This window comes from Salvia miltiorrhiza, chromosome 5, assembly GCF_028751815.1.
Source record: "Salvia miltiorrhiza cultivar Shanhuang (shh) chromosome 5, IMPLAD_Smil_shh, whole genome shotgun sequence".
Classification (NCBI taxonomy): Eukaryota; Viridiplantae; Streptophyta; class Magnoliopsida; order Lamiales; family Lamiaceae; genus Salvia; species Salvia miltiorrhiza.
In genome coordinates, this window is record NC_080391.1 from 24856178 (window position 1) to 24916979 (window position 60802).

The window sequence follows — 60802 nt, forward strand, 5'->3', positions numbered from 1 at the left end:
AAGCTCTGAAGTCTACTCAGTGGGTCATCGCAATGCTAGAAGAACTCAATGAATTCAACCGGAATTCAGTTTGGGAGCTTGTGGATCGACCAGACGATGCAAATGTGATTGGCTTGAAATGGATTTTCAAGAACAAGGAAGACGAAGAAGGAAATGTTGTGAGAAACAAAGCAAGGCTAGTGGCTAAATGATATAGTCAAGAAGAAGGAATCAACTACGACGAGACGTTCGCCCCAGTTGCCAGATTGGAAGCAGTTAGACTCTTCTTAGCCTTCGCAGCTCACAAAAGTTTCAAGGTACACCAAATGGATGTCAAGTGTGCATTTCTCAATGGAGTGCTCACAGATGAAGTCTATGTAGAACAACCTCCAGGGTTTGAGGTTGCTGGACCAGAAAAGGTGTACAAGCTGAAGAAAGCGCTCTATGGGTTGAAGCAAGCACCAAGAGCGTGGTATGATACTCTCTCGGAGTATCTGGTTGAACAATGCTTCAAAAAGGGATCTGTGGACAGAACTCTGCTCACTCTCAAAGAATGAGAAGATCTCTTGCTTGTTTAGATTTATGTCGATGACATAATCTTCGGATCCAAATCCGAACGCATGTGCAAGAAGTTTGCTGACATCATGACCAACAAGTTTCAAATGTCCATGATGGGAGAAATGAATTTCTTTCTCGGATTGCAAGTCAAGCAGACCAACAAAGGAATACTGATCAGCCAGTCCAAGTATGCAAAGGAGCTGATAGCTAAGTTCGGTATTCAGCACATGAAGTCAGTCAAGATCCCAATGAACGCAAACTGGAAAGTTGATCCAGGTTCAGAAGGAAACTCTGTTTCTTCGAAGAAGTATAGAGAAATCATTGGATCTTTGCTGTATTTGACTGCGAGCAGACCAGATATCGCATTTGCAGTCGGAGTATGTGCAAGATATCAATCAGATCCTAAGGAAGCTCATTTGGATGCAGCAAAGCGGATTCTGAGATATCTAAAAGGCACGCCCAATTTAGGATTGTGGTATCCAGCAGACGACGACATCAAGCTCACCGGATATTCAGATTCAGACTTCGGTGGATGCAAGCTTGATCGCAAATCAACCTCTGGAACATGTCAATTCCTAGGCAACAAGCTCATTTCTTGGTTTTCAAAGAAGTAGACTTCAGTCGCCACCTCTACAACTGAAGCTGAATATGTTGCTGCCGGAAGCTGCTGCTCACAAATCCTGTGGTTAGTCCATCAACTAAAGGACTATGGGATCGACGAAAAGGAAGTTTCTATCTATTGCGACAGCTCCAGTGCTATTGCAATCTCCCAGAATCCAGTTCACCACACCAGAGTAAAACATATTGAAATTCGACATCACTTCATTCGTGATCATGTCGAAAAGAAGAATGTCTCTGTGGAATGGATTCCCACTGCTATTCAGAGAGCGGACCTGCTGACCAAGGCTCTTCCAGAAGAGAGGTTCAATGATCTATGTGCAAAGATCGGCCTCATCAACCCTGAACAGTGATGCTGTGTTTGAAGATCTTCTCAAACAGTCATGCTGACTGGTGGTCAACCAACTGCTGCTTCTACGATAGACGACGTGGAAAACAATGAAGTCCGAATGCTCATCTGAAGAAGAAGTCATCCTGATGAATCAACCAAGATCACGTGGTATCAACTGACTACTATGTTCAGTTGATCAGTAAGTATTTTAAATGCTTACATTTCAAAATCAGTTATTTCAGTTAAGAGCTTTAAGTTTTTAGTTCAAAATCTTTTCTCTAACTGATCAGTTTCTTTCAAAGACTTTAACTGATTGTTGGAAATTGTTGGAAAATGGAATATCCGAGAAGGACGAGACTTTTATAAAGTGAAAATCTGTTTTGATTGAACTTGTCCTGATCTTTTTGCCAAAAATCTTTCCAACCTTTTTGCCTCTGCAATAAAATTTCTTGAAAAGTTCATTGACATGACAGAATGTAATGATGCCTTTCAACTTTTTGAAGACGCAGTCCCTCGCAGTGACGGCGGACGCGAATTTTCTCTTCAATTGCATTTTAGGCACAATTTTCGAAAAACCTTTCATCTTCTTACATGGTTCACATCTTGTCTATTTATACCATGTTGTCTTCACGATTTTTCTGCATCAACTAACAACTCTCCACAGCCTTAAAGTTTCAATTGTTTCAAAAGTTGCAGAGAAAAATTGTTCCGACTAAAGGAGAAATCTATGACTGCAAAGTCATGGAGTGGAAGAATGACGCTCACATACCTGGTCTTCACCGGACCCTTCCACTGGATCTCAACATCTCTCCGGCGTCAAAGTTTGCTCTACCCTCACTTGTATCCAGCGAAGCGAGTGTCTTCCTTTCTCATGCATGGCGCTAAGAAGCTTTACCGCTTCTGGAGGATATATTCCTTATCGCATATGTTGCGCTCCTCCCTGGCTTGCAACACACAACAGGACCTCTCTCGTTGTTGGCCAGCATCTTCAGCCGCACCGGGTCTATTCTTCACAGACCCTGGGTCGGCGAGTCGACGGTGTTAGTCTTCTCAGCTGCCACCACTTCGATTCTTCCTTCTCACGCCCATCCATCTTCTCTCTTTCTTTCCAATTCACGAACCTGATCCTTCTCCTCATAAGGCAAGCCCTCTCCTTCTTCCAAGGCAGCCTTCTTCTATCTTCCGCCTTCTACGTTTTCTTGTCCTCTTCCACTTCTCCGTCTTCCTCCTCTCCTCACCCCACCACTGGCGTCCTCCTCTTCTGTTTATCCGGACTCACTCTGTTCTCAAATATTCTCACGAGCTTTTGAGACTAGGAATTGGGTACCGTCTGATCATAGCCTCCATCGTCATCTCTCTTTTTGATGTTGCCAAAAAGGGGGAAAGTTGGGAAAGTCAGAAGTCAGAGAGAAACCTTATCTTGAGGTTGCTCCTGTCCTCTAACTCTTGACTGATGATGAAACAGCAAAGGATCACCAGAAGTTGTAAGGATAACGTTCCAGTAAAGACCTTAATTCAACGGAACACAAGTGAGAGTGGAACAAGCTTAGGAACATGAAGACACGAAGACAGAAGATGAAGATCAAGAAGTTCAAGGCGCAACCAAGCAGACTGTTGGAGTCCATGGGTTTCCCATGTTGTTTTTGTTTTTCGTTTTACTCCAATGTAAGTCTTGCCCTGTACCTCGACTGATGGCTTATCAGTCTTCTTTAATAAAATGAACTTCTTATTGATCTCAACCTGAAGACAATGACTCTTTGTCCAGGCTCTGATTATGGTTTTTCTGTCTTCTTTTTGTTCTGTTTTTAGAACTGTTTTCGTTCTTGCTCTAAGTACAAGTTTTTAGGTTCTATTGTTAAGGGGGAACTGTTTTCACCCCATGTTTAGAACTTGTACTGTGAGTTCAGTCTTTTTGCTGTCTAGAACTGCTTTGTGGTTTTGGCATCATCAAAAAGGGGGAAATTGTTGGGAACCTTGTGGAATATCCTAACCCTTGTTTTGATGATACCAAAATTCATAGGACTTCTATGTAATAGACTAGAATCGTTTTGAACTCAAGTGTTTGAGTTCGTTTCTAGTTTAGTTGCGGTGTCGAAGACTGAAGACTGAAGACTGAAGAACGAAGACTGAAGACTGAAGACTGAAGACTGAAGAACGAAGACTGAAGACTGAAGACTGCAGATACCAACTGAAGTATCAGTTGAAGAATCAGTTGAAGACTGATTATTTAATGCGCGCAAAGGACTGATACTAAAGTCAAGTATCAGTTGAACATTCCTCCTAGGACTGATCTTCCAACGTTCAGAGGAAGCCACGTACGCACAAGTACAGCCGCATTAAATGCAGAGATCTCAGAATATCTTATCTCTGCAGAGGTCATTCCTATCTGCTGGTTACTTTACAGAGATGTCACATCTCCTGTCCATCAAAGAGAGCCGTTTCCACACAGACAAGGAACCTCGAAGATTGAAGCCTCAGCCCAAATTCGAATTGCTCTCCAACGGAAGAAATCTTGAGGACGATTTATGCCAACGGATCTATTCAAGAGTTCTCCTACAAATAGCGCTCGAGGATCACTTCAACCTTCACCGATTCAACGACATAAGTTGAAGCTCTGCCGAAATTGCTACTCAGCCTAAAGCTTAACCGCCCCAAAGCTTGAATCGAAGAAGAGAATTCCAAAGCCAAAATCAGTCACTGCTGATTACATACATTCTCTTAGACCCTAGGCATATATCTGTTTACCCAGAAGCCAAAGGTCAAACTTGCTTCAAAGAACTTGTTCTTTGTAAGTATAGTTGGCACTCGTTCAAACCTCCCCCCCATAAGAGTGTTTGAGTGGTTCGGAGTTCATGAAGGTACTCTGAACTCTGAGTGAAAAGTCTGAGCACGAGGTGTGCTTAGCAGGGAAATCCTACGCGAGGTGTGTGGGTGCTGAAGAAGGGTTTTCTTCAGTTTACGGTTGTGTGCACCAGGCAAGCACACGGGTACGGTTTGCAGTGCACCAGTGAAGCACTTGCGGAGTGGATTGTTGGTCTGATCAACCAGCCGTGGATGTAGGAAAGGGTTTTTCCGAACCACGTAAAAGTCTCTGTGTTATTTACAGCTTTCAGTTTTACATTCTTACTTGTGCTATTTCTATTGATAAAACTGAACACTGAATAACAGCAAAGAGAAACCTTAATCCAACAACCTGCTCCACCGAGGCTATTACGAAACTAAGTTTAATTTTCGCTGCGTATGATATCAATCTGACTGAACTATCCTCTGATAGTATGGAACAGTGATATCATCTCTATCTTTGCAAACACGACTGAAAGCCCTTACTTGGATCAGTTAAGTTCCAGTAACTTAACTGATAACTCATTACTGAAGAGCTTTCAGTATCAGTCGTCAACCCTGTTGGTCAAAACTGATTTCAGTAAAACATGAGTCCTTGTTTGCGTGCAAAGTTTCGTTTTGATCTCTGACTGAGATCCCTCTGATTGAGGTCAGTAGATTAAGTCAAAAATAGCCCATAGGTGTATTCCCCCCCCATACACCTATTCGAGACCCTCAGGACCAAACAATTGGTATCAGAGCAGGTTGTTCGCAAGAACTATCTGCATCTGACTAGGTTCTACTTGAACTAGATCCTTTTTATTAAAGGTCTCGAAAAAGTTTTACTCTTTCTTTTTGTGCTTGCTATTTGCTCTATCTGCTGTTATCTGTTCTCTCTTTTTTGATGGAGACTAACCACAACAGATTATCTTCTCTACCTATGTTTAGTATTGAAAAATACGACATATGGACGTTTCGGCTTGAAAGCTTCCTCACCGCCCAACATTGCTGAATGTGGGAAGTCATAACCAGCGGACCGATCACCATCACCGAAACTGTCTACTGTTATAGTTTGTTTAGGGAATAGCTAGGGTTATTTCGGCTTTCAGTCCCTGAGGATACGATACTTGGCTTGCTATTTATGCTATGATTACACCGTGTTAGTTGCGGTATTTTTATTGCTAGGAAGATAGTGATCACAAAAGTAAAGATAACCTGGTTTGGGCACAATCTCGTTAAGTCTTTAAAATCATCACTCATAGGTTCAAGAAAATTCCTTGTGCCCATGTATCATTGGTTATGGCCGTTGATCAATGAGTTGTGCCCCCATTGTCACGGTGTCACGTGCACAAGCTCATTCAGCCCTCATTCACGCCCTTCGTATTGGGTGAAAGTGTACACCCTTTCTCCCTCTGCCCTGGTAGATTCCCCGCATCAAACTGTAGTTGTGTGGGTATGTCCATAACTAGTGTTGCCACCGGTTCCGGGCCCGAACCGGCGGCTCAGGGTCAAACAAATATGGAACCGTAACCGGCCCGCCTGTTTTGTTGAAGGGCCGGTTGGCTCGGTTATGGGCCGGGCCAAAAACCGACGATTTTCGAGCTTTTTCTTTTTGAAAAAAATATTTTTTTGTATTCTTTTTTATAAAATTAAATGATTTGTGTTGAAATTTCGAAATTTTTTACTTTACAAGTGTTGAAAAATTTTAAAATTACTCAACTTAATAACTTATAATTTATAAATATATGTTGTATTTTTTAAATTTTGAAATTACTCAACTTAAAAATCTTAAATAATATAATAACTTACAAGTGACAATCAAAATAATTCTTTATGTGTGGAAATTTATAATAAGTTGTAAATTTGTAGTACTTTGTATGTCATCTTTTTAAAAAATTAAATGACTTGTGTTGAAATAGTAAAAAATGAAATACAATAAAGGAAAAATAATTCTAACACAGTGACAATCAAATTAAATAATGCATAAAAATTGATATCTTTATTGAATTTATTCTACGTATAAAAAAATATTACAAGGATACAATCTTCAAAATTGAATAAGTAAACTAACTAATACTAACTAAATAACTAATTCACTATACTAATTTCAAAATAAAGTTGTTTTACAAGGGGGAAAAAAATTGAGGGTTTGAGCTCAATTTTAATATAAATATTAAAATTGAGTGGCCTACGTATCTTTAGGGCTAGTAATTTTAGACACGACACGAAACCGCACGAAATTAATGGGTTAGTAACACGCACGATAAGGTTCGGGTCCTTATCGGGTCGACTTGATAAGGACCTGATAATTTCGTGTCGGGTTCGGGTAACCTGATAGTAATATTATTATTTTTATTAAATATTTATTTTAATTTTTTAATTTTTGATTTCTTTATTCACTTTAGTTTAGGGTTTCATTCATTTCAATATTTTCAAATTTCTATCAATTCCAACCTTTCCAGCCGCCGCACACCCTTCCATTCTTCCAACTCCCACCGTCGACGACTCGACGTCGACTTTCACGGCCACATCGGCGGCCCGGCGCAGCCCCTCTTTGAGTCGTCACCCCTCTCCCAGTCGCTCCCACCGTCGACTCTCACGGCCACGTAGGCGGCGCGGCGCGGCCCCTCTTTGTCGCCACCCCTCCCGCCTCCCAGTCGCTCCTCTCACCGACGACGTCTTCGCAAGCCTGCTCAAGGAGTCCACGCCGCCGCTTCCGATTATCTGGAGTCGATTCGCTGCCCTCATTCACAGTAGCAGCAGCAGTCTACAATTCCCTCATTTCAAGGTCAAATCTTCTTCCCCCTTTTGAAATATAAAATCATAGTCACATTATTTGATGCATTAGTTGTCTATTGTTTTTCTTTTATCTACTTCCCTTTCTTTTTGTACATGGAACTTATCTAAGTTGCAAAGATATAAAGTATAAACATCTCAAAGTTTTTGATGGTTTAGTTATCTACTACTTTATTAGATAAGAAGTGGGATTTCATTTTCTGTATTCCTTTTCTAACTTGGATGGGACTACAACTTCAAACTTTTCAAAAATGCATACTCCATTATAGCATTAACTATGATCTAGTGTTTCTTTTATTTCTCCATTCAAACATTAGTTATTAGTTGTCTATTGTTTTTCTTTTATCTACTTATCCAGCAGAGTATGATAATGACCCTGAAAAATGTTCTTATGTTTCTTATAATTAATAAACACGTGGTAGATTTGTGATTTCTATTATAAGAATTGATTTAAGCTCTGAGTTACTTTATTATCTTTGTGTTATAGGTAAATATGTCTAGCAATGATGAGTACAATGATGAAAATACTTACACGACATATACAAGTGAAACATCGAGTACTGGTACGCCTGCTGCCCCTGCTGCCACAACTGCAGAAACTGGTTTGGGAACGTCCAATCCCACAGCTAAGCCCCCAACGAACAAAAGAAAACAAAGGTCAGCTGCTTGGGATCACTTTAGAGTTACTGTTAGTGCAGATGGTTCTAAAACATGTGTGTGTAAATATTGTGGCCATACTTATCACAAAGTGACAAGTAAAACTGGAACTGGAAACATGATACGTCATTTAGAGGGTTGTCAAAGGAAGAACACGCATGATGTTGGTGAATTGGTGATTACAAGTAAATCAAAATTTGATCCTGTTCACTTTAGGGAGTTATTGTCTGCTGCTATTGTTGTTCATGATTTGCCATTCCGATTTGTTGAATATAAACACATTATAGCTATTTTTGAGTATCTTAAGTGGGCTATTAAGATGGTTTCTAGAAATACAGTGAAGGCTGATGTTTTGAAATTGTATGAAAGAGAAAAGATGAGGATTAAGTCTGAATTGCAAAAAGCATATGGTAGAATGTCCTTGACTTCTGATTGTTGGAATTCGATTACCACTGATGGTTATATTTCTCTTACTTGTCACTTCATTGATGACGAATGGGTGTTACATAAGAAGGTGTTGGATTTTTCTTTGATGCCATCTCCTCATACTGGCGTAGCATTATCAAATAAGTTATTTTCCATGCTTTGTGAGTGGGGGATTGAAAACAAAGTATTTTCTTTGACTTTGGATAATGCTAGTGCAAATGATGTGTCTGTTGAGTTGTTGATATCACAGTTGAACTTGAATAATGCACTTCTTTGCAATGATGAATTATTCCATATCCGTTGTTGTGCACATATTATCAATTTGGTGGTCCAAGATGGTTTGAATGATATTGAAACTTCTATTGTTAAGATCCGTGAAAGTGTGAAATATGTGAGGGATTCACAAATGAGAAGGCAAATTTTTTTGGAATGTGTAAGCAAGTTATCTTTGCAAAATAAGAGAGGACTGAGGCAAGACGTCCCTACTAGATGGAATTCTACTTTTTTGATGCTTGATAATGCACTATATTATAGGAAAGCATTCATGAATTTTCAGCTTGTTGATCTCAACTACAAGCATTGTCCTTCTTCAGTTGAATGGGATAGAATTGAGAAGATCCGTGGTTTCTGTAGTGGGCAAAATTCGTCAACTTGGCTCAAGCCCAATTAACATTTCAAGCTGGACTAATGAGCCGAACAAACCCGGTCAGTCCAGCCCGACAAACCTCGGACCAACTTGGATCATTAACAGGTTGGCCCAATTACTTAAGAAAACTTGTCGTCTAGCCTAATAAGTGAAATTATACTTATCACAGGATCAACCTGGACCGACCCAGGTTGACTATCCACTTTCGGTCCAAATTGCCTAAACAGTCGGGCTGCATTCGGCCTAAGCCCACCAAGCTAGTTTGCCAGTTTGGCACAATCCTAAAAAGCCAAACTAGTCAAACGGACTGGTCCGTCTAGCCCGAAAAGCTATAGATCGACTTAAATCCACAACCAAACTGGATATATCGCATGCGGCCCAAGGGTTATAGCCGACCTGGATTGACGAAGTTATAAGACCTAGCCGTCAAAACCCTAGAAAACGTCTCCCAGCCGTCAAACCCTAAAAAGACGTCTTCCACCAAGCTGACGCAGTCAGAGGGAAATTTTCATGATCCCGGCCAAATCGCAACAACCGGAGGGATGAGGGTTTTGACGGGGCCAGGCTGTAAAAACCCTAGCGACTGGATGTCTCCTATATAAACATCCAGACTAGATCATAAGGGGACACGACAAAATTCTACTTGCTCTCTACTTCTTGAACTCTCTCTCTACTCTGCCGCCAGGCTGAATACTCTTCCAAATCGGATACAGCCAACTTGGCCTATCTCCGTCTCCCACATTCCATTATCATAACACACCGTCACCGTTTCCACCCTCCGACGCCGCCTACAGACTAACCACGCATTCCAGCCTGTCTTCATCTCTTATTTCAATCTATTTGTCATTCCACTTTGCTATTCCGTTACTGACTTGAGTGTCGGAGGCTCTACGGTCGACACCCCCACTCGGTGCTCAACCTAGGGCTCTTACGTGTTCTTGTGTTGACAGGTTGCTAGTGCCCAATCTATTCGGACGTGCAGACGTCAACTTCAATTGTAGATTTTTGCCTCTACAATTTGGCGCCCACCGTGGGGCCTTAGCAATCAAGCGAATCATCGCACTTTCACAACGTCCACAGTTGAGCAGGCACTTACAACCCACCATACTAGGGTCCAATCTGACGATCACGCCAATCCAAGTTAACCAACAGGCGGACGGATACGATCCGAGTGAGTTTACCCAGTACTAGTTGTTTGCCAATAAATTCACACAACCAGCCGCAAGCGGCCTAAGAACTACATTTGGCTTGATCCTCGCAAGATGTATTTAGGCGACTCTCCGAAGTGCAGCCACCAACCTCAAATAACAATGTCTCAACCTGCCCTACAATGTTAACACCTTGCGAAATACAAGTTGCCAATGATGATCCGTCTGCAACGACAATATTAACCTATGTCAATAAAATCATCTTTAATCATCAAATTGGATGGACTACCCAGTCTGGAGCAATTGACGGTTATAGTCAAGAAGTTTGTACACATTTATCTTTTATAAATTTGAATATGCCACATGTTCGTCATATTGTACTAGCCACCATTGGTCGAAGTCAATACGATCTCATCTAATGAAAACCAGCTTGCTTTAATTTCAAGCGTTTGACTTAGGTGATTCGGAGTCGACAACTCTACAATTTCATAATTTGATTCAAAAAATAGTTCCAAGCCGGCATGCTGCATGAAATTATCTTATTAGCCTGCACGCCAAAGTGGGGCACAAGCCGCCAAAGTCAAACGTAACAACAACTCGTCCCGGCTTGGCAAAATAAATACAAGTATACATATCAAAATCACATACAAGACGACACATATGAATTCGCCTGGTCCTGTCTAGATGCAATAAAATTCTCCAACATCAATTCCAGGCTGGAACACTCGAAATGAAAATAAAATGACAAGCTGTGTCTATGCATCTCTTTAACATATTGGTGTTCTTTCGATATACAAGCTGCAATATGTTGCACCAATCCATACGTTATCGAAACCATGATAATATCAAGGTATTTACTTCATCAAATGGGATATTCAAACGTGTGTACATTTATGCTCTAAACAAATTCACATGCAAAATGGTGATACAAGATATCAACAAACCACATCAATCTATAGAATAAGGCAAATCTCTCAAATATCTAGCAATGACGACTTTCCAAAAATTCACGAATGAAACATCTTAATAAGATAAATAGCTCAAACTGACTCAATGGTCTAAAGCTCAAGATAGAGGTAAAACAGGCACATGCCAATCTAGGAAAGTCACTCCCCCGTCTGAGGTCGGTCGTCTCCGGTGGTCATCCCGGCAAAGTTGCTAGCAAGCTGCTCCTGCTCCTCCTTGTCAGCCTTCCACTCATTAAATTCATCTATATATTGCTGGACATCCCAAGTCCTGGGGGGCTGATTCTCGAGATACGCCAAGGCCATCTCACCCCGAACTCGAATCTCCGTCTCACAGCTTGCATAAAGGATTTGTTGCTCCAATGCAACAACCTTATCTTTGAGATCCTTACAGTCCGCTGCAGCTCGCTCCAGGCGACGAGCGTCTTACAACTTGGCAGACTCCAATTTCTTGACAATCTTATTGGCCTCATCACGCGCCTTCTTCACGGCTACCATCTTGTCTTGCCAACTTGCTCGTTCAGCCCTCAACTCATTAAGCTCCGCCACCATCGCAAGAGTTCTTTCCTTAAGGAAGGCAGCTTTCCGCATACTCTACAACAAACACAAAAGTGCAACAAGTTGGTGTCCCTATTTCGACAATTCCACATTGGTGTACGGCGCAAATTTCGTACAGTTAAATAGACTCAGCTCGACTCACTTAACTACAGGCTGGTATTTAATTCTTGGTTCACACATCTACAAATAATACTATATATCGGTGCCACCAACTTGTGAAGACAGATACAAGTTGTATTTCTTATTTGAATAACTCCAAGCTGGTAAAACACCACTATTCATATTGGCAAATGGCTACATGCTATACTTTTTCTTTGAATAGTTCCAAGCTGGAAAATCATCAAATTCCATATTGGCAGACAGGTCCAGCCTGACTCACTTATGTATAAGCTGATACTTTGACCCCAAGCTGACAGACATGTCCAGCCTGACTTACTTATTTATAAGCTTACACTTTCCCATGTTGACAAATGGGTCCAGTGTGGCTCACATATTTACAGGCTGATGTTTAATTCTAAATTGGTCCACGCCATCTACCTTCGCAATAATCTCCAGGCTGGCAAGCCAATTCATATATATATATATATATATATATATATATATATATATATATATATATGCATATATGTGCTAAGCACAATGCCAAAAAAAAATCGGAAAAGGAATGGGAGACGATCTCAACTTGTGGAAATAAAATTCCTACAACCTGTTATTTTTTTTTTTTTTGAACAACTCCAAGCTAGTAAAATACCACGATCCATGTTGGCAAACAACTACAAGCTGTATTATTTCTTTGAAAAATCCCAAGCTGATAAAACACCAAAATCCATGTTGGCAAACAGATTCAACTTGGCTTACATATATGGGTTGTCATTTAATTCCAAATAGACTCACGTCCCACGACCCCAAATAAACGACGTCAACATTAGCAGCACCGTGTGAGATGCGGTAGCATCGTCGGGCTGGACTGAAATCACCCGAACAAGAGTCGAAATTTCGAACCACTTACAGCTTCATTAGACTATATCAATTCAATCCAACAACTATGGGGTTAACACTTATGCCGCCAATGCCTCCAAAATTTTCGACAAAAAGCCGCCAGACTTGACCCAGCTCGTCTCCCTCACTTCATTAATTAGCAACGGCCGCCGGCAATGCCATACCGCCGCCGCACGCTTCGTCTCTCCATCTACCACCAACAGATGCAACTAAAGAACTTCAACCATTTATTGCTCTCATATAAATCACATGTCAAAAATCACATCATTTATTAAAGACATGCATCCTGAATTAGCTTAAGAAAATTCAACTTAATTAGAAAATCCTACCAAATAGCGTATTCGCACAAGTTCACAACGAAATCACATTCGTCGACCAGCAAAACCGAACCAAGTATCATTTCTTATCGCCAAGAAAAAAAAAGCATACATAATTCGACACTTGAAGTCCAATCTCATGAGCAGGTTATGTACAGAAAAGCAGTATCTCATTTTGAGCTTCAATAACATCTAAGAGCCAAAGACACCATACATCCAAAGATTTCTTTATCGTTGTAGAAAGCTCAAAACCTACGGGAGGCAAAAGAAAAATCTGCTCTCCCTATTGCCGAGCTTACCTTTCACAAACTAAATGAATTGTTTGTGAGGAATGGAGAGTTAGGCTTCTACTAATTTTCTGCAGACAATGATACAATACTAATAAACTCACCAAACCACCAAAAAGCTGGAAAATAAGAGATTTGAAAAAATTGTATATTTGCTGATGAAACTAAGCAAGATGCTCCAACTGCAGAGACTGAAATCAGTCCACTTTATTCCTTTCATGATGGATCTTACTTCATTACAAACAAAGAGGAAAAAATAGCTACAACTCTACTCATTTAAAAATGAAACAATTACAGCTGCTACACAATTATCAAGTATACCATCGACAACACAATCTACATGATCCAAATTTGCGATAAACGAAAACAAAAATCAAGTTTTGACCCATACTCACATCCACAACACCACGCAACCGCCGCGAGACTCACCTCCCACGGCCCCAAATAAACGACATTCCTATTGCTTTGCTTTGAAGGGGACGGTAGATATCGGGGATGCGAGGGAACTTAGCCGCTGTTCCATCTGCCAAGTCCCTTTGAACATTGAAACACCTTCAACACCTGAAGCTGATAGATGAATCAGCGGAAAGCTTCCGTGCCAACGACACCATGCTGCCACGGCACGCTGCGCCCCTCCCAAAGACTCATTGATATTCCACAAATAGCGCAATCACCATCTGCTCGATTTCTCTTGCGCTATGAACCCAGGGCATAAGAATGAAACACATCAAGAGCGTGAATAAATTCCTCAAAAAGGTTCTCGCTAGTCGTAGTTATGAACAAAGCCAGCTGAAGCTCTTCATTATGAATCAAGCCGTCATCAATGATATAACTACTTAGCTTATTAAAATAACTCATACAACGCCTCCACTTCATCTAACAGAAAATCGAGATTCTTCAGAGAGTCGAACAATCCCCTCACATCCAAAGCGCGGTTTCTTTCTCCGACTCCAGTTTTCGCAATCGAAACATCCAATCACTCTCTCGCGTTTACAAGCAAGCAGCGCCGCCGCCATCGCTGCCTGTCGGACTTCCCGCCTCCATTCATAGTCTCTATGATCTCTACCCGCTCTCTGAACTCCGGCGATAGCGCAGCTATCACTACTAGAAAAACGCTCATAGATAACGGATTTTATCCGTTATCTATGAGCAAAAAAACCGTTGTGTATAGTGGTGTTATCTATTATAGGTGTCATACACAACGGTTTAAAAACCGTTATCTATGAAGGGAAAAGATAACAGTATAAACATACATATATCACGATTATGAAACCGTTATCTATATTGATTATACATAACGGTTTTGTACTGTTATGTATTATAATTTATCCGTTATGTATTCTATAATATTTTTTTTTTTCATATTATAGTTAACAGTTTTTATACTTTTTATAACGGTTTAAACCGTTATCTTTTTCTTACAAAGATAACGGTTTTCTACTGTTATGTATTATAATTTATCCGTTATGTATTCTATAATATTTTTTTTTCATATTATAGTTAACAGTTTTAATACTTTTTATAACGGTTTAAACCGTTATCTTTTTCTTACAAAGATAACGGTTTTCCACTGTTATGTATTAGAATTTATCCGTTATGTATTATGTAATATTTTTTTTTCCATATTATAGTTAACAAATTTTTATACTTTTTATAACGGTTTAAACCGTTATCTATGTAAGACATAGATAACGGTTTTTTGTACCTTTTATAACGATTTTAACCGTTATCTTTAATATTTAATATTTTTTTCTCAATTTTTATGTTATTTATATCAAGAAATAAATAAATAACTTTAAAACAACAAAATGATAAAATCAACAATAACAATATTATATATTATCCAAAATATTCGTACATTATCATCCGAATGAACCAAGTATCAAGTATCTAAGATCATTACATATTTCGATTCACTTTCTGGCTTATCCACTCCGACAAAGTCCTCATCGACCTCTCAAAGGCTTCCTTCGCGCTCATCTCCATCTTGATCTTCCTCCCTTTTTGAAAGTAACATCCCTTGATAACATACAAACATATACGCCACTTGTCAAATACTCAGTTATATGAAAGGAAAATAGTGTTAGAAAAAGATATTATGCATACACTAGCATTATTGATTGAGAAAATCCCCTTCTGAAGAAATGATAAAAAGGAAAAAGACATTGTTCTTCATGCATATGTACATTCAAGGAATATGATGGAGTTAAACCTCAATATTTTGTTAGTTATCAGCCAGATCTAACTAAACCTTTGGGTCTTTTTTTTTTCTAACAAATTTCCAAAGAGCAAAGGATAGGAAACTTATCCATGTAAAGTTCAAATTCCACATATCTACACAAGATATCAAGATGCCTCAGTTTACAGTATAAATCATAAATATGTTCTGATATGACTATATACAGTCCAGAGCATCGATACGATATCACCTTCTTTCAGTCCACATTAGCAAAGAAATTCTGAGGTGAGTACTTTCCAGCAGAATGCATCAACTTAATCATGAAAAAATATGAAAGTCTTCTCACATTAATATATATCTATGTGTGTGTGTAATGGACCAATTTACGACAGATATAAAGCGGTAGACAATTTTACGACAGATATGAAGAGGCTCATTGAGATGCTCAGATGGGATAATATATCAACAGCAAGAACGCCTGATATGGAAAGAGCAGAGGCTACCTCGTAGCAATTCCTGAATAAACATCTGCGGGCTTTTCTCCAGCAACCAAGTTAACAGCAGCTGCCCCTGGCTGAATCATTATAATGACAAATTCAGTCCAGGTTGAGCGAAAATAAAGCATAAAGCATCAACATCATTGGAACCATCCCCTCGAAATGTGGGTCGGTATAATATGAAGTACAAAAAAAAGATATATGGAAAAAGAAGTAAGTAATAAGAATAAGAGAGGTTTCATGAGAAAGATGCAGAAAGCATATAAATAATACAAGAGAATACATAAAACAAGTGACATATGTGGTGTGTCCTTCATCTGATTATTCTCACAGTGCACAACTGATGAGAATATTCAAATTTTTGAAGCCACGTATTAATATCTAAGCCATCAGCATGCGTACTAGAAATTCAAGATATTCACAAAGTCCACTTTCAAAATGAAACAAGACCCTGAATTCCAAACATGGAAAGCAGTAGCTACACATAAGGAGAGAAGAAAACTGAGAATAATTAAGTAAGAAACCCACCTTATCCTTACCAAGGGCAGCATAATGCTGTAAACCATTGCAAGAACCATCCTAGATAGAACACAAATTGAAAAATATGAGAAGAGCAGTTAAAAATAAAATAGCGATGCTTTAGATAAATTAACTAAGAATGCACTCCGACAAAGTTCATCAAGTACTTCAAGAGAAAACTGACATCAACTTTACATATCAAAGTTAATAACATTGCATATCATACATGAAATCGTCAAATCGACAAGCTGGAAAGCAAATAGATAATGCATAATTGGATGACTTTAGCTCTTAATACTATTAACAGACAAGAAGAAATTCAACTAAAATAGACAAGAAGAAATTTAACTACAATATTGTAAATATTAATCTTGCAGAGAAACAGGTTATATGCTTTAAAATATAGAGGAATCTATAGGCAACATCAGAATATATTATGAAAAAGCACATGCTACATAGGAGATTTATTAATTCAATTTAATAGTTGTAGATATGATCTACTGAGGATTTAGAATATTGCATGTTATGAAAACAGTACTTGGTGGACTGGAATATGAGATATTATTGTCTCGGGAGATGGACTTCTAAGGGCCTCAGCAAGGTTAATGCATGCTGCCAAACATTGAAAAGGATCTTCTGCTTTTAACCACCAACGCTCTCCTTCAAGTGGTCTATCTGCAGAATCAAATATATCGTCCAAATGGTTCTCAGTGAAAGCTAGTCGACAACCATATATAATATAACTCTCTTACAAAGCCAATAGTTTTCACCTTAAAATCTTCATTCATCAAGAAGTAGAACCACAACCATATGTAATATAACTCAAAGGCCACCACAAACAACCAAAAAGGCAAATTCACCAAGTCAACTAAGAGCATTAAGCTGCCATAACCACTCATATGTTGAGCTGAAAAATTACCTGCATCAATCTCCAAAATTCTCAGCAGAAGTATCAGTGTTCTCGTCATCATCCAGTTCTCGTATCTTAGCAATCTCAGCCTGCGCACGCTCAAAATTCATTCTATATTGTTGAATAGAGAATGTGAGAGATAATCCCCTAGCAAACAAACAATAGAGAATGTGAGAGATAATCCAAAATTCAGGAAAAGATGCATATGGTTATCATGTAAGAGCCATTACCAGTGTGTCGTCAAGATCCTTGGAAGGTCAGATAGCAAATGGTATGGAAAGTGCCAATAAATCAAGCAGGTTTCATCTTAACAAATCATGAAAATATATCCATATTACACAAAAAAGGTTTCAGCTTTCAAACTTTTCCAACTCCAATGTAAGTCTTTTACCGCCTAGATCTATTACACACTTAAAACTGTCGTACCTGTAAAACCTCTTCATTTTCAGAGGCACAATTTGGAACTTGGTCGCCCCCAATGATCCTTAGGCTAGTACCAGTCATCTTTCTCATCTCTGAAATTATTGCACCTCCTTTTCCCAATAGACAACCAACTTGGTTTGATGCCAACATAACTCGAGCTGATACATGTGATTCTTTTGCATCTGAACGGAATCCCTTCAAAAGACCAGTCTCTGTAGACCTAGTAAACACAACAATAGTTGCTTTCTGTGCAGGGGAGTATTTAGATTCTACACTCTACAAAATAACACACAAAAGAAAAATATCAACCAATGAATATGAAATCTAAGTATTACGATACTAGTGCAGTAAATCTATCTAATATTTATTTACAAAGAAATAAGGAAATTTATTGATACAAAATATCACTGTTTGTATAAGTTCTTTAGTTGAAATGCATCTTACCTGCATAACCTAAAAAATTTAGGTAATGATAATAGGAAATGGCTGCCATGAAGAGCAAATTTGACAGTAACACGGGTATAAAACCATGAGCAACCAAAAGTGGTGATATAAAATAATGAACAACTGCAAAAAATACAAAAACATCAGTAGCCATCTATCAAGGAGTTCCCATTAAGACATCCTATTTACGCTTACCATAAAGCAACAGGAACATAGGGAAGAAAGAGTTGCAGTGGACATCAAAGGCATACAACCTTCACAAGAGACAGGGGGTCACAAAATTAGCAAAAGAATAAACAACTAAACCCAACGTGCGTGCCACACCAAATCAAAGAATAAGACAGGAAAAAAAAACAAGAAAAGGGAGTAAAAAAGAAAGAAAGAAAAAGGGAGCTAGAAGTCTAGTACAAACAAAAATCAATAACAAAAGTAATTTGCAGACACCAGCAAAAATAAGCACACTAACATAATTACAGAAACAGTAACAAGCAATAACCTTGCAAATTCAAATTAAAAAATAATAATTAAAAAAGAAAAGAGAACTTGCCAAACAAATGATAATTCATCTAAAATACTTTGTCTCAATCATCACCTGAGGCGCATAAACACAACCGAGTGTGCCAACAATTAGCAAATATTTTCCTAATTCAAAGGCAATACAGTAAATTTAAAGAAAAATTCAGGAGACCGCGGTGAAAAACGGCGTCGTGGCGCCAATCGCCTGATTGAAGCTCACGGGCAAGTACTTGAGCGAGATGTTGCCGCTGACAACGGAAGCGCAGAAAATCAAGCTGAGTAATAAGCAAGACTCACTAAGATTCGAGTAAAATTCATCACACAGCTATTCACATTATACAATAACAGAGTAAAATTTGAAACAAATTCAAGCAAATTTGAAATTCTAATTCCAAAAACTTAAGAAAAAGCCTACTGTAATTCTAATTCTGAAAGAGAGGGCTTACCGTGTGTGTGCGGTGTGCGTGAGTTGCCAGTGGACAGACGAACGGCGGTCTGAAAAGGAAGCGGCGCGGCAGATCGTGGAGGCGCGCGAAGACTGGAGTCTGGAAAACCCTAGCCCATCTTTCTGACCCGTTTCTTCTCTTCATCACAGCTAGGGTTTGAAAACCACAAATCCCAAATATGAAAATCCATGAATTAATCCCAAATTTGCAAATTTATAACATATAAAAATTAGAAGAACAATATTAGAGAAGAGAAATGACATAGCGGGATTAAAAGTCAAGCAATAGAAACCATGGCCACAAATCTAGGATTTGGCGTCAATATTCCAGGAGCAGGCGGTGCAAGTCAGAGCGAGGCCGACCGAGGTGGAGCGAGGCAGAGTAAGGTCTGGATCCAGGTTCAATTTGGGGAAATTTGATGGGGGGTAGGAATTGATTTTTTATAAATGTGGAGTTGAGAAGAGAATCGGCCGTAGAACACCATAGGCTCGCCGATCCTCGGACCACCAGCAACGATGGGCGGGCTCTAGGTCGCGCAGCTCGCCGGTCTCCCTGAGATGGCGACGGCTGGGTTGTACCGAACAGAGAAGAACTAGGGCTCGACCTTTGCCCTAGCTATATGTTAGAGGAAAATGGAGAGGCGAGGTCGCGGCGACCGATGTCGCCGGAAGAGTGCGAATAGCTACCATTCGCCGGAACTTGGCTCGGCAGCGGCGACGACTATCTCTAGGGAGAGATCGCGAAGAGAGGGAGAGAGATTTGGGGAGGAGATGAGAGATACAATTATACAATATTTTTAAATTATTTAATTAATAAATTAATTATGAAAATAAAAAATTAAATGAAATAATCGCATACATAACACTTTTTCTTAACGGTTTCAATAATCGTTATGTAAGAGTTCAAAAATACGCACATAGATAACGGTCGGCTTAACGGTTTGTAATACCGTTATGTATGTAACTAATAGATAACGCAAAAACATAACGAATTAATTGAAACCGTTATCTATGCATATAGACAACACTACATAGATAACGGATTTTTGCAAAACCGTTATCTATTCCTAAAAGTGCGCTCATAGATAACGGTTTTTGAAAAAAACCGTTATCTATGCACTGTTATGTATGTAAACTTTTGTAGTAGTGTATAGGCCGCGCTACCCCTTCCTTCTTTGGCGCAACGAGTAACAGCAACAAACTCCTACCATCGCCACCTCCTCTGATCTTCGGTGACAAAGTCACGACCGCCGCCTTCGGCCCAGGGCTCCTCGCCTCCCCTCCTTTCCCGAACAAGCTTCCTCTCTCAAACGTTGTGACCGCCGCCGCCTATTGAATGGCGGCACCACCCAGATCCCCAAATCTCAGCCGCCGCTGCCCTCTCTCTCTCTCATCTCCCTTTTCAATCATAGTCGCCGCCGCCGACTATTGAACGATGGCGACACCCCAGATCTGCTCAGGGAACGCAGCCTTCAGATCTCCAGATTTCCTCCTCTTCAAAATCAACCACATGCAACCGCCTCAGCCGCGACCTTCCCTCAGATGAAGTCTGATTCCGAGCGGCACCGGCGAACGGCGGTGGCTGCGATCCTCTCTGATCGACGGAGGGAGTAAGAAGGGAGGAGATGGATATCTCCCATCTCTTTTCATTTCGAACCAAATGAGAGAGAAAGGGCTTTACTTGGCTTTGTGAGGACAAATTAAAGAAAACTTGTACACCAGCCGAAACAATTCCACTTCAATATGCCAGGCTGGACTTCGCAAATACATCAGGCTGGGCTTCACAAATTTACCAGCTTGGAAGACAAGACAAATTATATATCAGCTTCCAAACGAGTCAATTGGTGTCCATATTTCGACAATTCAAATTTAATACAATTAAATAGATTCAGCCCGTCTCACTTACCTACAAGCTGATATCCCTTCCAGGTTGATAAATAGTGCAAATTTCATACGATCAATTGAATTCAGCTTAGCTCACAAATCTACAGGCTGATATTTAATTTCAAATCAGCCCATATTTTCTATTTTCGCAACAATTATCAGGCTACATGTTACTCTCATCTGGAATAACTTCAAAGCGGTAAAATACCAAATCCAAACAGACACAAGCTATATTCTTACTCTAAAAATATGTCGTTTAATCTTCTGTCTCCGCAAATAATTCAAGGCACACAGTCGCGACAAAAAATGCGACAAACCAAGTCGTCGAAACTCCGGTTGGACCTCTGCCGCTGCCTGTGAAAATTCCAGCAGAAGGCGAAAATTTGATTGGACCTTTGCCGCTTCTCAGCTCGTCTCTATCACCTCGAAAATTGGGAAAGGCGGCCAGCGACACCACATCGTCGCCGCGTGACTCACCCTCCACCCGCGACTACACATTGCCGCATCAAACTTGTTGAGAAAATTAGATCCGATGACACTCACCACAAGTTTCTGAAAATAAATGGTCAAAAAACCGAGTTGGGGCACCGCACTTGAGCCCTAAGATCAACAGCCGCCTACCTCCTTCCCCTTCTCGGCGGAGTCGCCCCTTTTTTCTTCTTCATTTGGACCAGACGGAGGAACAAGAGAGGATATCTCATTTTCCTCTTTTTGCGAGCCAGGCTGGAGCCATAGCCTATTTGAATCTTACCATCTTCTTTTCGCGAGCTAGGCTGGAATCAGCCCATTTGAAAATTGAATTCAACGGATTGCTTACAAGCTGGAGCAACTAATTAATTTGACAAATAAGCCAAGCTGGAGAAATTAGAAAAATCCAATACTAAATATCCAAACCAAGAAGTGTCTGCTTATCTCAAATTTGGGCCAAGCTGGAGATTAGCGAAATTGAATATTGAATTCGATATACTGCATAAAGGTTGGAGTAGTTAACTACTTCAACAAATAGGCCAGGCTGGATGCCCCTCTTTTCTATTTTGCGAACCAAGCTGGATTTATTTATTTATAACATATTTTACTTTTCAAAACCAGGCTGATATGTCACATATTTTCTATATTTCCTTTCTTCAATTTTCGAGCCAGTCGGGAGAATAATCAATATGAAGAATTTTACCCAATTGGACTCAAAATGTTTCAGATAGGCTGGAGCAAATAGTTATGTCGACAATGAGCCAAGTTGGAGCATTGAAAATTTGCTCCATTTCAAAATTTCAAGCTGGGGCCGTCTTAAAAAAAAATCCAAGCTGGAAGATATTAACCTATTTCAAATTATCAAAGCTCCAAATTTCGATAGAACAAGGGGAAAAGAAACCCCCAAGCTGGTGAAGCGCTCCAAAGCTCTACAAGCTGTATTTCGAAGAAAATAAACTTCAAAATTGATTAATCGCTCCAAGCTTATAAAGTACCAAATCCCACGTTGGCAAACCGATCCAACTTAAATCACATATTTACAAGCTGACATTTAAAAATTCGAACTTGTCCACGCCGTCTACTTTCGCGGTATTATTTACAGGCTTGTAAGCCAATTTATATATATACGCTTTACGAGCCGGTCTCGAAAATTAATAGCAAGTCGACACTAACTGGAGTCATTTTCTTTCTACAAACTGATTGGTTATACTAACTGAGACAACCCGACGTTCCGAGAAATTCACCTCTACGGAATAGCTATAATGACTCTCCAATTAGAAAATTCTAATTGTAGAGTGGGGGGCTAACTGTAGTGGGCAAAATTCGTCAACTTGGCTCAAGCCCAATTAACATTTCAAGCTGGACTAATGAGCCGAACAAACCCGGTCAGTCCAGCCCGACAAACCTCGGACCAACTTGGATCATTAACAGGTTGGCCCAATTACTTAAGAAAACTTGTCGTCTAGCCTAATAAGTGAAATTATACTTATCACAGGATCAACCTGGACCGACCCAGGTTGACTATCCACTTTCGGTCCAAATTGCCTAAACAGTCGGGCTGCATTCGGCCTAAGCCCACCAAGCTAGTTTGCCAGTTTGGCACAATCCTAAAAAGCCAAACTAGTCAAACGGACTGGTCCGTCTAGCCCGAAAAGCTATAGATCGACTTAAATCCACAACCAAACTGGATATATCGCATGCGGCCCAAGGGTTATAGCCGACCTGGATTGACGAAGTTATAAGACCTAGCCGTCAAAACCCTAGAAAACGTCTCCCAGCCGTCAAACCCTAAAAAGACGTCTTCCACCAAGCTGACGCAGTCAGAGGGAAATTTTCATGATCCCGGCCAAATCGCAACAACCGGAGGGATGAGGGTTTTGACGGGGCCAGGCTGTAAAAACCCTAGCGACTGGATGTCTCCTATATAAACATCCAAACTAGATCATAAGGGGACACGACAAAATTCTACTTGCTCTCTACTTCTTGAACTCTCTCTACTCCACCGCCAGGCTGAATACTCTTCCAAATCGGATACAGCCAACTTGGCCTATCTCCGTCTCCCACATTCCATTATCATAACACACCGTCACCGTTTCCACCCTCTGACGCCGCCTACAGACTAACCACGCATTCCAGCCTGTCTTCCTCTCTTATTTCAATCTATTTGTCATTCCACTTTGCTATTCCGTTACTGACTTGAGCGTCGGAGGCTCTACGGTCGACACCCCCACTCGGTGCTCAACCTAGGGCTCTTACGTGTTCTTGTGTTGACAGGTTGCTAGTGCCCAATCTATTCGGACGTGCAGACGTCAACTTCAATTGTAGATTTTTGCCTCTACAGTTTCTTGAGCTTGTTTTATGATGTCTCGAACTTGTTTTCTGGTAGTAAGTATCCTACAACAAATTTGTATTTTCAGCCAATTATCATGTGCTATAGTTCATTGAGACAAAGTTGCAACAACTCCGATGTTTATATAAAGAAAATGGTTGATAAGATGCTACCAAAGTTTGATAAGTATTGGTCGGAGTTTAGTTTGATTTTGACTATAGTTGTGGTCTTTGATCCTATAAGTTTCAGTTTGTGGAATTTTTTTATAAGAAGCTGTATGACCCTAACTCTTGTCAGTGTCTACTAGTAAGAGAGAAGTTATTTGCTCTATTTGAAGAATATTGTAAGAGCAACAATGACAATTTTGGTCTTGCTAAAAGTGGGGAGCTGACATTAAATGATTCAAGATGTGAATTCACAAATGAAGAATCTAAAGCGGTGGTTGTGGTAAATTACTAAATTAATTGTATTGATTCTTTAATCCATTTAAATTTATGCATATAACTGCTTTTGGTATCATATCTTGTTGATGTCCTCTAAACTTCATCTACTTAGTTTTGTTTTTTGAGATCATATCTTGGAAAATGTTAAGTAGGATATAAGATAATCAATCTTTGTTCCATGTATATGACGTTTTATTAAGAGATAATCAAGTCAGGTGATCATTGCATTTAACTGGCATGTAGTAAAATTTATGACAAATGATTAATGTGGCAAAATGATTTGGATTAAAAGAATTTGTCCTTGTGAGTTGTGACCATTGCATTTAACTACAGGAATTTAGTGCCTTGGATGAGTTTGGATTAAGTGAACAAAAGTCACAATTGGAGTTGTATATGCAAGAAGCAAGGTTGGATGCCAAATCCAATCTTGATGTTCTTGGCTTTTGGAAAGAGAATCAATACAAGTATCCACAAGTAGCTAGCATGGCTCATGATATTTTGAGCATTCCCATAACTATGGTTGCTTCTGAAGCTGTTTTCAGTGTTGGTGGAAGAGTACTTGATCAATACCGTAGCTCACTTAAAGCAAGCACAGTGGAGGCAATTATTTGTACTAGAGATTGGTTGTTTGGAGAAAAATGTATGAGTTTTTTGTGTTATTAATGTTAACATTTTATATTATTGATATATATTTATTATTAATTCATATTTTTTTCCTTCAAAGCCTTCAAAAGCGAAGTACCAACATCTGAGTTAGCCGAAGACTTTCTACATGGCGATGATGAACCTCAAACCGAATCTTCTTCGGTCTCCACTATTACTGTTGAATGAAGGCTGTCACTTGGATTATTATATTTTGTTAAGCTTATTGACATTGCCATTAGTAAGGATATTGAAAATTCTTGATAAACACTTGGTCTAGTTATGTTTTGATTTGTTAAGCTCACTTGGATTATGTTGTAGTTATGTGAGGGATTGACGACTCTAGGTTGATGCATTGTTATTTTTGTTGGAGCTTATTATATTTTGTTAAGCTTATTAATGCTTATTGGTTTAATGCTTTATATTGATTGTATTTTCAGTTTGGCATATGTTGAATTGTTGATTTATTGGATATGTTGAGCATATGTGACGAATTTTGTAATTTTTATTATTATTATTATTATTATTATTATTATTATTATTATTATTATTATTATTATTATTATTATTATTATTATTATTATTATTCCTGACTTCCTGTGAATGAATCAAATCAAATTCGTGTTGTTATCAGGCCGTAATCAGATCGTATCGCTATCGTGTCGTGTCAACCCAATTCAAATCGTGTTGTTATTAGGTCATAATCAGGTCGTGTCGCTATCGTGTCATGTCAACGCGATTCAAATCGAGTTGTTATCGGATTCGTGTCGGGTTTAGGTGAATCGTGTCGGGTTCGAGCATTCCCTTATTAGGTCGGGTTCGGGTTTGGCTTTATCAGGTTAGGTTGATATCAGGTCGACCCGATAACGATCTGACCCGCACGATTTGCCAGCCCTACGCATCTTCATTAAATAATGAAGAATCAAAGCCCACGTAGTACTCTTACCTTAACTTACCTAATCGTAGGCCTCCTCAGCGTCGGATCTTTCGGACTCGGTGAATTCATCGTTTGGTCTCTTAGGCTTGATCACATTGGTTCTCTTGAGCTCGCAACTCGGCTTTGGACCAATCATCAAGCAACATGGTGGCCTCCATATTTCGAGGATCCATGGTGCTTCTTCTTTCGTCCAAGACAAGTCTACCAACGGTAAATGCTTGCTCGACGGATACCATGGAGGCCGGAACCGCGAATAACTCATTTGCCATGGTGGCGAGTATGAGATATTCTCTCTCGTGCAAGGACCACCATTTCAAGACGTCGAATTGTTCACCACCTACATTTTTAAAAACAAATGTACTAGACAAATATATATCTAATTCGTTAGTAGTATAGCTCCTTTGTGTTTGCATAAATGAATAAGCGGCTTGAGCCCATTGGTTCGAATCAAAAACACTTCTTAAGGAGGAGTCAAATTGACCTTGTGAACTACTAGTACCTACACTTGAAGAGTATGATGGGTTTGCTAGCATATATTTTTGTTCATATTAATTAAATAAGGCCATAATTGTGTTATATATTCTAAGTTTAATAGCATCTAATTGGAAGGTAATCTTTTTCATAAAAGGCATTTCCCCAAAGACTCCATAATAAATTTGTAACATGCGATAAACACCGGCAAGTTTCATTGTAGGATCTAAAATCTTAGCAACTAAAAAAACATCGGGAATTTCAATAAAATATAAGCCACTTAAGGACCATTTGATATGATACGTTGTACAAATCTTTCTTTTTACTACAAGCATTTAAAGCAATAGAAATATACATGCAATATTCAACAACTTTAATACTAGTGTAATAATAAACACCGGATAAATTCGTAGTTGCATTTTGAAAAACCTTTAAAAGTTGAAATAAACTACCACATTTTGTCCAATAAGAGGGCAAATAAAAGCAAGTTAGCATCGGGAGTTTGTCTAAAAAAATAACATAAATGCTCAGTATAATTCATGGTAGATGCAATCATGTCATATGTTGAATTCCAACGTGTAGAAACATTCTTAACAAAATTCGTATATCAAAAAAAAAATTATGACAATATTTTTGCCATTTTTTGCCAATACTCGCTTTTCTATGCAAAATATTAACGACTTGTCTAATGGGATCAACACTATCATTAATAAGAGTATAAGCATCTTGTACACATCGATTTAAACTATGACAAATACATCGAGCATTAAAATACTTACCATTAAAAGAAGGTGTTCATGCGTTAACTAATTCGGGAATGGAGGTGGTGTTGACGGATGCATTATCAAATCCAACAGAAAATATCTTATTTAACAATCGATACTCATTTAAAATGAAAATAATCAATTGAACAATGTTAGTAGTATTATGTATTTCATTAAAATCTCTAAATACAATTAAACGTTTTTGAAGTAACCAACTTTCATCAACCTAATGACAAGTAACACCCATATAAGAATTTTTTTGATAAGTGTTGGGGGTGAATCCGACAATTACGAAAGTGACGTCGGTCACGTATGAATCGACGGGCACTAGCAACCTGAAACCACAAGCAACGTTAGAGCCCTCCAAAGAGCACCGATGGGGGTGTCGATGGAAGGGCCTCCGACACTCAAGTCAGTGAATTAATATAAAAAAGAGATGTAGGTAACGTAACGAAATAAATAAATGATGGAGAGGATACAGAGAAAAGATAGTAATAAGGAAGTTCTCTGGATGATCGGGGTGTCCCGGTAGTCGGAGTCAAAGCTAATGAGCGATGTGGAATAAGGGGCGACTAACGTATGGGCTAGCGGGACTAGTCGGGCGATCGGAACCCTTGAGAGTTGTGAGCGTGGAGGCGGAACGAAAGAGCGAGGAGAGCGGGAGATGAAAAGAGTGAGAGATCGTGTGCGAGTGCAAGAGTGGATACGAATGATTGTGTCTCCCCTGGTTGCGTTAGTGATTTAGTATATATAGGATACGGGCCTGCAGGGAGGCGATTAGGGTTAGGGTTTGCTGGAATGCCCCTTGAAACCCTAGCGGTTCTGATTTCTTTGGAAACGATCTTTCGTGACTCTCGTCTGACCTAGTCACCAAGTAACTGTTGAGTTTAGGGTTATTTCCCGCATATGGGCCTACTTTGGACCTTATGCCATGAATGTGGTATGGATTGCTTTACCGGGCTGGCCCGTTGGGCTGTATAGTTTCGGCTTATACGAATTTTACCCATTACAATGACAGGGTGCAGCATGCGCTGCAGGGCTGTGCTGTTGCGCGTGCCTCAGGGCCGCGCTGCGTAGTCGAGCGCTGCCGGTCAAGGCTGCGCTGGGCAGTCGGTGCTGCCGAACAGGGCTGCGTTGGACAGTCGAGCGCTGCCGGGCAGGGCTGCGCTGGACAGTCGAGCACTTCCAGGCAGGGCTGTGCTGTTGGACGAGCCTCCGGGCTGCGCCGAGAAAATTTGGAGAGGCTTGGTTTAGCTGAGTAGCAAATTTGGCAGCGTTTCAGCTTATGTTGTTGAATCGGTGAAGATTGAAGTGATCTTCGAGCGCTATTTATTGGAGACGTCTTGAATAGATCTGTTAGTGGAGATGGTCTTCAAGATTTCTTCCGTTAGAGAGTAATTTGAACTTGGGCTGAGGCTTCAATCTTCGAACTTCCTTATTTGGTGCGAACGTCTACTTTGAAGAGCAGGAGATGCGACATCTCTGAAAAGGTAATCACCAAAAAGAATGGCCTCTGCAGAGAAAGGACGATCCTGAGATCTCTGCATTTAATGCGGCTGTACTTCTGGAGTGTGATTTATGCTTAATTGTTCTAATTTTAGGGGTTCGCATGTGCATATTTTAAGTTAAATCTTCTGGAAATTGGTGCGTTTTATGGTTTATTTTATGCTTTGCAGGAGATTTAGGTTTTCGAGTTGGAAGAGTGCAATTTTGGAGAGAAGTGGCGTTTTTGGTGTTCTGGTGTGCAGAAGCGAAGTCGCCAGAGAAGTCGCTGGTCAGAGCAGTGAAATCTGCTCAAGCCAGAGAAATCGACAAGCCAGGCCGCGGAAGCCAGAGCAGAGAAATGCACCAAGTCAGAGAAGCAAAGCTCCGTGCGCCAGAGAAATCACCCGCCAGAGCGGAGGAAGCGCCAGAGCGGAGGAAGCGCCAGAGGAATCAAGGCGCCAGAGGAGTCAATATGCCAGAGGGTAGAGATACGTCAGAGGAATCAATACCAGAGAGGAACCCATTCCGCTGACAAGATCAGAGAAGTCATCCGTTCCTCTGGCGATAGCCATTCCTCTGGCGAGAGCCGCGATTTCCGCCCGAGTGGAGATTACTTGCTGAGCGCGTCATAGCTGGAGTTACCTTATCATCTACGATTCTATTCCTTTTAGAGTCCGGCTTTGCATGGTAATTTCCATGGTGATCCAGAAGGAGTTGAAGTCTAGAAATAGGGCCATAGTTTTCATTGTATAATCAATCCCTTGCCCTAGTTTTAGACGCCATCTTTGCAATCTGTTGGCATCCGAAGCTTAGGAATTTACTTACTTTCATAGTTTCAAGTTTTTATTGTTCTAAGTTAGATTTCAATTTCGTTTTTAGTTTAGTTTCTTGGATTGTGATTGCGTGACACGATTACACGTTCAAGGATTTTACGGTATTTCGTATTTAATTTAATTTATTTCTGTTTAATCATGTTTACGTTTTTCATTCATGTTTATGCTTTCTTCTTAATTATGCAATTTAAATTATGCACTTTAGTTTATGCCTAGATTAGAAGTCTTTACTTTTACAAGTATTTACTTTCATAAGTAGGTTTAATTTAGGTTCTTTAAAATCTTGCCTAGGGTTTAATAGTTTAATTCGTCTAGTTGAATTTTATAATTCGGTTTTTAATTAAGTTTTTAATTCTAAGTCTTAGTTTAATAATCAATCTCTTTATTGCTTTCTTTACTGTTTTCTAACGATACAATTAGAAGCCCTTAAAAACTTTCCTTGTGAGATCGACTTGGGTTAGCTTATCACTGCTAGGATGTCCTCGTACTCTTGCGAGTCAACTTAGAGGTGTTTAGGTTGAGTCAAATTTTGGCGCCGTTGCCGGGGAAAGTTTTAGGCGTTTTAGTTGTGTCGTTTTTAATTGCTTTATTTAATTTCTGTTTTTCTCGTTACTACTTTCCTTTCCCTTCCACCCGGTGCATGTAATCCGTGTGTTAAGTGTTGTGTATGCAGGGACGACGTAGTCTAAAAAGAAAACTAACTCCCCCGCTGGATAACACTCGCACACTTCCCAGAGCAGACGTGCTATACTCTGACTCTGATTCTGAGGCGCACTCGGAAGCCAGCTCTGACCGTATAGAGCAGACTTTAGACACGGCAGATCACAAGGTAGAAAAGGAGGAGGAAGCCGCTGGTTCTGAATTTGACCAACCAGTGCAGAACACACACGAGGAGAAAGAAGTCATGGCACAGAACATGGAATACATGGGAGACTACACCAGGCCGGTTATCGGTGATACCAACACGTCAGCAATAGTACTCCCTGCTGCTGTGAGAAACTATAATCTCAAGCCGAATGACTCAAATTTGCTGCCAGGTATTTCACGGGATGCCAAGCGATGATGCGCTGCAATTCATCCGAGATTTTTGCACGCAAGTGCAAACGATTCCTCTGCTTACTCTCACGGAGGACCAACTCAAGCTCAAGTGCTTCCCCTATGCACTTAAAGACCGGGCAAGGACGTGGATGCTATCTCTGCCGCCCAACTCTATCACTACATGGGGAGATGCTTGTGAAAAATTCATGCTGAAATACTACCCAAGTCACAAGACACAGGAGCTGATAACAAAAATAATGGAGTTCACCCAAGGAGCGGACGAACCTTTGCACGAAGCTTGGGAAAGATATGAAGAACTCCTCCGTCAATGCCCTCAACATCAGTTCACTAATGTGATGTTGATGCAGTTCTTCTACGATGGGTTAGTACAAACTGCCCAATTTATGGTGGACAGCACGGCAGGAGGAAACATAGCTCGGAAGACTGCGGCAGATCTGAAAGAGATTTTCAAGACCTTGGCTGAAAGCTCCCAACAGAAGTCAATCCGTGGACGGAGAGTGGAGGCTAGTGCCGTGACAAATCAGTTTGAGCTGCAGAAGCAAGTTGCCGATCTTGTGAGACAAGTGGAGCATCTTAAGATGGGAAAGATGGAAACTTCAGCTCCGGTGCAAAATCCAGCGCTGCCGATGTCAGCACCGCCGAATCCAGCCATGCAGTACGTTGAGCCTTGCGGCATATGTGGAGATTTCAGCCATGGAACCAATGAGTGCCATCGAATGGGAGAATTTACTCCAGAAGGGCAAGCTAAGGTCTATGCGGCACAAGGATTTCAAGGCTACAATCAAGGGCCAAGCAGACCCTATGGGCAGAACATGAATCAAGGCCAACAAAATGCCATTGGAGGATGGAGAAATCAGCCGAATGCTGGATGGGGAAATCAAAATTTTGGGGGGAATCAATTCCGTCGACCACCCCAAATAGGCTATCAACAACAACAACAGTATTTCCCACCACAGCAAGGGTCTTCTCAACCATACAGACCACAATACCAGCAGCAGCAATCCATTCCGCAACAGAGTGCACAGCCGATTCCACCACAAAAATCCACGCTCGAAGAAACGCTGCAAACCTTTATGGAGATCAGCAAACAAAGTATGGAGGCCCAAGCATCTACAATCAAAAGGCTCGAGACAACGGTTGGACAACTTTCCGGTGCCTTGAATCAAATCCAACAACAACAGCAGCCTGGGAAATTTCATGGCCAACCTGCTCAGCCACATCAAGCTCTTGCTGTAACTGTTCTCCGCAGTGGTAAGATTTTGGATAACAAAATGGAGGTTCCAACACAAACCAGAGCAGAGGAACCGTCCCGTCAGAGTAGAACCGATTCCTCTGACCTTGTCAGAGCAGAGGAACCGTTCCGCCAGAGCAGAACAGATCCCTCTGGCTTTATCAGAACAGAGCTGCCGAACTCTGCTCCATTCAGACCAGAGCTACCGAGTTCAGATCTGCCCAACTCGACTGATGGAGAAAAGGGAGACCAGCAAAAGGAAGAAGAGAAGGAGAAGGAGATCAAGCTCCACAAAGCTTCTACACCTTATCGACCACCGATTCCCTTCCCGGGCAGATTGAGCAACGGAAAGCAAGACCAACAGTTCGCCGACTTCTACAACATGCTTGCCAAGGTGAACGTGAATCTTCCTCTCCTTGATGTGATCAGAAAAGTCCCAGCATATGTGAAGTTTTTCAAGGAATTGGTCTCCAACAAGCGGAAGTTCGGGGACAATGAAAAGATTCTAGTCTCAGAAGTAGCGACCTCAATCATGCAGCAATCCTTACCACCAAAGCAGCGCGATCCAGGTAGCTTTGTGATTAATATTGCTTTGGGAAATGGTAAGGAAGCCACGGGTATGTTAGATCTGGGAGCGGGAATTAATTTGATGCCTTACTCTATTTTTCAACAATTAGAGTTAGGTAATTTGAAATCCACTCGCATGTGTCTACAACTCGCTGATAGGTCCGTTAGGTATCCCCGTGGGATAGTTGAGGATATTCTGGTAGCGAGTCGGGGATTTGATTGTGCCTGTTGACTTCGTAGTCCTTGAGATTGGGGATGTGCATGAGAATGGCAGAGACCACACTCTGCTATTAGGACGACCCTTTATGGCGACCACTAACACTTTGATTGATGTCAAAAATGGAACTATTAAAATGACAGTGTTAGGGGAATCAGTGTCTTTCTCAGTGCATGAAAATCGGGCTATGCCTTCTGCCAACTTTGTGACTGAATGCTCATATATAGATGCTATTAATGGCTTGGTTGAGAAGGTGTTTTTACAGGAGCAGGAATGCGTGGAAATTTGCGCAGGTTCAGCCGACATGGAGGAATTAGCAAGGGAAGCTGAAGAGTTCAGCGCTGCCCAGCCGCCTTTGACGATGACAGAGCTGCCGAAGCCAGCTCTGCCCTTCAGTGATGCCCAACCAGCCCTGCCGAGCTCAGCGCTGGAACTGAAGGAACTCCCCGCCAATCTCAAGTATGTTTTTCTGGAAGAAGGCTAGGAGAAGCCAGCTATCATCTCGGCTACTCTGACTTTAGAGCAAGAAGCGGCGCTGCTCGAAGTATTGAAGAAAAACAAGGCAGCACTGGGATGGAGCATAGGTGACATCTGTGGCATTAGCCCAGCCACATGCATGAACAGGATCAACTTGGAGGAAGGAGCTACCCCCAAGAGAGATGCCCAGCGACGCTTGAACCCTATGCTGATGGAGGTTGTGCGAAAGGAAATCCTTAAGCTTCTGGCCGAAGGGATTATCTACTCGGTCGGTGATAGTGAGTGGGTGAGCCCGGTGCATGTCGTGCCAAAGAAAGGAGGAATGACGGTTGTGCGGAATGACAAGATGGAGTTGGTGCCAACGCGTCCTACCACGGGATGGCGGATGTGCGTCGACTACAGGAAACTCAATGCCGTCACCAAAAAGGATCACTTTCCTCTTCCTTTTGTTGATCAAATGTTAGATCGTTTAGCAGGACATGATTTTTATTGTTTTCTAGATGGTTTGTCAGGATACTACCAAATCGCAATCGCACCGGAAGATCAAGTCAAGACTGCCTTCACCACACCTTTTGGGACATTTGCATGGAAGAGGATGCCGTTCGGATTGTGCAATGCACCCGGGACGTTTCAACGATGCATGATGTCCATATTCTCAGATATGATTGGTAAATTCGTGGAGGTTTTCATGGACGATTTTTCGGTTTTTGGGCAGTCTTTCTCTGATTGTTTGCACAAGATTGATGTAGTTTTACAAAGGTGCATTGAAAGTGGCCTAACCTTGAGTTGGGAAAAGAGTCATTTCATGGTTACACAAGGTATTGTTTTGGGTCATGTGGTGTCTAAGCATGGACTAGAGGTCGACAGAGCTAAGGTGGAGGTAATCCAAAAGCTGCCGCCCCCTACTGATGTCAAGGGAATTAGGAGTTTCTTAGGTCACGCCGGTTTTTACAGGCGTTTCATTAAAGATTTCTCTAAAATTAGCCAACCTCTATGCAAACTGCTAGCTCAGGATGTTCCTTTTAATTTTGATGATTCTTGCATGCATGCCTTTGAAACATTAAAACTTAAGTTGAGCTCTGCCCCGGTTGTGATTACGCCTGATTGGTCATTACCTTTTGAGATCATGTGTGACGCGTCTAACTCTGCAGTAGGAGCTGTGTTAGGGCAGCGTGTGGATAGGATGTTGCGTGTAATTTACTATGCTAGTTTAACTCTGAACAGTGCACAAGTAAATTACACCACTACTGAAAAAGAGATGCTTGCTGTGGTCTTTGCCTTAGATAAATTTCGAGCATACATCATTGGGTCTAAGGTTATTGTCTATAGTGACCATGCTGCACTGCGATATTTGATGACTAAATCTCAGGCTAAAGCTCGTCTAATCCGTTGGGTCTTATTGTTACAAGAGTTTGATGTAGAGATCAGGGATAGGAAAGGGAGTGAGAATCACGTAGCTGACCACCTTTCCCGTTTGGATAATAAGCTGATAGACTCGAGTCTTAATTGCATCCCTGAATTTTTTCCTTATGAGCATGCATATGCATTCACGCTTGACAAGTGCAGTTCTGCCGAGCTCCGTTCTGCCGACTTCAGAGCAACCAGCTACCCTCTGGCCAGCTCTGCTATACCATCTCTGCCCAGCCAGAAAAGTCCTGCCAGCTTTGCTCTGATCAGTTCCACCGAGATCACATCTGCCAGCCTTCCCGAACTCAGCGCTGTCCAGTGCAGCCCTGCGAGCGCCGAGCCTTGGTATGCAGATATTGTCAATTACTTAGCGTGTGGTATTCTACGGCCGGAGCTGACGTCGCAAGAGAGAAAAAGATTTTTAGCTCAGTGCAGGCATTACTACTGGGAGATTCCTTACCTCTTCAAGCTGGGAAAGGACGATGTCATCCGACGGTGTGTACCGGCAGAGGATCAACAACAAGTGTTGAAAATGTATCATGAGGATCATTGTGGGGGACACTTTGGGGGTCAGAAAACAGCACACAAAATTCTTCAATCAGGTTTGTTTTGGCCTTCCATTTTTAAAGATGCACACACTTTCACTCTTGCATGTGATCGGTGCCAGAGAGTAGGGAATATTGGCCGCAGGAATGAGATGCCTCTACAAAGCATTTTAATTGTCGAAATTTTCGATGTGTGGGGCATTGATTTCATGGGGCCATTCCCTACTTCACATGGGTTTCAATATATTTTACTTGCTGTAGATTACGTGTCCAAATGGGTTGAGGCTATCCCCACGCGGACATGTGATGCTAATGTGGTGCTTAAGTTTGTGCAAGAGAACATTCTTTCTAGATTCGGATTTCCTAGAGCTATCATTAGCGATGGAGGCAAGCACTTCTGCAATAAGTTGTTTGCAAAGCTCATGAAGAAGAATGGGATCACGCACAAGGTTGCAACACCATACCATCCACAGACCTCTGGACAAGCTGAGACGAGCAATCGGCAGATCAAAGGAATTTTGGAGAAAACGGTGCAGCCCTCGCGCAAGGACTAGTCCGCAAAGTTGAATGACGCTCTCTGGGCATACCGAACTGCCTTCAAGGGAGTGCTTGGGATGAGTCCGTACCATCTCGTCTATGGCAAGGCCTGCCATCTGCCGGTGGAGATTGAGCACAAAGCTTATTGGGCGATTAAAGCTGCCAACTATGACTTGAACTCTGCTGTGAAGCAGCGCACGCTGTAAATAGAGGAGTTAGATGAACTACGTAATGAGGCGTATGAGAATGCAAGGATTTATAAAGACAAAGTGAAGCGACTCCATGACAGCCGTATCTGCCATAAGAAGCTTTGCCCTGGGATGAAGGTACTTTTGTTCAATTCTCGATTGAAGTTGTTCCCGGGTAAGCTGAAATCTCGATGGAGTGGTCCATTTTTACTTACGGAGGTGTTTGAGCATGGTGCTGTTGAGCTATTCAATGAAAACACGAAGGAGAGTTTCAGAGTGAATGGCCATCGAGTGAAACCGTACTATGAGCACCCGAGTTCGACGATGGTGGTGGAGTCTCACACTCTGCACGATCCTCTCTGCTGATTCAAACCCGGAGTCGGGCTGGAGACTTTAACTCTAGCGCTTGGTGGGAGGCAACCCACCGTTGGTTTGTTTTTATTTTCGCTTTTCTTGTTCTTTTCTTGTTTTTAAGTCTTCCCTAAGTTTTGGTTGCTTTGCGGATACTATGATGGTCTGTGAGCATGTCTTATTTTCAGCGCTGAAATTCATATACAGCCGCTAGCGCTGCAATTCTACCCGCTGCACTTCTCCGCGCTGCTCTGCCAGCGCCGACCTGATTCAGCGTGGCCACTCTCCACTCTGCCAAAGACAGCGCATTCCCCTTTTCACCACCTCGCACAATGCTTCAGTTTCTCCATGCCGATACTCAGGGATGTTTTCTTAACTCTTTTTAATTCTTTTGTGCCCTGAGGACATGGCATGCTTTAAGCGTGGGGGGGTGTTTTATTGAGTTTATGCGAGTTTATGCTTTCAATTGGGCAAGATTAGTCTCTCTATGCTTAGTTTTTAGTCTCGAATCTTGCTAATTTTTATGAATTTGTGGAAGAGTGATGGTTTTCGATGCGAATTTCGGGTATGTGAATGAATGGTGGTTATTCTTGTTTTACTCTTGATATATGTTTCTTGTTTGCGCAAAGAATAATGAGTTTTGTTGCAAAAATTTTGTAAGTAAGTGAAACGTGATTTGTCCGGTAGATGCTAGAAGGAGTGTTGTCATTGTGATTGCCTACGATCGTATCTAATCTGTGAAATGTGAAAAATGTTGGACGAATTGCCAACTTCAAAATTGCCAGCTCTGAAACATCTGGCCTGTTCTAAAATGTGATAGCTCTGAGTCTCTGCTCCTCTAGTCTAACTATGAGCATGGGAAACCACATGAAAAGACTTTGGAGTACGTCCAAATGATTTTTATTTCATAAATTATGGCTCAACTGTCGAAAATCTTAAGCACACAAAGTGTGAAAAATGGTGATATTGATTATAAAGGTGATCACATTAGGGAATTCACTTCTAGCGGAGAATTGGGTCTGATCGAATTGCTTACATTACTCTTTTGTTGCTTCGTAAACTTTGAGTTACTTGCATGATCGAGAGATGTGTGTTGATTGTAAAATTTTGAATTGACTTTGAGAATGTGTGGATTGGAAATTAGCATTGTTGAAATCAATCTCTTCCTATGATTCATACGGATTTTGCTTGAGGACAAGCAAAAGGCTAAGTGTGGGGGGGTTGATTTATGCTTAATTGTTCTAATTTTAGGGGTTCGCATGTGCATATTTTAAGTTAAATCTTCTGGAAATTGGTGCGTTTTATGGTTTATTTTATGCTTTGCAGGAGATTTAGGTTTTCGAGTTGGAAGAGTGCAATTTTGGAGAGAAGTGGCGTTTTTGGTGTTCTGGTGTGCAGAAGCGAAGTCGCCAGAGAAGTCGCTGGTCAGAGCAGTGAAATCTGCTCAAGCCAGAGAAATCGACAAGCCAGGCCGCGGAAGCCAGAGCAGAGAAATGCACCAAGTCAGAGAAGCAAAGCTCCGTGCGCCAGAGAAATCACCCGCCAGAGCGGAGGAAGCGCCAGAGCGGAGGAAGCGCCAGAGGAATCAAGGCGCCAGAGGGTAGAGATACGTCAGAGGAATCAATACCAGAGAGGAACCCATTCCGCTGACAAGATCAGAGAAGTCATCCGTTCCTCTGGCGATAGCCATTCCTCTGGCGAGAGCCGCGATTTCCGCCCGAGTGGAGATTACTTGCTGAGCGCGTCATAGCTGGAGTTACCTTATCATCTACGATTCTATTCCTTTTAGAGTCCGGCTTTGCATGGTAATTTCCATGGTGATCCAGAAGGAGTTGAAGTCTATAAATAGGGCCATAGTTTTCATTGTATAATCAATCCCTTGCCCTAGTTTTAGACGCCATCTTTGCAATCTGTTGGCATCCGAAGCTTAGGAATTTACTTACTTTCATAGTTTCAAGTTTTTATTGTTCTAAGTTAGATTTCAATTTCGTTTTTAGTTTAGTTTCTTGGATTGTGATTGCGTGACACGATTACACGTTCAAGGATTTTACGGTATTTCGTATTTAATTTAATTTATTTCTGTTTAATCATGTTTACGTTTTTCATTCATGTTTATGCTTTCTTCTTAATTATGCAATTTAAATTATGCACTTTAGTTTATGCCTAGATTAGAAGTCTTTACTTTTACAAGTATTTACTTTCATAAGTAGGTTTAATTTAGGTTCTTTAAAATCTTGCCTAGGGTTTAATAGTTTAATTCGTCTAGTTGAATTTTATAATTCGGTTTTTAATTAAGTTTTTAATTCTAAGTCTTAGTTTAATAATCAATCTCTTTATTGCTTTCTTTACTGTTTTCTAACGATACAATTAGAAGCCCTTAAAAACTTTCCTTGTGAGATCGACTTGGGTTAGCTTATCACTGCTAGGATGTCCTCGTACTCTTGCGAGTCAACTTAGAGGTGTTTAGGTTGAGTCAGAGTGCGTGGCTTCCTTTAAACGTTGGAGGTTCAGTCCGAGGAAGAATGTTTAACTGATACTTGACTTTAGTATCAGTCCGCTGAATCCACGTGGCACGCATTAAGTAATCAGTCGAAACTAATCATTCGACTGATACTTCAGTCGGCATCTTCAGTCTTCAGTCTTCAGTCCTTCGTTCTTCAGTCTTCAGTCTTCAGAACAACAACTAAACTAGAAAAAGAACTCTAACACTTGAGTTCGAACAGTTCTAGTCTATTACAATTTAAACCTATTGATTTTGGTATCATCAAAACTAGGATTAGGATATTTCATTAAGTTCCTAACCCTAGCAGGATGTCTACACAACAAAACCTCAATCACGCATTGTAAAGTAGAATTCATGACTTTAAAAACAATTGCATCATTTGCCTAAAAAATAAGGTCGAACACGCGGAAGGCAAGAAACCAATTTGAAAAACAAATTAGGGGGAAACCATACATACAACCGAAAAATGTTCCTAATTTGGGAAAAAAACAGAGCATACCTGGGTCGGTCGAAGATTAGGGCTTGTGGTTCTTTCCTTCCTTGGTTTCAATTGTTGGGAATTTCGTCTTCAGAGATGACCAACTTTTTCATGGAGTCAGAGTAGGAATGGGCGCTGCGAATTTCAAAGGAGAATTTTGAATGAAAAAAAATGGAGGACAATTAAGATAGATTTCAAATTTTGATGAAGGATAGAAACGGTATCGGAAGGGGTGGGTTGGTGGGTGCTGGGTATTACTTATGGAATAGTGAATTTTGACCGAGCCAAGCCTTTTTTCCCGGGTCTTCGTGGGAAGCGTATCCAGGGCACCAAACACACGTATTACACGGGATACCTATGTTATCCTGCCATTATACAGGCTATCAAACGTACCCTTAACAAATATAATCCACTAATACTTCTTCACTTCACTCACAAAAGTGGATCTCTTTCTTCCACTCACAACAAACTCACCTAATATTTATTAAAGGGAAAAGGTGCAGATGCACCCTTGTAGTGGTAACCCCTATAGCGTATAGCTCCCCTTACTCACTGTGTGTGCAAATAGGCCCCCAAAGTCCGAAAAATCGATCAATTAAACCCCTTTGACTAACAGCTGTTAGTCAAACGTTAGTCAATTTTTTTAACCCCCAATTTCTTTCTTCTTTCAATTTCTACCCCCAATTTCTATCCCCAATTCCAATTAAGCCCTCGCCGACATCTCTATCGATGCCGCTGGTAGCCTCTTCCTCAATCCGGCGCCACAATCGTCGTCGCCACCACCAAGGTGCAAGAAGCACACCGCCGACCTCAGCTGAGGTCGGCGCCTCCTTGTGTAATCGAGATTAAGAAAGGAATGTGTGTTTGTTATTTTCGCATGAATAACTTTGGCCTCTCGACAAACCTCTCAACCTTTCCAGTAGATTCCTCTATAACAACAACACCATAATTTGAAGGCTCATCCACCTAGATCAGCATTTCATTTAGGTATCAATCATGGTCATTGTTCCAACTCAACAATCAGAAATATTCAACTACATATATCCAAAATGGCCTTACCTTAGTTACCATAATAGAAGCTTCGCCTCCATGGGATTTATGGAACACAATCATCTCCTTCAGTGGGTACTCACTAATAACATCACTATTGAGAACAGAAAATGGCTTTCCGGATTTATCTATCAGCTTGTCCCTAGCCCAAGCAAGGGGACCGACTGTTCCAAGAGGTTCAGTCTCTTGCGAACATGTGATCTTAATCTCAAGCTTTGCCTCAAAATCTTTCAAAAAGTTTAGCATTACCTGGAAAAGAAGGCAGCACATACAGTGAAAGAAGAAGAGGCTACCGGCGGCGCCGATGAAGATGTCGGCGAAGGCTTAATTGGAATTGGGGATAGACTTCATGAAATATGGTTGCCTTTATATTTTTCAGGTCTTGTGCAGTTAAAATTCAAATATTGAATCTTGTTTAACAAATAGTTAATGGCCTCTTACAAACTATCTCAATTGACGTCGGCAGCGTGCTTCTTGCACCTCGGTGGTGGCGGCGACGATGGCGGCGCCGGATTGAGGAAGAGACTACCGGCGGCGCCGATGGAGATGTCGGCGAGGCTTAATTTGAATTGGGGATAGAAATTGGAGGTAGAAATTGAAAGAAAAAGAAATTGGGGCTTAAAAAAATTAATTAACGTTTGACTAACAGCTATTAGTCAAAGGGGTTTAATTGATCGATTTTTTAGACTTTGGGGGCCTATTTTAACACACAGTGAATAAGGGAAGCTATACGCTATAGGGGCTACCACTACAGGGGTGTATCTACACTTTTTCCCTTTATTAAAACATGTACCGAATAAATTAAGCGTACTCTTTCGCACTATGGGAGTAAAATCTTTCACGAATTACTCCTTCCATACATAAAAAATAGTCCATTTTTGTCATTTTGAAACGTCCACAAAATTTGGTAAATTTTCATGGGTTAAGTAATAATTTCACCCCTAACGTGTAGGCCCTTATTACGTCTAACACTCTATGGCCAGGGGTGGGTCAACTAAGCCCCTAAGTACCTAATTTTCTCCAATTAAGCCCTCCGACTTAACGGTCATTTAACACCGTTAACTTTTTGGGACCCACGCCTTCTTCTTCACCAAACTCGTCGGAAACCTAATCCACCCCTTCATCCTTCTCCCCCATAGCCGCTCATTCTCTTTCTCTCTCTGATACAACCCGACGAGCCAGCCACTCTTCGTGAATCAAGCAGCGCCGCCGCGCGTAAACGACCCTAGCCCCAATTCCAGACAACCCAACCGACGTCACCTCCGTCCCTCGACACTCCGGTGACCACAACTCCTGCTACGGCTACCGCCCTCAACAGCTCTCCCTGCCTCTCCTCCCTCGCCTGACCCTTACGCCTACAGATTGGCGGAGCCCCTCTCATCCCCTCTGCTTCAACTGACGGCGATAGGGGCCCCCCACCGGAGCCCTAGGCCCCAATCACTACCCCTCTCCCTTCTCTCAACTCAGACGGAACAGTGGTAGAGCCACCGTCGCTACCTTCAACAACACACATACTCACAGGCACAGACGACGTCGCACGAAGACACCAACCGCCGTCTCTCTCTCTCTTCCTCCGGCGGAACAGCAGCGATGAGCTGTCATTGCCGTTTTCCCTCTCTCTTCCAGACTTGATACACCCAGACACAACAATGCACTTGGTTCAGTTTACACATCGTTTTGTTGTTAGGCAAGGAACATGTAAAATGAGGAATACTTACTCAGATTGTGAATGTCCTGAATTTGTTTGGCGTGTTTCCGGCGAGTTTGGTGAAGAAGAAAGTGTGAGTTCCACCACCAACAAAATAAAAAAATTTAAAAAGTTAACGGTGTTAAATGGCCGTTAAGTCGGAGGGCTTAATTAGAGAAAATTAGATACTTCAGGGTAGGGATGGCAATCTACCCGCGGGTAACGGATATCCGCGAAAACCCGAACCTATTAGGGTGGGTTTGGATACTATTTGATATCTACGGATAGTTTCGTGGTTGCAATTCACTATCCATTTAGTTCGTGGGTATGAGTTTGGATACTTACTATCCATACCCGCGAAACCCGTTTACCCGCGAAAAATACCCATCAATTACCCGTCAATTATCCGTGAATTACCCGTCAAATATCCACAAAAAATTTCACAAAATATGGGCTTTGAATATATATTTCGAGATTATGGGCTAGCATATTATATCTTAAAATAGGCCCAAACATAAATTGAACTAAAGCCCAAATTCTAATAGTCTAATTTAAATTTCAATTTTGTTGAGCAATTATAGAATTTTGTTGGATTTTATATTTTAGTTGATGAATTTGAATTTAAACATTGTTCTTTGCGGATTTCAACATATGGATTTGAACTATGTTATTTGTGTTGATTTTTTTTTTCTATTAAATTTGTTGTAAATTTATATTTAAATTTTGTTTCGTGAGTATCCGGCGGTTAGTAGGTCGGCGAATAGCAGGTGACGGATACTCGCCGGATAGCGGGTTCGTGGATACCCGACAGGTAGCGGGTTTGGATACCATTTGATATCCATGGATAGTTTCGTGGTTAAAAATCACTATCCATTTAATTCGTGGGTATGGGTATGGATAGTCACTATCCGTACCCGTCGTACCCGATTGTCATCCCTACTTCAGGGGCTTAGTTGACACACCCCTAACCATAGGGTGTTAGACGTAATAAGGGCCTACACGTTAGGGGTGAAATTGATATTTAACCCAATTTTCATTTATGAACAATATACTCGACCGCATGATGGTAACTTCAATCATAATACAATTAATTATCATTATTAACAATTCGGGATGAACAAAATAATCGAAACTGAAATATTAAAATATGATTCGATTTTTTCGATTTTTCAGTTTGATTCATTTTATTTTTCCAAAGAATTTGGTTTTTCGGTTCGGTTCGATTTTGAAAAAACCAAACAAAATCGAAAATCGAATTATATTTATATAATAATATACTAATATATATATATATATATATAATTTATATATATATATATACACACATATTGATATGATATATAATTTTGATATTAAAATATGTATATATATATATATGTAATTTAGATATCAAATAGTACAATTTAATTTTGCTTTTTTCTTTTTTTTTTGTTTTTTTTCCTGAGTTTTCGGGTTTTTTGATTTTTTTTAAGATTATTTTGATTTTCGGTTTGGTTCGATTTTTAATTCTAAAAATTTCGATTAATTTGGTTCGGTTTGATTTTTATATATATATATATATATTAAAAAAATCAAATATAGATTTAGTTTGATTTGGTTTTAGCGTAAAACTGAACCGATAACCGAATGCTCACCCTTATTAACAACAATTTTTAGGTGGGACCCTTCATCCACTGACAATACATTCAATATTTTTTATTGAAACACATGTCGTTCCCTTGAATAACTAGTATTTTTTATGAATGGAGGGAGTAACTTATCAATTTCACCATTTACTTTTAAATATGTACCAATTTTAACCTTAGATAATTTATTACTACTTCTTTTAAACAAATCTTTAAAAATATTAGGGTTAAGGTCTACTGGCAAAATATTAATACTCGTATATAACTTTTTTCGGGTAAAATAACAATTCATCCTCGAACACATCACATTACAATTCAATTGTTGAAGAAAATCTATGATACTAAAATTGATATAATATACTCCCTCCGTCCCTGAAATAAGTTCCTCTTTTTTCATTTTGGGACGTCCCCCAAATAAGTTCATCTTTCTTTCTTTCTTTCTATTTTTGGACAACTCACCACTAATAATACTTTATTTATTATTACTTTTCACTTTTTCACCACTCTCAATACTAATTATAACACTTTTTCACATTTTCACCACTCCCAATACTAATTATAACATATTTTTCTCCACTATCAATACACTTTACCATTTTCCTTAAAACCCGTGCCGTCCCCAAAGAGGAACTTATTTTGGGGACGGAGGGAGTAGTATTTTTTTATATATATAATTGATAAGTTTAAAAAATTGGGATATACTCCCTCCGTCCCATTAAAGTTGGCTACATTTCCATTTTGGGTGTCCCACTAAAGTTGGCCACTTTCTAAAAATGGCAAAAAATTAACTTAATTAAAGTCACTATTTATTTTAGTTAAGTTCCAATTAGTTCATTTAATTAAAATTTTCTAATTAAATCTAAATCATCTTTATTTAAAAACACACACACAAAACACACACTAACACACGCACACAACCACCCCACCCCACCTCCCCCCAGCGCCCCACCCCCTTCTCTCTTCTTCTCCGGCGGGTGCCACCCCCATGGTCGCCGCCGCCTCCTCTCGCCCCTCCGGCCGCCGTCATCGTGGTCTTCGCCGCGACCACCGCCCTCTCCCTGGCCTCTGCTCTCTCCCTCTCGCCCCACCTCTGACCTCCATGTCCCTCGTCTCAACTATCTCCCTCTCGCCACCCCCATGGCCGCCGGCGCCTAGATCTGAGGTGGTGTGGTTGACGGCGGCAAGGCGTAGATCAGTTGATGTCACCCAAAATAGGAAGAGAGTAGGGGTCGCGAATGGAGGATCTAGGGCTCGGCGGCGGTGGTCTTCCGGCCGTGCAGTCGCCGAGAATTGAAGAAAATCTCTCAAATCTTCTTCTAGGGCTCGGAGGATCTTGGATCTATGGCGCGACTTGGGGTGCTCGTTTCTTTGAAAATCTCTCAAATCTTCTTCTACCTAAGAAAATCTCTCAAATCTTTCTTTCAATTTCGTTTCTTGGATCTTTGGATCTATGGCGTGAATTTCTGGCTATGCGATTCTCTTTGAGAAATTTGATTTGGGTGTCTGATTTGCGATTGATAGAGGGGCGAGGGGCGAGGGGCGATTGTCGGCGCCGGCGCCGGCGTCGCCGGCGTCGATCAGAAAATGAAACAGATGCAGAGACGCATTGAGAAGAAGACACATTTAATTAAGTACCTTAATTTTGATGGGCCCCACTCAATTAAAACATAACACTCCATTTCTTAATCTCCGTGCCGAAACAAATGTAGCCAACTTTAGCGGGACGGAGGGAGTACTTGATAAGAGGCCATAGGTTGAGATATATTTGATCATTAATCCATATATAAATCTAGTCTTAATTTTTTTCATAAAATTTATTTATTTCTCATAAATTTCACTTGTATGAGAAAAAAAATTTTGTTCACAAAAATATTTATATCAAATAAAAGAAAACAAAGAGAAAAGTAAATTACAAACTAATACCTCAGACATACCCCCAGAAAAAACACTCACATTGACACAGGTCGCGGGCAGGGATGGGGGTGGACTCAAAGGTGAAGTTCAAAGAAAGTAGCAAGCTAGTGGGTATGCAGATGGTTGATGGACGAAGAGAGTATAATTAACCCTAGTTCCAACACTATATTTAGATGTGTATCAAAATACACATATATAATTTATTTCGAAGATGTCATTTCAACTTCAATACTTATAAAATGTCACTTCGTGAGTGACGTGTAGCGGATACATTCCAAAATTTCTAAAAGAAACATCATTTCATATTTTCGATCGTCGAACAAATTTGACCATGTCTATTTTGTTGTAAATTGAAAAGTAATGCTATTATTGTAATAATTCACTCCCTCCGCCCCGCCGAGCTTGAGTCGTATTTTTTTTTCGGGTTGTCCCAACGAGCTTGAGTTGTTTTCTTTTCTAGCAAACATTAGAAAAATTAACACCCTAATTGACACTACTAATTACACCCTTATTTTTTCAACTCATTTTCACTTTGTCTCTCTCAAATATAATCTCTCTCTCTGTCAGCATTCTCAAAACACAGAAGGGAAGAGACTCGATTCTCCGGTGAGAAAACTAGGATGAGATTTGAAGGTTTCTAGAATTGGGGAAGGAAGACCGGCGGCGGTTGTGGGAGGAAGAATTTGGGAAAGTGAGAGAGGAGAGGAACATACCTATATGGGGTGACGGGTGGTGGCAGAAGAATTCGACGGCGGGAAGGGGCTCGATTCTTCAGTGGAAAAATTGGGATGGGAGAGGCAGCCGAAATTGAGAAACAGAGAAAGAGATAGATAGAGATTTACAATTCGACGGCAGCGAGGGCTAGATTCTCTGGTTGGACGACGAATAGGTACGATTCTCCGATAGGGATTTGCGGGGAGAGGGGGGAGAAGACGGGTTTTGGGTGGAGGGTTCTCTGGTTCTTGTGGTGGTAGGGAGGAGGGGGGGACAGAGTTTTTTTTGGGGTGGGTGTTTTTGAATTAAAAAAAAATCAGATTTAATTAATTTAAATTTTATATTAAAAAATAATTCATAATAATTTAATTGTATAAATAACTACTTAACCACAAATTTACAAATATATTTATATAAGTAAACAATAGATCATTAATTCTCGTGCTCAAAAGAAACGCTTCAAGCTCGGCGGGAGGGACAAAGTATAAAATATGTATAAAACTAAAATCAATCCAAAAATTCGTGAATATTTAGAAATCAACCCAAATATTAAAATAAGTATACCTCAATTTATTGAACTTGCGTATAATATCCTTACAAACTAGTAGTACTCCAATATAAATTAGTCCGGTTCATGTATGTGGACCAAACTGGTCCGGCTAAGCCCGGCCCATTTGGCAGCTTGACTCGACCTTACACGAGTTGCCAATTGCCGGCTTCAGCTGAAAGACTGAGCACTTACTACGACGTCGTTACCGCGTTCCTAACCAGTCGCGATTACAGCCCTATCTAATCTCCAAATTCAGCTTAACTCAACGAAATTCACAAAAATTGATAATTTCGAAATCCTCAAAGAAGGCCTCACGAGATGGCATCGCCGGTGATAACGCCGGAGGACGTGCTGGAAACGCTCATGAACGATGGAACTATCGACGCCATCCGGTTGAAGATAATCAACCAGCTTAAAGCCAATGTGAGATTTTGCGCATGTAATTTTTTGTGATTTGAGGGATTATGTTTTTTAATTGGCGTTTCTATTAGTTTATCGTGCATTGACGAGCTCCGTGGCTGTTTGTTTTTTTGGGTAATTCTTGGATTTTTTTTTCTTTGGGTGATTTTGCAGTCTCGTTTCTAAGAGTTTTTTTGGTTTTGTAATTCAACTTCTTTTCTCGTCCTACAGAGGCAGGATCCGTGAGGAGTTCTTTTTTCAGCGAGTCTTAGTGCTAAATGTCCTTTTCTTTTCAAACTTTTTGGATTTGTGAAGTGTTTTTGGGAATTGTATGAGCTCACATTTTGAGTTGTGTAATTTTGTATTGCTGATTGGAGATATTTTTCCTTTTAAGCTTTGGGAGTTGAGAATCTTGAGATGGAACTGATGATGCATCGTTGTTGGTGTTATTGATAAGACGATTGCATGTGTAAAATTGTCCCTTTGTGGCAATGTATACAAACGTAATTTGCATGTATTTGGTGTTAAAATGTGTGGCTACTTGTGTTTGCGACTTGCTCTTATCTTAGTGTTTGGAGTAGAGTGCATATATTATTTCCTCTTCCAGCTTGGCGTGTTTCTTTCAAAAGTGAATATTGGTGATTCTTCTTGTGTTATTGGGATGCAAGCCTTAACAGGCATCATATCTGGCATATCATACTTCGTAAATGGTGAACTGTGTATTTTGTGTATAATGTCTACAATGTTGTGGGGGGTTTACTCTTTGACTTGGGGATATCTATGATTGTTACCATGCTGACGATAAAAGAATGTATCCCAAGAAGCTTGTAGTGTAAAGTTAAGTTCGAATTAACTGTTATTTGATCGATTTTATGTGCATCCTTCGTTCCAATAATTTGTATGTTTTGCTTGTATGCATGTAACATATGGAGGACGACTGATATGCATAATTTTCTTTATCTCCTGATTTTGTTCCCCACCCCTTTTGCACTTAAGCTAGAGAATGTGGAGCTCCCGTGTCTTGTCAGTTATTTCACAAAAGAGTCTTTATCTTTCATTTTCTATATTTTGTCTTCCTTTTTGTCTTTCAACTTATGAAGAAATTAATGGATCTATTTCCAACAAAGAATATTTCTTCAGTTGCCTGACTCCAAAGTGGCATGAGCTTGTGACGTAGTGGTTGTCAACATACTTAATGAACTGTTGAGATATCATTTGCATGCCGCACACCTTCCATTTTACAAGTGTCCTACTAATAAATCTTCTTGTTTCAGTTCTCGTGGATGTTTCGATGGTTGGTTCTTTTGTTTCATGGGCATAGAAATTGTTGGCTTATCTCACTGTAATATGAAGTGTTGATCCATAAAAACAAAAAAAGTCATTGTGCTGGATTTCTTGCAGGAGGAGCTAAAGAGTAACACAATAAAAATGGTGGAGCAGAGTAAGGTCCTCAATACTCCTGGTGCTGAAAAACAGACAAAGCGAGAATTGTTTGATTCACTTCGACAAGAGCTTGAGTAAGTTACAAGTACTCCTCACAATTTTTTCGTACATGTAATTATTCCATGAGTGTCTTTAAGTTTTAATAAAAAAAAATTGTAACCATGCTAATTTTAGTGTCTATAGTGTGTTGCCTTATCATTATGGGCAAGTTATTTTCGTCATATGACTTAGGATGATCGGGAATTTAGAACAATCAGGTCTAAGGCAAATGGAACTTTAATTGTTTGTTTAAGAGCAACTATTTTTTGTTGTCTAAATCCTCCTTTATCTCGGGTTTGTATCTCTAGAAGGCTTGCATGTAAGCTATCTACTTCCTGCCATTCAATACATTGAAGTTTAGCATTGTCAATGGATTTTCAGCGTGCACTATCCAGATTCAGCATGATGCTTTATTATGACAAAGCATATGCAAAGTGGTATGTCTCGTAGTTTGTTTCTTGGGAACCAGAACACAATATGTAAGAGTTGATGGGTTGGCAAATACTATATGCAGGGCTCCTGTACTTGAGAAGGCTTCTAGATCAGTTTGGGACTTGATCTTGGATCAAAATGGCTTGGGGAAGGAAATCAATGACACTGTCGAGAGAGTTTTCTGTCAACTAAGCGGTTGTGAACCTCCATTGTTTCCTACATCTAGCTGTGAAGCACAGCCAACGAAAGACAAGGAGGTTAGTCCTTCATCATCCAAGAAACGAAGTTTTAATGATATGAACACGGAAGAAGCAAATGGCATTGCACAAGAGTCGGGCAATGGCTCAGCCATGCCCGAGAATGTTACAAAAGGACCGTCACCTAGTTCCAAACAATAGAATTGACTTCACGACGAGGATCTGGCTTAAGTTTGTGTTGCAGAGAGCCTGAGTGTCTCCAATTCTAATCTTATTGTTTGGGCATTGGAGATTGGACGTTTGAAGTTGACTTACTACTTCCATGATCTCACCGGAAAGAAACTGGAGCAGACGTGTAAAGTAAATACTGTTGATATGATTCTTCCTTAAAAGCTACTCTCTCCGTCCGCCAAAAGTGGACCATTTTTACTATATCGGGCGTCCGCAAAGAGTATACCACTTTCCTTTTATAAAAATGGTCGCACCATCCATTTTAATCTTTTATCCTTACAAGCACTCTTTATTTACAGAAAACCCACCTCAAATTCAATCTCAATCACACATCTTATAAAGTGGTGGGATCCTTTCTCCACTACATCAAAATTATCACCAATTTTATTAAATTCCGTCTATCCAAAGTGGTTCACTTTTGACGGACGGAGGGAGTATAATCTTACAATCTTTGAATCTCCTTTGGATGTTGGGTTATGTAGACATTATAGTTTATGAATCCTGTGCTAGTAATCTCAATCTTTGTTTGCCGTCTTGTTTTGTAAATGAGTTGTACCATTTGATGGTCAGTTGAAATGGTTTGACTCCGCTATGTCCGAAAGCGTCGATTGCGACTTTTACGAGGTGAAAAACTTATGTACGGTTAGATATGAGAGTAGTAACTCATTGATATTCTTCCTCTTTGTAAGGTAAAAGAACAGAGTATGAATCTCAACCCCCATTCCCTAACTTGTAAAAGGTTTGAATCATTTAAACCCCCCAAGATTTGAGCTTTTGGGTTCGAGTTAATGTGGTGCGATCTTTAAATTTTTTTATTTTACTTATGTAATTTATAAATAAATAAATAAAAAAGTTTGAATCCAGCAGCCAAACGTGCTATTATTGCATGCCCCGTTTTCCTTATTTTAAGGTTGTATATGTGCAGCTGTCTGTATTTGACTAACCAACTAGTACAAAAATCTTCCATCTCGATAAAGAGAGATACAAAGCCCACCACTATCAAAAGCTCTATATTTGTTTATTTATAGTACTTGATTTTTAAATAAGTATTGCACCATGCTGTGAAGCTTTTTACAAAAGTTATTGAGATCAATCATTTTTCATCTTTGTATACTCTCTAATATAATTATTGAATTTTTTGACAGTTGTAGAAAATAGGCCTACCTGTCATTCTTGAGATAGCCAAATTGTTGTTTTCTTAATCACCAAAAACCTTATCCAATTCGAGACGTAACTTATAACCAATTCAATTTAAGTTTGATAATGATTATCATGATGGCTACGACAATAATTCTTCAATTAAAATTCTCTTATCTTCCTAGTGATTTTATATTACAATAATGTACTACAATAATACATAAACTAAATCCTCTTATCTTCTTATTGATTTATATTACAATAATGTATATAAAAAACCAAGTCCAAAGAATTGTTGGGAATTTGTTAGAGTTTCGTCACTCTACAATAGGTTGGCTCACTAATTAAAATATATTTGTTTAGTTTTCCCTAACAAGATAATAACCACTTAATCATAAATTTAGAAAGCCAAGATCTATTCCATTTTTGGTGTCCCACCCTATGTCTTTGACTCTCTGTACCAATCTTTGTGTTTTAGTTTAATTTTACAATTATTAATTAGTGTCCATTAATCCTTACAATAAATTTACATTTAATTTGCTATATATACTTAATAATTAATTATTAAGATTGATTATGCCATAATTAAGATAAACTCCCTCCGTCCATGAAAACTAACAAATGTTTTAATGTAATAATGTGTTTGTAGTGGACAAAAGGGTCTCATTTTATACGAAACAAGTGGTAAGTGTGGGTCAAAGGTGTTTTTTTTTAAATAAAAAAATAAAAAATATTTGTAAGGATAAAATATAAGATATTGAGATCATACCCTTTAAAAAAGGTGATATATTTTTATGGACGACAAAAAGGGAAAAAAATGTCTCGGGTTCGAGTCGACCGTGGCGCGATCTTTAAATTTACTTATTTAATTACTAATTGTTAATTTATAGTATATATAAAAAAGGCAAAAATGTCATACATACTATCATCGATGGCATGGGAGTATATTTTTTAACGTTCAATTTTCAGCATGTTAAATAAAATTCATTATACAATATTAGTTTTAATTTTTATAATGAATGCGATTAAAATACTAAAGTTAATTGTGGGACACATATGACGAGTCAGGAGGTTTTTTAGGACAGTAACTTATGTTGATTTGAAAATTAGGACAATAATTTTCGAACTTGTAAAAATAGGACACTAATTAATAAGCGTTGCACCCGCATGACATTTCTGGGCCAATTATCGAATTTTTGGACTTTTCCGCACGGACCAAGCACATGACAACCCATACGGAGGGGTTGATTATGTGGCAAGCACGTCATTTTTACGGCTCAAGATAGGATGCCATGTGCTTGGTCCATGCGGGAAAGTTCGAAAGTTCGATAATTGACCGAGAAATGTCCTGCGGGTGCAACACTTATTAGTTAGTATCCTATTTTTACAAGTTCGAAAGTTATTGTCCTAATTTTCAAATCAACCTAAGTTACCGTTCTTAAAAAACCATCTGACTTCACATATGAAATATGAGAAGACATAGTTGTAATACGCTATATAAGATCCGAACTGCAATGAAAAATACATAAATATACATATTTTTTCCATATAATTCCTTCGGTGCGTTTATTTTGATTGTAAAATTTTTATTGAAAAAAATTGGATAAGAAAAGATAAGATTTTTTTTTCATTTTTTTATCACATATTTACTAGAGATGAAAAAGGTGAAAAATTGTTGAAAAATATTTTCACACCCCTACCATAGGATAATATTATCCAAATTGGAGAGAAAAAGAGTGAAAATGAGCTGCCCGAAGAAAATTTAATTTCCATCATAATAAATATATGAAAATAGTAAAAAATGGTAAAAGTATTCCATCAAAGTAAAGATATTTTATGGATATTGCATCTATAATAGAAATACAAACTGAAATAAAGATGAAAAAAACCAAGATAATGGAGACATCAAATATGTGGCTACTCGGCCTTCTTTCTTGAAAATGCTCGTGTATTAGAAAAACAAAAATCAACAAAACCTGTGGCAGACTTTTCTATATGAAAAAGAACTAGATAAAGATAAAATTTTGTCTCTCCAAACTTTTTCTCCAATTTATAAAACCTTATCCACATTCACAAAGTCTATACTCCATTTAATTACTTTAAGTACAATGCACACACACATATATGCATATTGTGTGTGCTATCATTATCCATATATATGCATTAGTCCACCATTTCCTACCAACTGTATGCCCTTGGAAGATTCCTTGAAACTTTAAAATTCTTATTTCTGTCAACATTTTTCATTATATAAACTCCTTTTTCCATCCCTTATCATCCTCCATTTTTCCTCATCCACATTTCTTAGTCAAAACCCACAAAACTTACATCATTTGATCATATAGTAGCCATGATTCCCATGCAAACTCCATTAGTTTCATGCAAAAATCTTCTCTTAATATGAGTGGTGTAGTTACAGCATTCTTGTCCAGAATTAGGCTTCTCCAATCATTCTCGGTAGTTTTCTTATACTGGTTTTATGTTTTTTCATGAGCAAAAAATATTAACATATATACCATCTTCTTAATTAAACCATATAGATTAATCCCTGAACAAGAACAAAAAAAAAAGAAAAAAAAAAAAGCAAGCATATCTCTGTCCATTCCTTGCATCACAACAAGCCCAGAAAAAAAAATGTCATCCATAAACATCTCGAGTTCATCGGAAGACGACGGAAACTGCAGATATGCAGCCATCGCAGACGACAAGAAGAGGAAGAGGATGATCTCAAACCGCGAATCGGCGCGGCGCTCGAGGATGAAGAGGGAGCAGCATATGAAGGATCTGAACGATCAGATCACGTATTTCAGATCCAAGAGCGGCGAGATTGCGAGGAGGATCGAAGAGATAGGGCGGCGCTACGCGGCGGTGGAGGCGGAGAACAGAGTCTTGAGGTCGCATGGGCAAGAGCTGAAGAAGAGGCTGCTGTTGTTAGAGGAAATGGCGGCTTCTTACAAGAGCAGCAGTGCTCGTTGCATTGTGGAAGAAGACGAGGACGATGACTGTTTTGTGATGGATGTTTTGCAAGATCCTCATCACGAACCATGGCTGCACCCGCCTTTTCAATCTCAGACTGTTGATGGAATTTACCAGTTTTGAAACACGCACAGATACACGTGTGTGTGTGTGTGTTCTGGTGAATGTATGTTGATAACTCTTAAATTAATTATGCAAAATGTGCTTTTTGCATTGTTGTAAGTTTTTCTGTTTTCTCATATAGTAATTTTTCATTTTCATGTTTGTGACCGCAAAAGGGAAGGGTAGCAGTTCTATTTTCACTTCTATAACATACTGGAGTATATTTTTCTGTATTGAATTTAGGACGTGCATTTTTTCTTTTAGCTAGGGGTGTTCACTTAATTTGCATGATTGACAAGATACATGATTGAGTATTTTTATTCTAGAGAACAAGATTTCTCCAATCTCACATTTTCAATGAGATATGAATCAAGCAAAACCTAGCTTAAATGATATAAATAATCAAAGGGCATTGTGATATCCCAAAATTTTAATCCATGATCAAAGTAAACAACAGATTAACTTTATTATTTTTAGGGGTAATTGCCCCTAAATACATTATCTTTCCCCATTTTCTGAAATTGCACATCGCCTTTGAAATCTACCACAGAATACATCACTTTTTTTTTTTCCTTCTGAAATTGCACATGGTCAACCAACCACCAAACGTGAAAACGATGCGAACGCTGGAACACCACAGATATACACGCCGAAAAAAAAAATTGATGCGGCAGCCATGTAGGAAATTACACTTTTGTTTTTCCTATTAAATTCTAATATTTCAAATTTTAGGTCAAACCCACTTATTTCCCTAAATTCAAAATCTGCCCACATCAGATTACACAATTCAATCGTGGGAATTGCCCTAATATTCTCTAACCGAGATTACACTTCAATTTCGCGATGAGGAGAGGCTCGTTTCACTTCAATCTGCCCTAATTTTAATGTGTTCAGATAGTTGGAATGTCCCCATAAGCATCTTTCTCGAACTGGGCAGATATGAAGGTCAGTGTGATATGCTATACAATCAGACATTCAATCTCGATCAAGTTTCATTTGCTGCTGAAGGAATAAAAGATGCTCAACAAACAGTATGTGCTTGAGATGCTGATTTCACTTTGTTATGAACTCGCCATCTCTTTTTTTGTTTTTCTGGTGTGCAGTCGAACCCAAATTAATTAGGGCATATTAAAGTGGAACGAGCCTCATCCCCATCGTGGAATTGAAGTGTAATCTCGGTTAGAGAAGATTAGGGCAATTCCCATGATTGAATTGTGTAATCTGATGTGGGCAGATTTTGAATTTAGAGAAATAAGTGGGTTTGGCCTAAAATATGCAAAATTAGAATTTAATAGGGAAAAAAAATGTAAATTCCTACATGGCTGCCATATCAATTATTTTTTTTTTTCGGCGTGTAAATGTGGTGTTTCAGGCGTCCACGTCATTTTCACGTTTGGTGGTTGGCTGACCATGTGCAATTTAAGGAAAAAATGAAAGGTGATGTATTCTGAGTTGTATTTCAAATGTGATGTGCAATTCTAGAAAATGAGGAAATGTAATGTAATTAGGGGCAATTACCCCTTATTTTTATCTATCAATGCTAATCGTCCAAAGTACGTAAACATCTCCTTAGAAATTTGTAGTTGTTGGGTGTTTGACGTGTCTATATATAAAATAAAATAGTCAAAAAATTTATTTATTTTTATATAACAAAAATAAAAGTATTCTAAAAATAAAAGTCTTAAAATTAAAATAGTAATTAATTTTTGTGTAAACTTACATTATTGCTTTTATTTTATTCTTTAATTTATCAAAAATTTCACTTTCTTTCTACTTTCCTCCTCTCTTTCTCTCTTCTACCCATCTTTCTCCTTCAGCTTCGCGGTGTCTACTTCCGCTGCCCGGGAAGTCGGTCGATCCACCGTCTGCGGCGGGAGCAGTACATGTTGGTTGTGACAGTGCAAATGGAAGAATACAAAAATATCTGTCAAGATATGTGATTTTTGTATATTAAGTGTTGTTTTATTATCAATTGTCAATCGATATCCAGATTTAACATTTAAAATAATTAAATTTTTGTAATTAAATGTAATTCAATCGAGTTTGTATTGTTATTGTTCTTAAATTCACAACCAGTTCTAAATTCACGATGAATTCAAAACTCAAATATAAGTTAGTTGTGAATTTGAGTTTTAAAGCTAAAATTCACAACCGGATATAAGTTGATTGTGAATTTAAGTTTTAAAACTAAAATTTATAATTATGAATAATTTTGGTTGTGAATTCGAGTTTTAAATCTATAATTCACAACTAGAAATAATATTGGTTGTGAACTCGCGTTTTAAAATTAGATCGAATTTACAATCACGCTATAAGTTAGTTGTGAATTGCGAGGGTAATATAGTACGTATGGCTATTTTATATTTTATTTTAATCTTATAATAGATAGTTTTTATTTCTACTATTTCAGTTTGTACATTTTTAAAGTTCACTTTAAAATAAAATGTGAGATAGGCACAACAAAAAAATAGATATATCTGACAGTTTCTGTTTAGGATTATGAGTCAAACTCCTGCTAGGATCAAGGTTAGTAATATTTATTTATAGGGTGTGATAGTAAGTTAGTTGTCTTTTGCCATTGAGAGTATAGTTATCGCGTTTTATATGTCTCAATCGAAAAAATCAAATAATATTTGCTAATGGGTTAAATGCATGTAATATCATGAACTTAGGCCGAATTCCAAATTTAGCACGACTTTAAAAAGTCTCAATTAATATGGCTACCTTTAATTGCTCCATGTTCAATTTTAGCACCGATTTGTTTTCCGGCAGAACCACGTGGCAATGACGTGTCTTTCGGCAGACACGTCATAATTTTGTACTAGAGAGAGAGAGAGGTTTCTCTTAGTGCACGTTGGCGGACGTTTTCCAGAACCCGGGCGCGGCGGCTATCACCAGTTTGAAGAGGGTAAGGCTGAGGAACGGCGGCAGGGCGATTCCGACACGGCATGGTGGAGGATTTTAGATCGAAAGCATGAAGGCTTAGCGGAGGTAGATAGGGGCTGCGGGTGTCGGCTCAGAGAAGGAGAGCTTGGCGCGGCGGTGGTGGATTCTTTCCGCCGCGATTGGAGAATCTGACTTTGGAGAATTGTGATTTAGGATTGAGGGCCTCTTTTCTGGATTGAGGGTGTCAGATCTGGAATTCTGGATCTAAATTTTTGGGGGCATCGACATTCGTTTGCCTGACTGAGAAACTTGGACATTCATCGGGTAGGGTTTGCAGAGCAGAGGGCGGCGGAATCGCTGGAGCCGCGCCGTTCAGTGAGGAAGAGGGGAGTCGCTGGAATCGCGAAAGGGTGAGTCGCCGGAATCGCTGGAGTCGCGCCGTTTGGAATTGGAGCCAGCGAGGTAAGGGTTTTCAGTGAGGAAGAAGGGGAGTCGCCAGAATCACGTCTGTGAGCAGAGAGCGGCGGCGGCACTCGTCGGCGTTGAAAGATGAGGAGGTGAGAGGCGTGGGCAGTGGAGAAGGCGAGGCGGTGGAAGATGTGGGGGTGGAGGCAGCGGGGAGAGAGAGAGAGAGAGAGAGAGCTTGGCTCGCCGGCCGGAAGCTTGTGCCGGCAAGCCACGTCAATGACACGTAGGATCGAAGCGTGTGCCGGTAAGTCACGTCAAAAAACGGTGCTAAAATTGAACATGGAGCAAAGATAACCATATTAATTGAAACTTTTTAAAATCGTGCTAAATTTGGAATTCGGCCTAAGTTCATGATAATATAGCATTTAACCCTTTGTTAATTTGCTAGTAACTGGTGATTCAAAACTTTTGCCATATTAAATTAGCAGCCTGCAGCTTGGGTCTACCACGGTAGTTGGTAGGTATGAGAAATCATTTTCAAAATCATAAATCCTTTTCTATTTTGGACTTCAAAAAAATGTCTTTCATCCATACGCATTTCCATTTCTCCACATAATCAAGAAACATTGTTTCGTGAAAGATCAATTCTCTCAAATGTTCTCAAAATTCCTCGAAAATGAAATGAGATGTGACACAAGTATTCGTCTCTACCGATGTGATCATAATTATTCACATAATTAACAATATTTAATTAAAAGCAACAGCAGCAGCAACGTAAACTACTGGATGACGGCTCAATAATGAATGACGCCGTAAGTGGTTAATGTCCAAACTTGAAATTCTGAGTTCGAGTTTAATATGACGTGAATTAAAAAAAAAATTATATATATATATATATATATATAATATTGGCCTACTTGGCTACAGAGAAAAGTGAGTTTTAGAACTCTCCTTTTTGTATTTTAAATTTTTAAATTTTTTGTACAAGCTAATCATAAAAAAAATTCAAAATAAAATAAATAAATAAACTAATATATATAAAATATGTAAAAATTATTATTTGCGCATAAAAAATATATTTACCTTTAATAAATATATTATAAAATAGATTAAAAAAATCCCCTCTCCCATCATTTCATCGTCTATCTCCTCTCCTCCAGCCCCAATCAAATTCATCTTTGTCCCAACCCCCTTCCCTTTTCATTGTCGTCTCCAAACTCCCACCCTAATCAATCCATCTTCTCTAACAATTTTGCCCTACTTCATCGTCTTTTACAACCCTTCACCCGAGTCAATTCATTTTCACCAACCCCCACGACCACCGACTTCAATATCTTCCCCAACCCTTGTCACCACCGCCCGATCCTTCACCCTTGTCGCCTTCATTGCATCATCGCCATTGTTGATGTCGTTGCAATTTGTGTTTATTTATGCACGCTAGCTTACACACTTTCATGGTAGGTCATGCAAGTGTGAACGTGTATTAGCTAAAATTGACTTAATGAACTCCTAGGCCTTGTTTGGTAGGGCATATAAGATTTGGATCTACCCTATAACAATTGTTTTGGCAGACAAGATATTTAATCAAGAAAGCCCGTGAAAAGGTAGCTCGTTGTTAAAACATTGTTGCTCTTTAGAAATGTTATCCCACTCCCACCCTCCGATAGCCAAGGCCAAGCCTTATTAATTTTTTTTTTGTTTTATAATATACTTAAATTTCAATTTTTCAGCCTTCGTATTAATGTTTTATTACACACAAACGTGTCCTTATTTTTTAAAACTTAAGACATTTTAGCCTTTTTAGGGTTACAAAGTGACTTGACTTTATAATAAATACACATTTTTCAGATTTTGAACCATTTTTAACTATCTATGTTAGGGGTGTGCAAACCCAACTCGGACCCGCCGAACCCGCCCGGACCGACGGGTTTGGTCCGGACCGGACCGGACCATTGTATGTGTTCGGACCGGGTTGGGTCCATTTTTTAGGACCGAATATGTTCCGGGTCGGTCCAGGTCAAAACCCGGTCGAACCCGCCGAAACCGGAACCGACCCGGTCTCTTATAAATTTAATATTTAATTTATATATTTAATATTTATAATAAATATGATTGGATTTGTGTTGTGCTTTATTGATTGAACTGCTGGCTTCAAGCTGTCCATTTACTTATACGAAGTTACAATTGCATGAATTTTAATGACTTAGATTGCAAAAGAAAACATTGTTTTAGCTTAAGAAAAAATCATCTTCGATTTAGTTTGGAACATGAAAACTGTGAAAATCTAGTAATGTTCCACATTTTTTCACGCAATTAAATCTAGTAATGGACATTTTTTCTTGTTTTGAGGAGAATGGGAAAAAAATTAATGTCGAAGCTTTCAATATTTTCACAGTTATGTTTTGATTTTCAAAGAATTATTACATGCTGCTTCGTTTAGAAATTAACCGAATTGAATTGATTGTGGGTGAATCTGGAATTTGTAGGTGATAAATAGGTAAAAAAAACAGGAAAAAAAAGGTAAGTTATCACCGGGTTTGACCCGGACCGAACCGGACCCGTTGCTCGGGTTCGGTCCGGTCCCGGGTCGGCCCGCACGAATGTTTCGGTCCGAGTCGGTCCATTTTTTTTTGAAATTTTCGGGTCTGCAAACCCGGCGGGTCGGTCCGGGTCCGACCCGCTGCATACCCCTAACCTATGTTACACATTTTCTTACACAATTGTACTTGTGCAAGAAAAGTGTAAGAACTTTTACAAAAACTCATGCAAACCTATCAACATCAATTGTGCTTTGGGTAGTTTTGTAAGACATATTATATGGGTATAGTTTTGTAAGACATGATATTTTTATAGTGGCGAATATGTGTATATAAGTATATTTAAATTTCAATTAAATATTTATGAATATAAAATAAAATATCATAATTTAAAATTAGTCAATCAACAAAAAAAAAAATAGTTTGAATTGGATAATGAAAATCGAGCAAAATTATTTAATTGACTTACAACCTAATACAATGATATGATTAGAGTATACCTTTTTTCTCTCTTTCCCATTTTCGTGGGACATACGAGTTTTTTTTCTTCTATTTTCTTTAATTCTAATATTAATTTAATCCGTTTTCTATATTTTCTGTTATATATCAATTTTTATACTTTTCATTTACATAGTTTAAGTTATAATAATCTTCAATGCAATTACGGAGAATGGGATTCATACATTCATTTTAAAATTATTTAATTATAATAATAGTTTTTTAAAATTTGAATCTATATAAATCTATATCTATAGTATATAAAAGATGGCATTTTTCCCTCCAATTTTCTCTTTCTTCTCTTACCAATTTATTCTATCTTTTTTTTATTCTTATCTAAAACGAATAAGTGATGAAAAATTTAAAATTTAAAATTTAAAATATTTTATTTTCTCTCTTCTTTCTATTAATATTGAACATAGGAATTTATTTCTTTTTTTAATTTTATTTCATTTCCTATATTTTTGTTAGCTATCAATTTTTATGTTTTATTTATATATATTTTAATTAAAATAATGTTTAATGCAACCAAGAAGAGTGAGATTATATTCATTCAGTTTATAAGGATTCTTTGATTTTTAAAATGAAATTTGAAAAGGTATAATTTATATTAATTTTAATATAAATTTATAGATAATAAATTTTCATCATCAAATAATTTTTAATTGTTTAATAGATGTAGTTATAATTGCACTTTATACAAAGTTGAAGATTTATATTTTTTAATTCTAATATTTATTGACTAATTAATGTAGATAATTTTATTTTTAAAATATATTTTATATTTACTTATATTTTAATTCTATTTAATATTTATTTACATATATCGTTTAATTTCGATGTTCGTCGTGCATCGCACGAGTGGGTGTACTAGTTAACCAAAAAAGTAAAGTGCCATCCTACTATTTGGACTAGGAGTTTGATTAGCTTTTGTCGTTGGGCCAATGAACTCCTTAGTGGTAGAGATTAGGAATTAGAATAGGAACTTTGGAATTCATTATTTCTAAAAATAAGAAAATCTATTTTCCAATTAAAATAATTCTTTTCAACTTTACACTTGGTAATTAGATTAAATCCCAAATCCGTATAACATGGTAATTCTATTTTCAACTTTTACAAAAAC

The 60802-nt window shown here is 39.2% G+C and overlaps 4 protein-coding genes across 8 annotated transcripts; 2 read left to right on the top strand and 2 right to left on the bottom strand.

The window, feature by feature from the left end:
• Positions 1-15037: 15037 nt before the first annotated feature.
• Positions 15038-19817, bottom strand: LOC131024208 (DNA-directed RNA polymerase 2A-like). 5 transcript variants are annotated; one of them, XR_009101693.1, is made up of 10 exons: positions 19040-19817; positions 18273-18331; positions 18078-18200; positions 17637-17909; positions 17441-17516; positions 17220-17357; positions 16839-16975; positions 16310-16360; positions 15788-15858; positions 15038-15124 (listed from the first exon to the last, which is right to left on the bottom strand). XR_009101693.1 is itself a non-coding variant. In XM_057953716.1 (9 exons), the coding sequence occupies exons 5-9, from the start codon at positions 17269-17271 to the stop codon at positions 15082-15084; spliced, it is 354 nt and encodes a 117-aa protein (XP_057809699.1). In that variant the 5' UTR covers positions 17272-17909; positions 18078-18200; positions 18273-18331; positions 19040-19188; positions 19332-19816; the 3' UTR covers positions 15038-15081. The 5 variants fall into 5 exon arrangements, 4 of the variants coding, with proteins under 4 accessions (XP_057809699.1, XP_057809700.1, XP_057809701.1 ...); XM_057953716.1 differs by having other exon boundaries at positions 17220-17909; positions 19040-19188; positions 19332-19816; XM_057953717.1 differs by having other exon boundaries at positions 17220-17516; positions 19040-19816.
• Positions 19818-39721: 19904 nt separating this feature from the next.
• LOC131025700 (mannose-1-phosphate guanylyltransferase 1-like) lies at positions 39722-41285 on the bottom strand. The gene is made up of 3 exons (XM_057955490.1): positions 41151-41285; positions 39914-40153; positions 39722-39820 (listed from the first exon to the last, which is right to left on the bottom strand). Exons 1-3 carry the CDS (start codon positions 41283-41285, stop codon positions 39722-39724), a joined length of 474 nt encoding a protein of 157 aa, XP_057811473.1.
• A 5189-nt stretch (positions 41286-46474) lies between these two features.
• LOC131024209 (uncharacterized) lies at positions 46475-49380 on the top strand. Its single transcript, XM_057953719.1, has 3 exons — positions 46475-46817; positions 48195-48310; positions 48790-49380. The coding sequence occupies exons 1-3, from the start codon at positions 46713-46715 to the stop codon at positions 49103-49105; spliced, it is 537 nt and encodes a 178-aa protein (XP_057809702.1). The 5' UTR covers positions 46475-46712; the 3' UTR covers positions 49106-49380.
• A 2777-nt stretch (positions 49381-52157) lies between these two features.
• On the top strand, positions 52158-53583 carry LOC131024210 (bZIP transcription factor 53-like). Its single transcript, XM_057953720.1, has one exon. The coding sequence runs from the start codon at positions 52907-52909 to the stop codon at positions 53369-53371; it is 465 nt and encodes a 154-aa protein (XP_057809703.1). The 5' UTR covers positions 52158-52906; the 3' UTR covers positions 53372-53583.
• Positions 53584-60802: the final 7219 nt, after the last annotated feature.

Excerpts from the sequence above, each read along its gene's own strand:
- LOC131025700 (XM_057955490.1), bottom strand. The coding sequence starts at position 41,285 with ATGAGAGGGGCTCCGCCAATCTGTAGGCGTAAGGGTCAGGCGAGGGAG. Across the intron at positions 40,154-41,150 it reads ACGGAGGTGACGTCGGTTGG|GTAATGCTAAACTTTTTGAA; the intron begins GTTGTCTGGAAT and ends CTTCTTTTCCAG. Across the intron at positions 39,821-39,913 it reads CTTCTATTATGGTAACTAAG|GTGGATGAGCCTTCAAATTA; the intron begins GTAAGGCCATTT and ends ATGCTGATCTAG.
- LOC131024210 (XM_057953720.1), top strand. The coding sequence starts at position 52,907 with ATGTCATCCATAAACATCTCGAGTTCATCGGAAGACGACGGAAACTGC.
- LOC131024209 (XM_057953719.1), top strand. The coding sequence starts at position 46,713 with ATGGCATCGCCGGTGATAACGCCGGAGGACGTGCTGGAAACGCTCATG. Across the intron at positions 46,818-48,194 it reads TCAACCAGCTTAAAGCCAAT|GAGGAGCTAAAGAGTAACAC; the intron begins GTGAGATTTTGC and ends GATTTCTTGCAG. Across the intron at positions 48,311-48,789 it reads TCACTTCGACAAGAGCTTGA|GGCTCCTGTACTTGAGAAGG; the intron begins GTAAGTTACAAG and ends TACTATATGCAG.
- LOC131024208 (XM_057953716.1), bottom strand. The coding sequence starts at position 17,271 with ATGATGACGAGAACACTGATACTTCTGCTGAGAATTTTGGAGATTGAT. Across the intron at positions 16,976-17,219 it reads AATTTTGGAGATTGATGCAG|ATAGACCACTTGAAGGAGAG; the intron begins GTAATTTTTCAG and ends TTGATTCTGCAG. Across the intron at positions 15,125-15,787 it reads TATTCAGGAATTGCTACGAG|GGATGTTACTTTCAAAAAGG; the intron begins GTAGCCTCTGCT and ends TATGTTATCAAG.